Source organism: Fundulus heteroclitus, chromosome 21 (assembly GCF_011125445.2).
Source record: "Fundulus heteroclitus isolate FHET01 chromosome 21, MU-UCD_Fhet_4.1, whole genome shotgun sequence".
In the NCBI taxonomy this organism is placed as follows: Eukaryota; Metazoa; Chordata; class Actinopteri; order Cyprinodontiformes; family Fundulidae; genus Fundulus; species Fundulus heteroclitus.
Window position 1 is genome coordinate 11267978 of NC_046381.1, and position 60332 is coordinate 11328309.

The 60332-nt window shown below is 40.9% G+C and overlaps 1 protein-coding gene and 1 long non-coding RNA gene across 5 annotated transcripts; one reads left to right on the plus strand and one right to left on the minus strand.

Annotated features, from left to right (window-relative positions):
- Nucleotides 1-7774: 7774 nt before the first annotated feature.
- rbm33a (RNA binding motif protein 33a) lies at nt 7775-52725 on the minus strand. Of its 4 annotated transcripts, none has more exons than XM_036125052.1 (19): nt 52500-52725; nt 45238-45316; nt 42360-42408; nt 41846-41919; nt 39726-39987; nt 37805-37951; nt 34057-34225; nt 33730-33965; nt 30698-30986; nt 27618-27679; nt 22887-23019; nt 22132-22505; nt 19373-19645; nt 18689-18973; nt 15767-16471; nt 12501-12686; nt 11608-11793; nt 10032-10120; nt 7775-9876 (listed from the first exon to the last, which is right to left on the minus strand). In XM_036125052.1, exons 1-19 carry the CDS (start codon nt 52516-52518, stop codon nt 9828-9830), a joined length of 3666 nt encoding a protein of 1221 aa, XP_035980945.1. In that variant the 5' UTR covers nt 52519-52725; the 3' UTR covers nt 7775-9827. The 4 variants fall into 4 exon arrangements, with proteins under 4 accessions (XP_035980945.1, XP_021166602.2, XP_021166601.2 ...); XM_021310927.2 differs by having other exon boundaries at nt 22144-22505; nt 30698-31019; nt 52500-52723; XM_021310926.2 differs by having other exon boundaries at nt 30698-31019; nt 52500-52720.
- LOC110366953 lies at nt 51781-54224 on the plus strand. The gene is made up of 3 exons (XR_002427118.2): nt 51781-51857; nt 53687-53786; nt 54023-54224. It is a non-coding gene; the product is annotated as an uncharacterized LOC110366953 (long non-coding RNA).
- The last annotated feature ends 6108 nt before the right edge of the window (nt 54225-60332 follow it).

Sequence of the window (60332 nt, forward strand, 5' to 3'; positions counted from 1 at the left end):
AGTTAAAATGAATTAGACCCAAACTGATGTCAAACGTGTCAATGATAAACATTGTACGGCAAAAGAAGCTCAGGATTTTGATTATTTGACCCTTTGCCTATGCATACAGTCGGCCTGTGGGAGTGTGAAGAATAAGAAGCGAGACGTGTGTGATTAAAACAAATAAATGACTAGACCGGTGCGAAGCACGCGAAACATACGAAGACCAAAACACATAACGGGGATTAGGAAGTTTTAACCAAACAGATTGAAAAACTGATACAAAGTCATCCATCAGTGGGTTTTCAAAGGTAAAAAAGGGCCGGCGAACCTGGGTTTCTGAGCACTGTTGCAACACGAGCAGGAATTCCACCTTCGTCTCCCATATTGTGTTGCGCTGTTGATATTGCGAGGTGGAAACCTCAGGGAGGGGACCGAGCCGCCCATCTCTGCCGGCGCTGTGACCTTGGGTCCCTGTCAGATACAAAGGCGTCCGCGCAGGGCAGCATTCCTCAGAGCAGGTAAACAGAGGCTCCTCTAATCCCCCCCCGGGGGCCCCTCCGTCTGCCGGGGCTCAACGGCCGCTTTAACAAATGTTGACATTCGCAAACACGAAGACTCTGGCTTTGCTGGAAAACAAAACTCCCAGTTTCCAGGAGGGAAGGCCTGCAGATGGCCGGCGTGGGCCCTGCTCGGCCCTTGGCTGTTCTGAGGCGGCGGAGGGGCGATGAGTCAGGGGGGGGGAACCTAAAGGAGATGACGGTTGGGTACTTTTACCATATTTGAGACAGAAGAAGGCTGAAAACTTCAGGACAAGTTGGTCAGAAATCATTTCTGAGATAATCCCAAGAAACAGAAAAACTGAACGTCAATGTGTTTTCTTTGAAATTCTCACCTTTTTTTATTCTTCACACACAAATAAAGCCATGTTGACTAAACGACATAAGGTTTCCAAGCCTTACACTAATGGAGTTGAGGTTTTAGAGAGCTTGCCTTTTATCGTACACATTTTTTATTGCTTAACAGTTCAGAGTTCAGCTAATCATCTTTACACATAAGGACAGCTGATGGGCAACATCTGAACCCATTGGTGTTTGTTTTTGGTCCAGAAACAAGTTGAATATTCTTAAACGTCACAACATAATGGAGTTTGTCAAAGTGAAAGACGATGCTAGTAGTTTAGTGATGTCATTTCTGTAGGTCAGAGGTGGTTCTGGACACAAACCTTCCTGGGATGCAGTTGATTGGCGGTTTCCTATGAATGCAGTTCCAAAATGATACATATTAGAACGGCATATTGCACACATAATGATACTTATTTAATTTCTCTGTAGAAAAACAGAATCATTTTTCCTCTTTCTGCAGAAAGGTGATGTGTAAATCACTGTGCCCTAAACTTGAAAAAACAGTTTTGCACATTTGCCTCATTAAAAGAGGGTCATTCAATTTGCGAATTTTTTTGGGCTTCATTGAAAAAATATTGAAGAAAGATTTGTCTATTTTCAGCAATAAAAACAGGGTTTGGGCAAGTCTTTCTTTGAAAAAGGCTTCCTGTATTTAGCCAATTTCAATAAATAATATCCTAATCTAATGCAGGTTCGTTGCATTTGAATAAAAGCCATTAGATAGATGCGGCCCTATTTACAACAAAATTACACAGAGAATGTAAAAAAGTTTGGTTATTAAAAGACATATACTACTTTGTGTTGTCATTTTAATTGTAAGATTTTAACTTGGCTGTAATAATTTGCCCTGTTTTAAAAGGGGGAAAAAAGTCTTCATCTGCATCAAACCACTTGTGCCGGAGGGCCAAATCAATCTTTAATTGCAGTTAAGGGCCACACAAAATCAGTCCAAAGGCTGCAAATGGCCCCTCGGGCCCCACTTTGGACACCGCTGCTCTAGGAGCGAGCAACCCAGGATCCACTATACCAGCGAAGGGTCTAACAATGGATCTAAGGATTTCATCCCGATACCCAACAGCAGTCAGGGTACCATTGTTTATCCTGTACAGGTCTGTGCATCCCTCCATGGATCCGCCTTTATGCTATCTGCAACAATGTTGCAGATACCATAAAGTTCACCACAGCTTCTCCAGACCCTTTTGAGCTGAGTGAACCTGCTCTCATCTGTGAAAACAACCGGGCACAGTGTTGAATCTGCCAACAATACCAGTCAGTGGGCAGAGGAGCTAGTAGAGGACATTGGGCCTCCCTCAAGAAGTTTGTTTCATATAGTATGATCCGAGACGCCAGTGGCCCGCTGGCGGTCACTTTGTAGGGTCCTGGCTGTACTCATGTTGCATTCCATTTGCCTCAGGAATCGAAAATAGGAGCTGGGAATGAGGTAAACCCGAGTAAAAAGCGTTCCGGTTAATACAGTTGGAGAAGTCAGAATTCCAAAATAAAAACAAAAGGTTAGGATTCCAATATGACGACGGAAAGCTGTTTAGTTTGTTGTACCTCTTGTGAATGCAATTAAAGCTATATTTTCCACATGCAAACACCACTTTGTTTGCAGAATTGGAGCCCTTGTGTGTAGCATTTTTTTTCAATGCACTCTTACAACTGTGTCTGTAAAATAAACATGTTTTATCACAGCTTACTGTTCTTGATGCAAGGAGCTGCCATATTGGATCCAATAATCAACCTTAAGACATATCTCCAACTTTCTCAGGGGTAAGTTCAACTATAGCGGCCGTTAATTGATCGGTCCTATCTAAAGCTGGGATCTCCCATTTCTGACTGCAAATGGAACGCAACATCATCCTTCTACAAAGGAACAAATGTGGGTCCTGCTGATGGGTCAAGGACCTCCGACAGCCCTGTCCAGACATCCACAGTAAACAGATGTCTCCTGGAATCTCCATGCTCTTACAACTGTACTGGGAGACAGCAAACCTCAAGGTAATGGCACTTATTGATGTGGCATCCCGGTGATGGTGGACTGCCTGTGCATCCTCTGTAGGGTCCACGTATCTCCCCATACTACCAGTAGTGACACTAACCCTGGTTAAATGTAGAACTACTTAAAAGTGGCCTTTTTAGCTCCCCCCACTGTCCTCTACAGGAACCTCCGGCCTGCCAGGTTGCAGCTGAGAGCCCGCGTACAGATGCTAGTAGTATTCAGAGTAATGCTCTTGTTGATTTCCTTTGGGGTAGGCCGGTATGAGGTTCTCACAGCATGATGGGGATAAAAAAAACTTCACGATATTGCAATATTAACACAAAGACTCAAAACAACAATGTACATCTGTAATTATTTGCTTTTGTTTAAACCAGCTTACCTACTGAAGGAGGCATTCTTTTGCTATTCACACCTTTGTTATATTCATGACCAGAATTCTTTCTAAAGTCCAAGTAAAAATGAGAATCATTGTAATCTGTTGCACAATGGGAAGTGCAGTCACCTTGCAGTCAGAAAATTGATGGTGCACTTCCTCCTCGCTTCCTCCTTTCGCTGCCCCAGCCAACGGGCTCCTTGGCGAGGAACTAAACCCCTGGAGCGATATGGTGGCTGTCACTCTAGTGCAAGGATCTTTGAGTGGTCCTTATGACCAGAAAATGCAAACAATCAATCAATTTAGTCTTTTCAGCTATCTGACCAGCAGTGCGCAGCCACATGTGCAGCAGGTAGAGTTTCGGCTTTATCATGCAACTGGAGAAAACACAACAGCGCTCTGTTTAAACCTCAGTAGCGTTAACTAATGGGACATGTATGGGGTAAGATAACTGTCAATAAAAATGCATGCATAGCTGTGTGAATTTGTGTTTACATTTAGGATTTGTATTTGTTCTTCAACTCATACGTGTGACATCAGATGTTTCATCGGTGAGAATACAAGTTTAGAAGTTGCAAATACAAGTTACCGCTTTGCAACAATACATACAAGTACAAATCACAGATTTACGAGTACGAATCTACAACCCCTGATGAAGCTGTTACACAGCTTCTAGTTGGTGGTGGTACTGGACCCGAAATTGTTCATCAACCACTACTAAAAGAGAAAATGACAACGAAGATGAAAAGATACAGAACTTCTATTTTCTTACAGATGAAACATCTGATGTCCCATGTCATTACTGACACAAACTGGTAAGGAGTACAGCAGTTTTATCAGGCGTGGTACATTTGTACTCATAAATTTGTGATTTGTAGTTGTATTGTTCCAAAGCGGTAACTTGTATTCATAACTTTTAAACTTTGTATTAACAAATGTTACATTTAATCATGTTTTTTGACTTACATTTACAATTTCAGAAACCTACGCAAACGTTTTTATTGACAGTTATCTTACCCCATAGTACCGGATCATGCCTACTGTAGAGTTAGTAAATAAAAAAAAAAAAAAGTGGAACCTGTAGACAAAAAGGCAGATAGAAAAGATTAAAGGCTCTAGACAAAGGCCTGTGCTTTGTTTTTTCCAAAGTCTGTTAAGGTGTAGCTGAAGTTGAATATTAGAAGTAAAAATGCTTCAAGTCTGTTCATTCATTTCCTCAAATTAAAAAAAATTTAAGTCAGTCAAATCCCGAAAAAAAAAGGAAGGTTTCTAAAACCTGCAAGCAAAAATAAAAACTTTGTCCTTTTAAGCCAGAAAAGCATCTCCTCCCAGTAAGTCAATAACACACGTCTGCTGTTGGCATCAAGTAGTTTATTTTCCACCTTTGCTGTCCAATATTACAAAATCACTTCACAACTTCACAGGAACATTTCACCAGTTCGAATGTACATCACTGTAGAAGATATTTCACATTTACAGCATCAGCAAAAAAGGGAATAATAATTTCAGACAATCATGGTCATTTCACATTTGAGACATGAGTCATTAGTGTAAACACAACATGATGCTTTGTCAACATTTTCCATCAAAACTCCCACATGGTGGATTTCTTTAGTCACTGTTTGGTGCAACATAAAGTTCGACATCAGGAGTCCATCGAAGCTTCCTTTAAAGAGTTTGACCAACAGTGATTGTCAAGAAGCTCGGAGGACCATTTGGTGTAGAGAAAGCCATAAAGCGGCTCGCTTTAGAGTAACGCGTCGGCTCTGCGAGCCCAGAAGTCGTCACATAAGTGGAAACCTCCGTCCACTGGGCTAACAAACAATGGTTATCCAGGCGGGCCACACTGCTGCAACTGACTCAACAAAAGGGGTGTTGAAGGAAACATGAGAAATGGTCAAGTTTGTACACGGTAAGCAGGAAGAAGAGTAAAAGGAAAGAAGACGCTGTAACAGAAGATCAGCCGCAGTGGTTCAGGAGGAAAAGGTCAGCCTTAAATCTTCGTTATAAGACCGGAGGCTGCGAAGCTGAAAGAAAACCTCGAGTGTTAAGCGTGTGAAACAGAAGAAATGTGACAAAGCTGCGTCTCGGCTTCGCCCAAAAGGTCCGATCGGGAAGATTCTGTTGAAGATAAAACTTATGGGTTTATTCCAGGCATTACACAACAATATTTAATGCAAAAATAATTAGCTGTTGTGACTAAAACAGCAGCACAATATGTGGACCATACCAAAGGTTAGCCATACCGCAGGTATTTTTATTCTGAATACAAACACAAAAAAAAAAAAAAAAAAGATCTAGATGGGAGCAAAGAAAAAACCTCAGAATATACTACTAGTCTTAGCAGCATGGAGGAGAATTTGGCAATTTGTTGTACTTTTTCAATAAAAATAATTAAAATTGCTAATTAAATCAACCAAGTTTATTCTAATGTAAGGAAGGAACTGGATCAGTGGCCCAAACTTGCCCCTGAAAAACATGGATCAAGGGGACTTTTAGGTTTTTCATGCAATTTCCCCCAACAGAAAATAAATACATAAATAATAATAAAAAACTAACAACCCAACAATCTGATCTTACTCTGATTTTTTATGTTTTGGCACCACACAGAAATGTTAAAGTCCACAAATAATCTTAACACACGTCTAGGTATTAAAAACGGAAACCCAAGAACCCATCTTTTTCCCAAAAGAGTAAAAATCATATTAGCAGCAACAACCCTTTTTGGTGTCGAAGTTGTTACTAAGAGAAGACGACAAAGCTCTAGCATTTTTTGGCATCAGTGAGATGTTTAAAACTGAAGGCAGAGAAAGCACACAAATGTAAGAAGATTTTTAAAAGGGAAAGTATTTTTTACAGCATGTTAAAGACATGACTGAGCTTCGCTCAGGCTGCAGGACAGCGAGAAAGAGCAGAACTTTCAGCAGATAACAGGAAGGCTTATCAAAGCGCAGGAAAGTTGCTCTATTTCATTCTTTTAAGATTTCAAGTTCTGGTTGTCAAGGAGTGAGCTGAATTTGGAAATGATGGCGCTTTGCTATTCAAAGGTTAGAGTTGGAAACAGCATTCCCAAGCAAATACACACAAATACCGCTGCTCTGTGATGATAACCATGCTAATGACGAATATAAGGTGCTACGTGTTTAAGACAGTAATATCGTGCTTTACAGCAGTGCGAAGCTGCCACTGTTCCTACTATAAATAGGGTTTGCACACAACAGGAAGAAAGGTATTTTGACTGATTTTCACTTAGAAACCAGAAGTCTAAAAACAACATCGAACAAAAACCGAGGATTAGAAACCAGCTGCAAAACTGTGATCAGTGCAACTCAATTAAACAGTCCCATAAATACAAAAGTGCTGAACTAGCAAGATTAAAGACATTTTCCCACATGCTAAGCCTTTGGTATGGTCTCTCAGGTTAAAGCACACCAAAAACTGTACTGCTGCATTTTTACGAGGTGGGATTGATCTGAAGAAAGAAAAAAAAAAAGGGACGATATTAATATTACGGCAGCTCTTCGGAACATCTGAATCCTCGGGCCTGATTAAAAAAAACAAAGCGATGATAAATTAGTGGTTCTGAGCATCCAGCTCTGCAACAATTTTGACCAATGCAGACATAAATAAGGACATATTCTTGAGAAAAAAAAAAAAAACAGAAAAAAAACAAAAGACATCAAGTCTACTGTAACCACATGACATCATCTGATATAGAAGTTGCTGCTAGTTAAACAGCTCACTGCAATATTTTGCTTATATGCAATATTACCTCAAACCCAAGTGTTCACAGTTTTTTCTGCAAGTAATTATTCAATGTAAAATACAAAGAAAGATTCAATATGAATCTGTGTCTGGCATTATAAAGACATGACGTCTCATAATATAGTCACTGCGAGCAGCATTGCTGATACTTGTTCCAAATCCATAGGATTGATTAAAAACCTGAAGTAAAATCCACAACATATAAACACAGGAAATACGACACACAGGTGGAGGAAAACCTCTTAACTTGAATAAAACATGTTAAACGTGAGTTAAGACACAAAATATAACAAATGCAAAACCTCTTGTTTACAAGAAGGACTTTTAGGAACATTTGGCTTCATGTCTTCAGCTGCTAAAAGAAATCTGAGTGTAGTAACTTGTCGTTTCTTTCATTTAAACCCCAATTAGAAAGAAAACACCACTAAAGGTGTTGTGAACAAGAACTTGTAAACATTAGGATTGTAGATTAAGAAACAAAATTAGGATCTTAATCTGGGATGTCATCCAGACAAGCAGCAGAGATCAGGTTTTATCCAAATATCCAAGATACTCCTTTGAATTTAAGACCATTTAAAACCAATTTTTCTTCTGTTCTTAGTGTTATCCCAATTATATCCAAGTGAAATCAGGTAGCATTTAGGAGGCTGCACATCAGGATGTCACCACGGTAAAAATCGCTGACAAATTCAATGAGCAATGAGGTAGGATTTCTTTTTAAATATTTTAAACCTAAAAAAAAAAAAAATGTTTTTTTTAAAAAATAGTTTAATACTGAAGTAGCAAATGCTTCCATAAATATGTACGGTACGGTGGCGAATACCCACAAACTTACAGCTTCTGTGAAGTACAAAAGATTAAAACGTGGCACACACACATAAAGAGACGTCGGTCTAGAGACACAGGAACATCACACATAACCAAGCACACGTCTTTGAGCTAAAGTTTCACCGGCTTCACATACCAGCATGTTTACGGTATATTGGCCATTTTTTTATTAGCATTTTTCTTGTTTTTCTTGAAACCTTTTTTTTTGTTGTTGTTTTTGTTATTGTTCTACTCAAACAGAAACGTGGTCCAGTAGTCGTTTCTCAATCCGACTCTAGAATAGAAACACAACGCTTGTAAGAAAAAAAAAAAAAGAAAAAAAAAAAGGGGTTTCTCTCTGGACAAATCATCTTAGCCTTTACATATAAAAAACTCTCTTGTTACAACATGACTAAACAAAGGGAAAGGAAAAAGGAAAAGCCAAAAGGATAACTAATGAGCGACACGTCTGGTCTACTTACATACATGACCGCTACACATATAATGGTTGCCCCCTCAACATTTAATATTATTTGATCTGTACGTTTACTTCACCAATAAACAACGTTGGAGCCATTTTTTGTGGAATACATGAAAAGAAAAGTGTAGTGGAGGGAAAAAGAGGAGGGGGGATGGGATGAGCCTGGGCGAAAATCCGTTCTCCTTGAGTCGACTGAAACGTTACATAAAACGATGAGAATCTTCCGCTTTCACTGATTTAATTCATATCTTCATAAAAACACAGAAAAGCGTTGGAAAATATAAAGGGATATAAGAAGCAGTGGAGAAAATATGGGTTCATTTCTCAAACGGTTTTAGCCGAACTCCTATTTCAGTATGTTCAGACGAGTGTTTGGGGGTTATGTTAAATTAAAAAGAAGGTTTGCAATTAAGTTAATTTCTCTGACTAAAAGCAGGCAGAGACAACCTGCTCAGTTGTACGGCACCGACCTACCAGATCACTTCCAAACTATTAGAACCGTTCTCTGGCTTTAACAAAATAAACGAGAAATTCATCTGATTAATCTTCTAAATATGGTACTGGCCAACTGTAGGACATCAAGCTGCTTTAATAATAGTAATAATAATAATAATAATAATAATAATAATCTATTTTAGGCACAGCCCTGGACCCTTTATTTTCACCAAGCACATAATCTGACAAACAACCAAACCGCATGTCAACAAAATAAGATTTGCGTTCCAGTCAACAGCTAAAAGACCAACTTATCTTCGAACTAAAAAAGCGACAGAAAATGACCAAACAAATTATTTCAACCTCAAATCCAGAAGTCAGCATTTACAAGCTCCACAAAGTGCCTGGTATTCAGAAATGTAAACTGTGACGACCTCGATCCAATCTGCCCATCCAGGCCTCCTTTTTCTCGGCCTGCATGCCAAATCCCCACTAGATGGCGCCATTGATCCCTCCAACTCCCCCAGAAAAAAACAATCAGAGAGCAGGCTTATCCTGAAAGCAACAAAACATTGAGATAAAACACTGCCACCTAGAGAGAGGCGGTCAGAAAGACAGCAAAAACTCTGCTCCAACTTCTCCCTTCATGAAACTTGAGCAGAAAATGAAGTGGTCCAAAGTGAACAGCAAATCGACTGTCCTTTTGGGTTTACCATAAACAACTAAATGAGGAGGGAGGCAACCATTATCCCATGATGGATTTTACCAGCGTCCTTTTTAAAATGCGGGAAAAAAAATTAATGTCACCAACATCAGAGGGAGGATTCAGCGTTTAGTGTCTCTTCAAAAAAAAAAAAGAAGCTATTTTACAACTACAGCCACTCAAGCAGGCAAAGTCAAAACACATGCATGCACACAGCTAGTGTCTTTGTGTCCACTTGTCCGCGCCGGAGGGTAGGTGGGCGACCGAATCTGCGAGGAGACGATGCCGGTGTAGAGCAGAGCCATGCGCGAGAGACTCCCAGGACAGAGAGGCTCCCGGGAGGAGAGAGGGAGGGAGGGGGCGGTCCGTTGTGCTCCTCATCCATCAATCAGCGACACGTCAATGTGGGACAAATCAATCATGTGCCTGTGTAGCAATGGCGATAATATTGTTTGAACCACTGGCTGGCGAGATATATATACACGAGACACTGTACGGCGGTCAAAACGCGAGGCTCTGTCGATACCTGCGGCCGTGTAATTGTGCGAACAGAGATGAAAGGAAAGGCGCGTATTGATTACCTATGGAAGCTCATTTGGAAACTGGCCGCGTGCTGGGGGCTGGAAAACTTGGCGATGGCTTTTCTCTGCTGGGGCATCATTTTAAACATCTGCGGGAGACAGAGGAGGAAAGGACGAGCTGAATAGAGCGAGACGCTCGTCTGGTGCACAGGAGGCTGTGGGGCAAACTGGAGTCGTTTACTCACAAACTTCTAAATCATGCCAACAGAGGGCGCTGTGAGATCACGTTAAAAAAATGACCTTCATTTTTGCACTGCTGGAGGGATGAATTTCAGGCTCTTTGAACTTTTTCACGTGTTACAACCACAAACGACCATCCTTTCATTGGAATACTATATAACAGGCCAACATATAGTAGAGCAAAACGATAAAGAATTATTTTTTTTAAAAAATAGAAATATGAGAAAGTAAAGTTCTTGCCGACTGTTTTTTTTTTTTTGCAAAATAACTCAAGCTCAGCCAGATTGGACGGATTATTTGTGGGAACACCAATCTGCAACTCCTGCTGCTGTTTCTCTGTTGGATGTCTGTGCAAATAAATAAAAAAAGCTCTTAATTTAGTATAAACGACCGAGTAGCAATTCTGAAAAGATCCGTTTGCATCATTTTGCCAATTTATGACAAGCCAAGCTGAAAACTCATGAATAAAAACTTAAATTGGACCATTTAGAAAAGGTAGAAAAACTTAAAAAATGAAGATTGGCAAAGGCTCTTGAGTAAGGTGCACTCTTTCTATATAAACGTGCAACAGTATGAGCATTTGGCAGATTTATCATGTTTATAAAACATAGATATTATCACTAATCATTGCTATCATTGATATTAGTATTGCACTGTTTCTCATCACATAATCTGTATTAGATTATATTCCAGTCGGTTTACCGAGCAAACAAGGCGCCCAGCATCCACACCGGCATGTCGTTAGACAAGTGCAGCGTGTACTTTAAGCTGCTGGATACTGTAAAGGAGAAAGAGCATCGAAACACGCAGAACGTGTCCTGCAGATCTCTGCTTTGGCAGATCACCAAAACAATCCAGTCCTGCAGGATCTAATCCGGATTAACCGGCCACCCCCCCGGTCTGAGCCAGTCTAAAACATGGATGTTTTGATCAGAAACACTTTCCGTCCTGCATTTAGCTCTGATTAGCTTCCCTTGCTAAAGCCAAGCTTTCCCACAGCATGATGCTGCCCCCACCATGTTTCCCCATGGGGTGGGGGGGGGGGGGGGGGGGGGGGGGGGGGGGGGGGGGGGGGGGGGGGGGCGTTCAGTGTTTTCTGTCACGTGGTTGTACGCCAACAGGTTTGTCAACCTCCACATGATTGTGATCTTCTTTCAAGCCTTTTTTTCTCTCTAACAAATGCTTTCTTATAGCTTCTCCTCCATCAAGGCCAGATTTCTAAAGTGCAAAAGTAAGTTTTTTTAAAACGATCAAATAAAACCCCAATTTTTATAACTAAAGTTCATGGTTTAAAAAAAAAAAAAAAAGGCAAACCATTCAAAATATGTAAATATATATATATATATATATAAGAAAAAATAAGACATTTCTTAAGGAGGGATGGTTTGACTCCTACCTCCACAGGGCCGATGGACATGAGGAGGTTCTTCAGCTGCAGCTCGGTCGTGGACGTGGACAGGCCCTCGATGCACACGGTGCAGTGAGCTTTATCCGGGCCCCTCTGGCTCTGCCTGGTAGGCAGTGGAAGACCCCGGCCCATCTGACCGGCCCCTCTACCTCGACCCCGGCCCGACACCACGACCTAAACCAGGATCAAAAACCCAAATTTCACGTTGATGAAAAAGCGAAGCGGCTTCTTTTACGCAGCGGCACGCTTACAGACGCCGCCGCGCCTTTTTCCCTCCTGTGCCTTTTCAGACTTTTAAAACACGATTGACTCGTCATATTTCTCCACAAACACAAACGTCAGAAGATGATGCCAGGCTGCATGACATATCTTCATATGATCTTGTTTGAGAGAGGTATGTTTCCCCTGGTGCAGGAAGGAGGAGGAGGAGGAGGGTGGGGGTGCAGGCACCAATAAGAGAGGAGGTGGAGGGAATATGGTTATGAGGGTGTGTGTGTGTGTGTGTGTGTGAGAGAGCAGCCATGCAGGCGTAGGGGCGGCTGCCTTACACTGTCAGCATCTGGGAGAGTGGAGCCAGAGACAAGAGCCTGGTGGTGACATGAGTGCAGAGAGGCCAGGGGAAACCGCGGAGCCGTGCTTGTTCTGCTGCTTTCAGCCTGTCAGTACTCCCCAACCCGCCGCCCTGGCCTGTCCTGCTGCATGACTGCTACATCTACAGAGCGCCCGCATAATGCCGTCCCTACACGAGACAATTTTGGCGGCGGGTCGCCATGAAACGGGAGCCCGCGTCTGCTAATAAATACATTTCAGGTGAAACGATCATTAAGCGACCCCAGAACAAAAAGCGACAGAGACACGGAGGGGTCTCCTCCTTGCCGTACCCTGTTCTGCTGTGCGTCTCCAAAGCCCCCGCGGCTAGCCTGCGGCGTTCCACCTGGTCCCGCTTGCTGCTGTCCCGTCATGGTCACCTTCCTCTGGACGCCCTGGTTGAGCGGCGATGCTGGCCAGGCGCCCGGCTCCGGCTCTGGGCCGCCGCCGCCGCCGCTTGCCTCGGGCCCCCTCCCGCTCTGGATCGGAGCAATCGGTGAAAGAGACTGACTCAGTATCCAAACTCTGCTCCTCTGCAGGTGCCCCAACATGGAGGACATGAAGGGTGTTTTATGGCGGCAGTCGCTCACGCAGGAGTTCATTTAGGTGCGTCGGCGTAAAGGGCTCTAAATACAAATACGTGCTATGCTTTTTATCAGGGGAGAAAACAATAAATAAATCCCCACAGGATGATGCAGCCACCACCATGTCCCACTGTGGGGGATGGATGGGTTCAGTGTTGGTGTTCCTCCATACTCGGTGCTTAGCATGCAGACCAGAGCAGCTTTGTTTCCATGTTTTTTCTTTGCTTCTGACCTTATAAACACGTATACGAAACAATCTATATATCATTTTCAACCCACTTCACAACTAAGCACCAATCAGCATTGGTCTATAACAGGAAATCCCAGTAAAACATGTAGCATGTGGTTGTGACGCGACAAAAATGTGGTGAATAAAACTCAAAAACTTGCGGGCCACTGTAAATGATTGACTGCGAAGAAAAGGAGACTAAACATCTGCAAATCGCTGGAACTGGATTTCCATCAGCCGCTCTGCGGGGAATAAAGATCAACCCAACAAGGTGATGGTCTCATTATCAAATAAAGTCACAGCTCTGGCTCTGTTGACGTGCGGCTGAGGAATTGAAGGTCGTCCCCTCCTCCGACTCTGCGGAACGACGTGACAGATCAATACGCGGGAAGAAAAGAGGCGCTATCTCTGACCTGTCCCCAGCGGAGAGTAAATGGATTAATCCCTTCTATAGAAATCACAGCCTCTGATTGCGCCCATCAAACGCTAAGCTGCATTTACACTGAAGCGACAGCAGCTCGATGCGTCTCCCCCGCCGCCCCGGCTACACACACACACACACACACACACACACACACACACACACAAACGTTTTCCTGAGCTTTTGTGTTTCTCTGCGACACTTTTGTATCGCCCCTGATGAAAATATAATTTGCCTCTTATCTCTGTGCCTAAGCTATACAAATCCAAATCCTCAAAAGTGGCAACTTTCTTACACAGGTAGTACGTTATCACCCCCCCCCCCTTCCCCCCTTACACCTTCAACCGAGAAAGATTAATTACAAGGGTCTTGGATTGGCATCTTTTGTCGCCTCACACCTGAGAGATGGGTTGATAGAAAACGCAACGGAGGGATGACGGAGAGGAAGGGGGGGGGGATGAGAGGAGATAACATTGTCAAGCTCTTGTCGATGACAGCGCGACAATGCAGGAGAGAATCTTCTTCACGCTGCAACTTATGAGGCTTTTCCTTCTCGGCCATTTTCCCCTCTGCTTCGCATCCTCCGCCACTTTTTTTTTTTTTGTTGTCTTTACCTACGAGGTGCAGCGAATCAGAAGGCTCGGCGGGTTTCCATCAAAGCGGCGGCACCCAGCGAACCTCGTCTGCAGTCGGGCTGCAGTTTTTTTTCCAGCGTGGCCGCCTCATCCTCTGGGACAAGGCCTGAAAGCGGCTTATTTCAAATAGTATGACGCCCCGCCAGCATGACTCTTCAATGAGTATTAATGCTTGACACGCTTCCCTTTGTCGTGTGTCAAAAAAAAAAGAAAGATTAGAGTGTAATTAGGGACAAAGAAGGAACCTAAAGTACCTCACACCTCTTTAACTTTATCACATTTTGTCACATCACAACCGCACATTACAACGTATTTTATTGGGATTTTATACGCTAGACCATACGTGTGAAGCGGGGGGAAAATATGTTTCAGATATATGCATATATTTGTAGAGTCCGCCCTAAAAAACAAACAATTTAAAACGGCATCGTGAAGAACAAGGAAGACGGCAGACAAGTCAGGGATGAAGATGTTGCTCAATCTAAAGCGGGGTTCGAACTTAAAGCCCTGACCCGTTGGAAGTCTCAGGGAGCTCTGGTAAATCCACCGTCCAGAAGCAGAAAACGCACGGCCAAGATGCCTTTGGAGGAGCTACAGAGATGCGCAGCTCAAAATGCTACGAGTGGCGGAAAGCTGTCTTTGCACGCTCTGAACTCGTCATGTTTATGGTAGAACATGGCGGCGGCTGCATCACGCTGTGGAGATGCTTCTCTTCAGCAGAGACGGGGAAGCTGGCGAACGAACGCCGTCCTCGTACCAAAGGATCGGCAATGTTGTAAAACCTCAACAGCCTGTCGGCGGATAAAGACTACAGAGTATAATGGAGGCTTCTTTCTAAAATCAATTACCATCTCTTTGGTTTTTGAGACATTCGTCTTCAGAAATAAAATCCTTCAGCACACATCCATGACCAGAGTCCTTGTGATCAAGCAGAGACATTATCACAGAATCATTAGCAGACTTCACGATGCGTTTATGTGTGGCTGAAGGGAAAATTGGCTGATTCCAATCTCTGGCTGACTGACTGGTGCATCTCTAAGTCCTTCAGTTTTAGATTTCTGTCGAGTTTCATGTGTATTTGAGCCGCTCACTTGTTTCCCCATTTAAGGCCTAAAAAGATGATATCTGGATCCATTTAATACTTTTTGTGTTCCATAATGCTGATTATTAAATGTAAGACTTTGTGGCTTTTCAAGACCTTGCAGAAACCCAGATTTCGGGTGGGTGGGGGGGGGGGGGGGTGTCTTGTTATTCCTATTTTGGCTCATCTGCCGCAGAGAGAATTGGTATCTGTCCAGAAAAGAGGACATCAACCTTTAAAGGCGGTGCTGAGGAGTCGCCGACTCTACGGATAAATGTCACACTGCTCTATTTTATCAATGCCGCAACGCTTTCTGAGTCAGAAAAGGTAAAAAGTATGTAAAGACATAGAGGCTTAAATACCAGTGCCTAAAGCTTAACAGCGGGAAGTCTTAACAGATCAATTTTAACAAAATGACACAGACGTCACGGTGTCATTCTCATAGGTTAGGTATCAACTAGATTACTAAACAGACAGCGAGAGGCCATCGATGGCCTTTCCTTCCCCAGTTCTGGGGTTTCCCCCTGTGGGTAAAAACCTCCAGGAAAGGATCAAATAAATGCCAGACACAAAACAAGGTGTCGAAGAGAAATGAAATCCTGTGCTCACCGGTCCGGAAAGTTTGACAACTCTGACTTTCTGCGGCACCTGCTGCGCCTCGGCGCCAGGATTCTTGAGCCGCTGCATCACGGTCCTCTTAGCCCCGGGTTTCGGCGCTAGAGTCTGAGCTGGGCCTTGCCTCGGCGAAGGAGGCGAGGCCTTCTGGGGAACCTGGGCGTCGGGTCGGTTTACGCTCTGCAAAGCGTTGTTCCTCCTCTGCTGCAGAAGCGGCGGCTGCTGCGGCTGATTCTGTTGGGGGCCTGCGCCGGGGGTCTGCTGCTCCTGCGGGCCCCCTTTGACCATCTGGAGGCGGGACTTGACGTTGGGACGTGTCGCGGGGAGCTGAGCGGCACCGCTCGGAGGCACGGCGCCGTCCTGATGAGGCTCGGTTAACGTGTGATTTACTGACGGTCTCTGAGGAACCTGCCTCTGCTGGTGGGCCAGCGGTTTGGGCTCGGGCTGCTGCGGCACCACCTGCTGCGGCGCAGGGTGTTGTTTCTGTGGATTCGCTAGGGAAGGCTGAGTCTGTGTAGGAACAGAGTCTTGGTTTGGAGTGTTCGTATGAGCGTTGAGTCTCTCGAGCAGCTCCTTCTTTCGGACACCGGCCTGCATCTGCCGCCGCAGCTCCTTCCTCCTCAGAATCTCCTCCCTCAGACGCTTCTGCTCCTCGATCTTCAGACGGTACTGGCGCGTTTCCTCGTCTTCGTCTGGGTCCTGCGCCACAAAAAGCACGTTGTAAAAACATGATTTTACCGTAAATGGGGAATCTAAAACAAAAACCTGTAATTATTTTGATTGTTTGCGATTATTACGTAGCGGATTTAACGTGTCCTACAATTATCGCGCTCGTAGCAAATCCAAGACAGAGGGCACTATTTAAATGTAAAGACATTTAAAAACAGCATATATATCGTTTGAAACCCAGACTTTTATCTTTTAGATAATGGAATAAAGAACGTTTTCCCATGCATTAATGTTCTACCTGTTAGTTACTTAAAATTAACTTTGCTTTGTCAGAAAAAAGCATCTAACGCATTTCATTCAGCCAGAAAGTCTTCAGTGAATAAGCAGCATGGTTCATGGGAGGGATTAAAGTAACTTAACCGTCTGTTTTGATACAGCTTGTTGATAATTAGGCTTGTAACATGTTTTTTTCTGGTTTATACATCAATAAATGTGAACAGATTTCCATCGCCTCAGACTTTGCGCTGTGCTTCGAAGTTTTTTTTTAAGGGTTTGTGTTTTAGCTGCGCTCTGTCTTCTACGCAGCTGTCTGCAGACAGACCCTAAGCGGCAGCGACCATTACCTTCTCTTCTTGTTGCAGTGTTTTCACAGGAAGTCAAAAACCTCCTAGTTTCTTGGAAAAACCTAGATTTGTTGATCACATCTAAATAATAATAAAAAAAAGTCCAAGCTATTGTGCGTTTAGTGATTTCCTCTAACCTGGCGAGCCAGAATGATGATGTGTAGCTTTCTACGTTCTGCACATTATCAATCTGAACAATGTCTCTCAATTTAAAAAATATGGAGATTTTTTTAAAAAGGGATATAGGATGAGTCTATATTTTTTATATGGAGATGGTCCAGGTTGAATTATCATTATACTTTTATGTATGCCAGTAGGTTATTTTTCAACCGTTTCTCATATTTATCTGCAACCGTTTGTTAATTTTTTTTTTTTTTTACCAGTGAGACACTTTTATAATTACTTTATGAAAAGAAAAACGTATTGAGATAAACATTATATATCAGCATTCAACAAATATCTAAAATATTGAGAAATTAATATATATTTTTGGTCCATATCGCCCAGCCCTGTGGTCTCATCGAATCCGTTAGGGGGAAGCAGGAACCTGCAGCAGAACTCTCTGAGCTGATTGGGCGAAGCCACACCTAGTGCCAAACTTTTGCCAAACTTTTGGGATGATGTACACAAGGCTATAAACCAGACCTTTCAGGAGGTTATCCCCAAGGATGTTATGGTCGCAACGTTCTTCTTACAGCAGCCCTGAAATGCATTACAATTAAGTGGATGCAGCTAGAGCCGCCTTCCTACAACTCATGGGTCCAAATGATAAGGGAATTATACCAAATGGAAAAGATAACATACTTGTTAAGAGTTCAAAGAGCCACTTTCAGCCAAAGCTGGGGTCCAGTGGAAGATTTACTGAGGTAAACAAGTCTTACAACTTAGTCTTTTGGATTGTGGTACTTAGACCTGCCATCCAAGGTGGATTCCTGTGTTAGGTTTGTAAGGTGAAGCTGAGACCACAAATATGATGCTGAAATTGTAAAATGTCATACTGGGACGTTTAATCTACGGTAAAATTTCACACTGTAAAAACTGTTAATTATCGTCGTTGCATGCTGTGTATTTGCTCTGTTTTAAAATCAATAAAATTTAAGTTCTAAAATAAAGTATAACATTTGTGGTTTGTTCCTAAATGATTGAGGCGGCAGCAGGGACAAGAAGGATTCTCGTGTGTTTGTGAACGCACAAATGACGCGAGAATTCAACCTGCAGGCAAGGTTAGAATTCCTCCATTTTTCCTGCATCACAGTCGGACGAGAAGTAAAATGCACAAAAGTCACTTAAATAATAATTTCTTTTGGTCAATCACTGTTTTTTGGATTGCTGACAGTGACAGTTTGTTTAATTGCACAGTACTAACACTAACCTGTTCACAGTAGTTTTCAAACCTTGACTAAGCATTCCAGGTTTAAAGGAACATTGTCTGGATTGATCCATAAATATAAACCAAATAAAGACAAAAGGGAACGAATGACTTTTTTTTACCGAACTTTCTCATACACAGCGTCCCATTTTAAAGACGCATCATAGGGGAAACAACTCTCAATTATCTGGACAGGGCTTTTTTCTCGTTGTTTTTGTCTTTAATGCATTTTGGGTCCAATCCTAAATCTCTGACCTGTGGTGTTGAGCTGGACGGCGCATTTGGAGTTTCCTGTTGTTGAGTCGCCACCCTGCCTGCATCCCCAGCCTGTGCTTCGGCCTTCACAGCTTGGCCTCTTCCTCTGCCACCGGCATATGCCGGCTGAGCGCTCTGCCCCGGACGCGTCCCCGGCGTTGTCCTGGCGACGGGCTTGATGTTGGCAGCGGGGGAGGAGCTGTTCGTGTTTGTGTTACCAGGTGCTACAGGGAGCTCCCGTAGGTTGCTGTTGCGGAGCTGCATTTGTTTGGAGATGGGCGTGTTCTGAAGCCATGGTAAAACACAAAAAGAGATTTAATCCAGTTTTTCAGCATTTTATTAGTTATTGCACATTCCAAAAAAAAGTAAAAAAACAAAGCAACTGGACTTGTTTTCCATAGTTGAAGACGTTTCGCTTCCTCTCCAGGAAGCTTTCTCAATTCAAAAAGTGAGAAATTGAAAAGTGAAAAATTTGAATTGAGAAAGCTTCCTGGAGAGGAAGCGAAACGTCTTCAACTACAGAAAACAAGTCCAGTTGCTTTGGTTTTTTAGGAATGACCTGGATGACTGAGAATCTTTACCAGCATATTTATCGCACAATTTTAATGGAGAATAATTGTGTGACGCTATGACTTGTGTGATTCCACGTTGACAAAATAACGAGCTCGAATGTTAATCTCTTACCATCCGCGGCCTGTTTGACATGTTCCTCTGTTGGGGGTTCTGAGAACGGGGATTCATGTGCCTGGGGCCGCCGTGCCCCTGCTGCTGCTGATGGAAAGGATTTTGGCCATGATGTGTCATGGGGCGAGGCTCATTGAGATTTATCTGTTGGTGCTGCTGATGGGGCATCTCTTGTCTATGGTGGTGGTGTTGCTGCTGCTGCTGGTGCATGGGATGGGGTGATAAGGAGTCGTGATGTGGCAGCTGGGAGACGGGGGGGCCGTGCATCAAGCCCTGCAAATGGCAGCAGAATGAACATGCACATTTAAACAAATTGTTTTTTTTTTTTGTTTTTCTATTAAAAGGTTTACCCAGTAATAGACTGGGCAACTTGGGAAGAGTCAAGAAATATTCCTTGTATATTAACGTAAATCTTTCCAGATGGCCTGGATCATTATAGCTCCTATTTCCCATGGGGTACCACAAGGATCTAATCTGGGGCCTTTACATTTTTTTTCCACCTGTATCTGGCCCCATGAAGAAACATGATGATATTTTATTGTTTTCATGCCCGTGGCACCCAGCTGTACCTCCCTCTAAAGTCTACAGATTCCCTTTCAGTCGAGTCTGTCTTGGTAATATAACTTTATGGATGGAAAATATCCTCCACAAACTAAATACAAGGGAAACCGAGGCTTTATTTTTGGTCCTATTCTGATAACCCAACAAAAACTATATAATTTGGTCTTCCTATCACACCGGCTGCTTGTCTAAAATGCAGCTGCAAGACTGCTACCAGGTAACAATCACTCCGGTTTTTGCCTCGATTGCAGCCACAAGAGGCCTTCCTACAGTATACTTGGGGATTTAGCCAACTATTCAAATCGCTGATTTCCCTGAGAATAATTATTTTTAATGCCTATACTTACACTTTTATCCAGCAAGTCGGTCTTAGAAGCTGAAACCTATCATAAACTTAATAATAAAATTATAAAAATGCTCCAAGGCGGCTTTTCCTTGCTAAAAAAAAAAAACATGCTGCAATTTCCATATGAAGGGCAGTGTGTTTCAAAAGAAAGAAATTACAACATTATCCCTTATTTACTCAAACATACAATGCTAAACATAATCGAATTTTCATTGAAGTAAAAATAAATAATTAAATAACATCAAAGAACTGATTTAGGTGAAAATGGTAGTAGTCAGTTGTTATGGTGGTGGTGGTGGGGGAGACTTTGCAGCATTTAATCTACTGATTACAACCAGACCAGATGAAGACCAACTTTATATTCCCCAAAGGCCAATTGGTTTGGGAGCCAGCTAAAAAACAAACGCAAAGCTAAAAGTACAACTACAAAAATAACCAAAACATAAGTGGATACAAACATAGGCTACTGCAGCCTCTATTTGGGCCAATCAAGTAACAGTATCAATGAGGCTGACATTACTATCACCATGTACCTGGGAGCCGGTGGCAGCAACCTGTAATTATGATGAAGAGGATGGTTTGGGTCAGCAAGGATAGCTTCTTCCATCCTTATGGCTCTTGTTTAATAGAGCTGGGGGCACTACAAGACTTATCCCTATAGCTTTGCTGCACATTTTCATTACACTGCTTAGTCTGGGCTTTTTTGAGGGTAAGGGACTCACATCAAAAAATTTAAGGAAAAGTTAGAACTGACTCAAAAATCAGGAGTAAAATGTTTCAGAAAACATTAAAACTTCTCAATTTCCCTTCAGAATACTAGCTAGCCTTAGCCCAGACTTGGATAAAGCCCAAGCTGCTGTTGATTTTTGTCCCAAGGTGATTGCGATGTTGTAAAACCTCAACAGCCTGTCCGTAGGTAAAAACTGGAGGGTAGAGTGGAGGCTTCTTTCTAAAAATTAATTACCATCTCTTTGGTTTTTGAGACATTCGTCTTGAGAAATGAGCGCTCCCACCAGCCAATAAAACCCTTCAGCACACAGCCATGACCAGAGTCCTTGTGATCAAGCAGAGACATTATCACAGAATCATTAGCAAACTTCATGATGCGTTTATGTGTGGCTGAAGGGAAAATTGGCTGACTCCAATCTCTGGCTGACTGATTGGTGCATCTCTAAGTCCTTCAGTTCAGATTTCTGTCACAGCAAAACTCGAGTTCCTTGTTTATTTGAGTCGCTCACTTGTTTCCCCATTTAAGGCCTAAAAAGATGATATCTGGATCCATTCGATACTTTTTGTGTCCCATAATGCCGATCATTGTGGCTTTTCAAGACCTTGCAGAAACCCAGATTTCGGGATATAGTCCTGTCAGGTACATAGTTGACCTTTTTAAAAAAAAAAATCTTTTAACATCAAATGTTCTCAGATCCATCGTCAAACTTCTCTTTAAGCCAAGGCTTAAATCTTACCTTTTTATTTGGACATTTCCAGTCCAATTGACTTTTTATTTTGCATGTGTCTTTTTCATTACTTGCTTACTGGTGTTTTATTTAAACTTATATTATAATGTATATATATTTTAATGTTACTTATGTTAGATGTCAGATATAATGTACAGCTCTTTGGCGAGAAAAGAAAAAGCTATATAAACACAATTTAATTAGTTTTTATAGTGGTCAGACAATAACGATTCTCTCACTAGGGGGAGCTCTAGTCCATTTCTCTTGACAGAATAAAACTGGCTTTTTAAATCATGTCAGTTTTTGGGAACATGAGAAAGACTCAGAACACTTAATAGTAATCTCAAGCATTACGAATATACCAAAATGAGTACTAGACATTCAGCTTTACTTACTCTTGCTCGTACCTGCATCCCAAACTGAACCGGCGGAGGGGGGAACATGTTGCCCTGCTGGCCGAACGGCTGCCGAGGGCTCATGAAAGGTCGGGGCTGGCCTTGCTGATTCAAGTTCGCCATCCCCTGGTGGCCTTGGTGGGGAGGGAGGTTGGGTCTTGGGGGTTCTCTCTGAAACAGTCCTAACGGGCCCTGGCCCGGCTGGTTGAAGGGTGGTCCAGGTGGGCCGAAGCCCATGTGGCCCTGGCCGGGCAGCTGCTGCTGCTGCTGCTGGTGGTGGTGGTGGTTGTTGTTGTTGCCGCTGTTCATCAAAGAGCCAGGCCCCGGGTGATCGAACATGTGCTGCCCTGGAAACCGTGACGCTTCTCCGCACTCTGTGCCCACGCAGGAAAGACAAAAACAACAAACTCAGTCTCGTTTTCTCCTGCAGACGAAATTTCAGAACAGATCCCCACCCTTTTTTCAGACTGTAGCCTGAAAAAAACGACTCTATTAGCGTGAAAAGGGTAAACAACGACATCGGTCGTTAATTTTACATTAACAGGCATGAGAAATCATAAATATGTATGTTTAATGCTATTTCCAAGGTTCGCTCACATGTATATACATATATGCATTTAACATGAGATCAGCTAATACAGCAGCACCGGAGGGCTGGCAGCATACCCTCTAGGTATAGCCCTAGAGGTGATGAAGAGGGTTCAATATGCTCAGAAAGCTTTGGAAATCTCGTCAAGGCTAGACGTGAGACTCACCTCCCATAAAGAGGGGCTCTCTGTCCTGGGGGCCTTGAGGTGGCTGGTTCCTTAGGGGCTCCATGTGATGAGGCGGTCGCTGGGGTGGACCAAAATTACCCGGCATGTGCTGCTGCTGGAAGTCTCCCAGGCCCTGAGAAGAAGGGGAAAAAAATAAATAAATAACAAAACACAAAACTCGTGAATCATTTGCCACTCTGGAAAGTCAATAATTGAGAAAAAAAAAGAAAAAAGCCTAACTAATAAAGGGAATTAGTGGAGAATTGCACTGGGCAGGGAGTGAGAGTAATTGAAGTGCCGGGGTCATTAAACAGATGTAGAATCTTAAGTTGAAGGCATCAATATGCATGCCAATAGCACAGGAAGCCTTCAGCATGAATTCCTGAGCAAACCTGCATTAATATTTCTTGAGGCTTTATTGATACAAATGAAGAGCCAGCCTCTAACAAGGAGAGGCTGTTTCAGGGGAGAACAGGTGCCCTCATCTTTGTTTCAACCACTTCGTCTGGTCGACGGCTTTCTACCCAAGCGCACACACTCTCCATCCAATCAATTGAACCAAGAAAACCAGATAACTATTTAATCCCTCCTTGGAATTTGAATCCCCCCTCCCCTCATAACTGTCTCCTTTATTCTTTAAACATCCCATCTTTGTTGAAAAATTAACCTTCCATTCAACACGTGGCACCTCCACAAATGGGCTGCTTGCCTGCCTTCTCCGAGCCCCATTGTAAATTACTTAAGATGCTATCAAGGCCTAATCCATCTTTATTCCACCACCGCATGGAGGTATTTAGAGAGAAGAGGCGTTAAAAAGCAAGGCCAGAGTCCCCCAAAAACTTGCTTAACATAAAGTTAATCAAAGGGGCTTACAGAGACAGGGGATCACAATGGGGGCACAATCACACCGCTCTAAAAGGTCAGACAGACGGGTTTGCACAATGAGGACTCCGGTGTCCATATAATACCTCTCAAATACCACAGCTCATCCTCTCACTCCTAATCCTTGATAAAATAGTGTCTGGAAAGCTCAATATTTGAGGGAAGCCGGTACGGCTCCGAGCTAAGAAGGCATAATATGGGCAAATATATTAGAGGAAGGGCAAATGTTAAAGCACCCAATAAATAATGAACATTTGATTTTAACAAGATGTTTTTTTAAAGAATTTTTATTGATGTCTTAGACGAAGCAATGGCGTTAATTGATGTTTAAAGATGTGAATACGATGAAGAAAAACATAATAAACGACTTAAGATCATGGAGTACTTGGTCATTTCACACCTTTCCTGATTTATACCCCCCATTTACTACCTATGCATTGCATTTGGTCCCTTTCTACTTTAATCTGGTACCTGCAAGCCAAACATATCATAGCCACGTACGTAAACAATTTATTTTTGTTGCTAAGGAGACTGAGGTCATTTGAAGTGCAGTGGGAGCTCCTGAAGACCTTTTTATACTGTTTTATTTCTACTTGTTTATTTGTGGAACTTGTCCACAAATAGATCCTCGTTTTAATGCAGGGGGAATTCTGATGTGCATTTTCAAAATATCATGACTTCATTCTTATAATTCCCACCCATAAAAGAAAAGGGGGTCACCAGTGTGTGGCACTGTTATTTTGGGGGTTGCAGGCTAAAAAGTTTGGGAGCCCCTGGTCTATTGTGGCTTCAGCCATCTTCTGTGGTGCGGTTTGTTGGAGCAGCAGCTTATCGACAGCAGAGAGGAAGCGGCTAGATAAACTCATCATGAAGATCAGTCCTGTCCCGGGATGCCCCCTCGGCCCGGTGCAGGTTGTGGGAGACAGAAAGTCACCCACTGGTGGACAATGGCGTCCCACCCCAACTCAGATCACAGCTGCTCCACAGCTCTTTCAGTGACAGAGTGCTGGATCTTAGGTAACAGAACAACTTTTCTCTCCACCAGCCACTGCTGCAAGTGGAAAAGAACGTTAGCTTCCATCCCTGCTTAAAAGCAAATGATAACTTTAGCTTATTTAGTGGCTTTTATATTATATATGTGACTTGTATGTGATTAATGCCGTACAGCACGTTGTAACTGTGTCTGTGATGCTGTGTCTGTGAACTGTACCCACTTATTACCTGTTAGCTTCAAGCAGCAATCCGCACTAGTGCTTACAACTGCGTAACTTTGTCACCGTTTCCTTCTGCTAACAAGTAGCCAAAATGTCGCCACACCAACAATTTAAGAGAGGCTTGTTCCTCAATTTGTCCCCGTAAAGTTGGCAGCCAGCCCAAACAGCATATTACATTAAGCAACTGCATAAAACAAAGAGCTCCAAAACTACTTTCTGTATTACACAAAGATAACAGTGTGATAACCATAAAACCCCTGTGTCTTGAGCTCAGAATAAAGGCTTAAATTTACTCTACCTGAGAGATAAATGTTGACAGCAACCAGATAATACTTACCTGGGCACTTCTTACTTTGAGGGGAAACATTGAGATGTGAGATCCCACGCTAAAGACCTATACTGAATGTCTTTATAACTAAGCAATACTTTCAAATTTAAAATGTAATGTTTAAATTAATTCATTACTAGTAAATATTGAGCTTTTATACATTCTGTACGTTTCTTTGTAGCTACCTGTGGCGTCCTTAAAGGATTCAAAAGGTTTTATTTCTCCTGATTCAGTTTGTAAATTGGAGGATATTCTTTACTGAATGGGTGCTTACACTGATTTGTGAGAGAAACACTGGTTCACTGTAAACCTGATGGTGTGTTTTAAAAAATGGTGTGACGGCATTTATTTTTTAAAATAGAGTTGAATAAGATGCAGAAATCCATGTCAGAATTGGTACCAGCCTGATCAACCCGATTCACTGCAAACTGGTAGCATCCTTATGACTACCTGCAGCAGGTAGGATACTGATTCCACAACTCCACAGAACCACTAAATTAAAAAAAAGTTTCAACTATCCGGCAAAAAAATCACAATCTCAGTGTGATGTTTTAAGGTCAATCCTTCTATCATTAATCAATTATCAATAGCAGAAGCAGCGTTGCACAGAGGTCCCATTTTCCTTTGTAGATGCTAACCGTATTTGTAACAGTAACTAATAGACGGCAGGGTAGCAAGAAGAAGAAATTGCCATATAGGGTTTGTTTTCTGCCTCAGCAGTAATTCTTCCTCGCACACCAGCATCAGTGAGCACAGCCAAAACAGGACTGGCTATGGATGGCAGAAAGCCAGGCTTCCTTATTTAGAAGATTATTATTAAGGATGATGATGACTTCTATAATGTAGAAATTTTGTCAAAACTAAGCAAACAAATAACAAACAGCCAATCCATCTAGCACGGTTTCATTAAAACTGTCCCTTTAATCCTTACATTTTTTGTCTGACATAAAAAAAATATATAATTTTATTGAATAATTCAAATAATACTCAGAAAATGGTAGTTTAATGGTTGAAAATGTGCAGAAAAATATTCCAAACAATGATTTTAATTGGCTTTAAGATTAATATTTCAAAACTTGTCTCCACCAGCAAAGATTTTACACATTAATCCTGGAGGCTATGACCCCCCATTAGTCCAGCCTTTAAACAATTAAATTTGATGGGATGATAATGTATGATAATCACGGGTAATCACGTGTCCACTGATAAATGGGAAGTTGCCGGCTGGTGTGTCACCTGCATTTCAAATTGTGTCCTTGGCAGCGGCAGCCTAAATGTGACTGACAGCTGGGGAATGCAGCATTGTGCTGTTTATGGGCCAACTTGTCTCAATTCTCTCCCCATCACATCTTCGTCTCTCTGATAAGAGCCCAAAACCGCTGTTTTAGCAACTCTGCTGTCAATATCCGACATGATGTTAGACGCCTGGGAACGGCAGCAGCATCGTTCTGACACCGAAGGTTGAGAGAGAGGTAAATAAAAATACAGCTTTTCATTAGGAGCGTCTCCAGAGAAACGGCCCAGGCTCATTTGTACATCCGCATGAAGGCAATTGGACGTAGTCATTTTCTGATTGCTCATTTGCATAAATCCATACAAAATGCAATTTTCCAGAAATATGTCAGTCGGTCGCGGCACCACCTGATGCCTAGGCATCATTATCTAAAAAGGATGGAGCGACTTGGGGCACTTGGGCTGACTTTACGGCAAGCGGGCTTCCTCAACGCAGTAATGACTTGAAAGATATTTCTGTCAGCTTTTTAGGAGGGTTTCTTTGTGAGTGAAACGGGAGACCTTTTCTTCAAGGAAATCACAAATGTCAGATACATTTGTGTGACGTGAAATTCAACCTTAAGAATATAAGATGGCGGGGGGTGGGGGGGGGGGGGGACCATCAGTACACCACCGTGTTTTATTGGCTCAGATATCATTTAAGAACATTTTTCTTTAGGACACAAGTTGTGGAGTGAGTTTTAACAAGGACTATATCCTGAATTCACACTTCCTTTATGCGCCAAACTGGCTTGTCTGAGCTCCAGACCATCCATGAAGAGCTGGTAAGCAATTCCCACCGCCGCCGCCGGCCCTGCCTCCAAAAGTCTTCCGCCTGGAGCCCCTATCACGCATTTCCAGGCGTGCAGCCGGGCTCCTATCGGTGTTTACGGATTTGCTTCAACAGCATTTGGCCAGGGCAGACGGCCTAATTGAAGTAATGATATTTCCCCTCGCGTAAAAAAGGGACATTGACCGTGTGGCGAGTGAAAGAAAGTGAGGCAAATGGAAGGTGGAGGAGCAGCTGCTACTCACAGGAAACCTCGGAGGACCCACAGCAGGTCTGGACTGGCTCTGAGCAGGAGGCATCAAGGGCACTGCAATGAGAGGAGAGGGGCAGAAAACGGGGAGCAACAGGAGGGGGAGGGGTGGAAGATGAAAATCAGAGGCAGCAGGCAGAGAGGGGGTGAGATATCTCAATGCTAAAGGCTCTCAGGCATTAATGTTAAATTTCAACACTTTTTTTTAAACACTGCTAGGAACGGAGCAGGGAGCTCAAGGCGATACTAAATACATAAGAGTATTTACAAAAAAAAAGTAAAGCAGGTCTGTGCTGTTTCATTACATTAGGCATCAAATAATTCAATAAGCTCAGTTCTGACCCAGCTATTTTATGAATTACAAAAAAGGCACCGCAAATTCTATATAAACATTATTTAAGTGGTTTTCCACTGAACTGTGTGTAAAATAAATCCTACAGATGCACTAAAGTACAGCAACATCATTCAGCATATGTCAGTGTCTTTCAAGGGTTTCTACAATATTTTATTTCAAACTTCTACTTTTAAGATTCAGTTTTCAAGATGTTTTTGTAACATTTTTTGACTTAAGTACAAAACATGCACCTAGATGGCTTTGTTTATCTGTATGTCACACAAATCAGGAAATGCTGTTTTATGTTGCATTTGGAGTAATGGCTTCTTTCTCGCTGAGCGGCTTTTCCAATTATATCAATTATATATGACTCTGGGGTTGATATGCACAAAAACACATCATGTCTTAACAGGTTGCAGTGGCGCTATACTCTTATTTTAAGATGAGAATGAACAGAGCTCCATGAGAGATTGTTTTACAACCTAACTCTGCTTTAAATCTATCTACAGCTTTATCTGTATGGTTTTATTTTGTGCACTAATTTGCTCTAATAAGCTTCTCAGGCCTTCACAGAATAGCTGTGGTCAGAATAAATGACACACAGGTCAAATCCGCTTACAGTTTGGGTCACTTCTGTTTGGGTGGTTCTGACAAACGTGGAAAAGTTTCATGTATATGAATGTTTTCCACTGTACTTAATTTATTGTCATGCAAACACCATCGTAAGAAATCAATTCTGCATCTTCAGTTGGCAGTAAAGATGGCTTGCAGACGACTCGCTACTTACTCTATTACTTCAATATCCATCTCTATGTTGTGTTTTAAATGTTTAAGCACTTAAAATCCTTACATTTTCTAAAATAAATTGATGGGGCGCCTTATATTCCGGTGTGCCTTATATATGATTACCATACTTGTGCTTACGGATTGATTTTATGTGGTACAATGTGCTCAAAAATCTGTTAAAATGTGTAAGTATGTCTAAAATGCCCAGACTTTCGGCTGTATTATTGGCTGGTGCAGCTGAAATCTATGACTTTTCATTATTAAACAGGTTTGCTGCACTGGGTGGACATGGAAGCTCAAGTATCGCAATTAACATTGCCTTCTTACTTACATTCAAATTCAGTTACTGCTGGAAAACACCAAAAATCCAATCCTTTAACATCTCTCCATACTGTAATCATATATTTAAGAACTTTTACACAATCCTTATGATCTATCTTGATTCTGTCCCATTTATAGAAACCAACAGTTTCCATCTGGCAAAACAGATTATGCCTTTACATTATGGTACAACAGTGGATTACATACGATTCAAAATGTCTATCTACCTGGTTCGGATGTGCCAATGAGCTGCAAAATACTTTTAATTTAAATAATTTAAATGCCTCCAAGTTAGAAATGTCATAAAAACTAGCCCAAACAATCCAGCAGTCAAAACCTAGTCTGACAAAGTTGGAGGAAAAAAGGTCTAATTTCAAACCTTTACAAACTAATCATGTTTGAAATTCCTGAAAGCTCCAACGACAGACGGCAGGCTTGGAAGGACAATTTATCACTAGATCTGTGAGAGGATGATTGGCAGAAAGCATGCACTCTGGCTCATACCAGAGCTATTTACACGGACCTTAAAATTATACCGTTTAAGTGGGTAATGCGAGTGAACGTAACGCCGGTCACAATTAATAGATATAACGGTGATATACCTGATGTGTGTCCAAAATGCATAGAGCTAAGAGGAACTTTGGTATTTTTTTATGTAGGACTCAAAGGAAATAATGCAATTTTTGGAAGAGATTAAGGATGTATTTGAAAGGATGATTTCCAAATGTGTAAAACCACAGCCTAGGTAATTTTCTGATTGGCCTTTACCCAAAGAGACATAATTATACCAATTATGAACGGACACTTAAGGACCTAGACTTGCTCAATGCCAAACCATGTCTTTATCATAGAAAAAGTCCCACAGACCGGCATTGGATCAGTTGCTACGGCAAAATGGCATCAGCTTTTCTACTGGAAAGAATCCCATACATGAAGGGCAAAGTGGACAATTTTGAAAACACCTGAAAGCATTAATCCATCTCGTTCATTAAAAAGAGAGGGTTTGGGGAGTTCTAGGGCTGCTTGAACTGTAAAGAGATTGTCAGGACACTTGCTCGGTGTTTTATGTGATATTTCTCAATGCCGCATGCAACTCCGGTTTTGTATGTATTCTAGAGCTGGACGATAATTCAAGAACGATATCCATCGATCATTAGACATATATCGATGATAGGAAAAAAAAGGGTCAATACAAAGTTTAATAGAATAACAGTTTTCCTTCCTTATGCATTCTAGCCATGTAGGTTAATATTAGTCATTACATTCTTCCAACCAATAAACACAGACCCAGGAATGCTCTGTCACCAAGCCCCGCCCCTTCAACGAGTTCAGAGAGATGTTTTTTTCGTTTTTTGGTAAAAAGTTGGTTAAATAAAAGGTTGAGTTTGAATAACAGGTTCAGTTTGCTACATAAAAGCTACATGAAATGACCTGGGCTGCACTTAAAATATATGTTTTGAATTTTTTGATAATTATCGATATAGATCAATATTATTTCTAATTTATCGATATGCATTTTTTCCTATAATGTCCAGTCCTAATGTATTCTATATTTAAAAAGCAAAATGAAGACAGTAACGGGGGAGAAAAAAAAGCCAATTTAAAGGCCCGCTGGTGTTTATGGGCCCACTTACCTTGTACGGAGGACTGCGCGGGTCCTCTGAAGTGGGGGTTAATGTGGATGTTTTTGGGCTGAGGGGGCTGCTGCTGCTGGTGATGCTGATGCTGAGGGAAACTGGGCGGCGGGGAACTCATCATCCGAGGCGGCGGTTGTTCCATCTGGGGTCGCAGCGGCGGAGAGCGGTGAGCCATGTGCGGGGGGATCAGGGGCTGAAGAGGCTGCTGGGGAAGGTGGCGCCCGTGGTCCTGGAAGGGAGGCGGCCCCCTTGGACGCGACGGGTGGTGCTGATGGGCCTGAAGATGCTGCGGATGCGGAGAAGGCATTCGGGAGGACGGCTGTTAATTGGGGAGCGAAGAGAACAAGACAAGCTGTCAAAACACAGCTCTCCCTTTAGGAATATGACACCATTTCAGTTGGCCTGACGCATGAAGCGGACCTGTCCAAGTTTTTCCACAGACTTTTACTTTAATAAGAACTTAGATCCCAGCATGTACTTTCCAAGTGAGCTCCGGCAAACACGAATCTCAAACATAAAAACAGCCATACCTGCAGACCAAATGATAAATGCCGGGAAAACAATCCCGCGGCGCAGCTCGGTGTTTTCAAATTGATCTTTGATAATTGGTCAAGCGAACAAAACAAAACATGCCACTGACCAAATTAGTCAAATGGTAAAAAGCTGACAATTACAGTATGTCGCAAAAAGCACAACCTCATTAACTGCAGTCCACGAAATGTTTGTGGTGCTGGCGTGTCATACATGTGCCATTAATTTTTCATTCCCTGTCCTGGTGTTGTGTTTTGAATTTTAAAGCTTATAATTATTAATTAACATAACATTTAAAAAAAAAAAATGCAGCGCTGGAGTTGAAATACCATGCGGCCTTGAGAACTACTTTAACCTTAGGGGGTCTCTTTAGCTCGGCTTGCTTTTGTTACCTGCAGCCTTGAGCTGAAGTTTGAAGAACCGCCACGGATCTATACGGTTGCTGCTGAAAAACGTATTAAAAATGTAATAATGGAAGTTTGCTTTGTATGTGTACTGCTTACAGGTGGCCTTGTTGCAGCATATCAAGCAGCTCACGTTACAACAAAAGAATCAGATCAACATTTTGTTCTTTTTACATGCATGCTTTCCTAAATGCATAAAGTGAAACACCAGGTGAGTTTTAGTTATACGAGACGGGTTTTCTTGCTGAACCACTTTGCCCAGATACGTTCAAATAAATCAAACTAGAATTAGAAGGAAAAAAAAACTCCTAAAAATGGATTCGTGCCCCGACGGTTTGTAGTATGAAGGAGCAGAATGTATTTTATCCTGCGCATAAGGACGCAATGAGAAATCCTGTTTGCAATTAGCCACGAGCCATGTAGAGGACTCGGCAAATGTGGAAGAAGGTCCTCTGGTCATATGAGAGCAAATTTTAACTTTTGATCTGAAACCAAAACTCTGCACATCAGGCTGAAGAAAAAATAAAAATAAAACCTCCCCACTGCTAAACATGGCGGTGGAAGCCTTGATGCTGTGGGATGCTTCTCCTCAGCAGGAACAGGGAAGGCGCAAAATTTCCCCTCTGCAGGACTATAAAGGTAAATATATATTTATTTTGCTATTAAATAGGTCTTTTTTTTATTATATGTAAATGTTTTTAACTTTTCCTTCTACAAAATGTCAGGTGGCACGACCAAATATTCTCTCTCTCTCTCTCTCTCTATATATATATATATATATATATATATATATAAAAAACACCGACTATTGTAACAAACTGGCTTCCTACCTGGACAACTGGATTAGCTTAGCTTTAGCCAGTGCTAACAAGTTAACATGTGACTTTTAAAAATAATATTAATGTTTTTAGAGGCGCCACGTGGCTCAGCGGTACCACACAGGAGCAGTAAAGGGGAAATCTTCACTTCTTAGCGCAGCTGCCTCATGTTTAGTTTAAAAACAATTAGAAAAATGTGCTAATCGACACATGAGATAAAATAAGACAATTTATTTCCAGTATTTAATATAAAAATGCAAACCTGTTCATTCAACCACCAGATGGGTTCAACACAATTATAGCATTCGCTGTTACCATTTACTAATCTCACAATAAAAGCATCATGTCTCTGGTTGTACCCGCCTAACATCTCAATACATAGAAACTGCTGGACAAAAGCTATTCAGTTACATAAACGGCTTCAAAACTATTGGCATCTGTAAAGTTTGGCTGATTTGAAAGATTTCAAACAAAACATCTCTTTATTTTAAGTTTATTACCACTAAAGTACCATTTTTATTAGCCATCATAGTGCATTAATTTTCTCGGTACATCGAGGTGTTTTTATACTCTGACATTTCAGAGGTTGGAGCTGTCAAAACAGAAACAAAAAATACTTTAGATTATTTGAACACACTATAACCTGTATTCAAGCTAAACAGATTTTATAGAAAATAATCACGCTTGGCCTGAAGTGATAATTTAGTATAAAAAGGAAGTAATGACCTCAGACAAATCAACAAGAATGTCAATGACCCTAAAACATACTTGAGACAAGGGTGGAGGTTCAACCTCCAGTAGGACAACAAAATAATATACAGACAGTTATATATCAAAGTATATTCATATGACAGAATGGCCTAGTCAAAGTCTAGGCTTAAATACAACTGCAAATCTGGGGCAATAATTGAAAATTGGTGTTTGCAAGCCAGTCTGACTGAGCTGGAGCTAATTTGCAAACAGAAATAGTTGAGAAAATTGTTTCTAAAGGTGCAAAGCTGGTAGAGATATAAACAGACAATGTACAGCAAAAAAGGTGATTCTATAAAAAGACTCACTCAAGGTGGGGGGGGGGGGGGGGGTTGAGTACAAAAGAATATCTAGCCCTCAATTCATTTGGAAATCCATGCACCCTTTTCAACCCACTTCAAAAGGACACCCAGCTTGGTTTCAAACTATCACATAAAATCCCTATAAATTGCATTAATTATTGTAAGTGAGAAACATCAGAATAGTTCAAGATGCAATTTAGGTTTGAAAAAGTCCATCAGTTTACCTGTATGTTCATGTTTCCCATCAGGGGGAGCATTTGGCCATGCATTTTCCTTCTCTGTCCTCTAAAATCCGCCATTCCAAAGCCAGGGAAACCTCCTCTTCCTCTGCCTCCTCGCCCTCCTCCTCCTCCTCCTCCCATCCCCACTCCTCTGCCACGGCCTCCGTGACGGTTCTGTCTCTTCTGCCGCTCCTGTTCCTCGAACTCCATCAAATCCCTCTTGGCCTTATCTGAAAGCTCTGGAGATGCGTGGAAACATAATGTTCAAGTTTTACTCTTTCAAGGAATAAAATCTAAACGATTGATATAATAAATAGAAAGAAAAGATACCTAGAGTTTCAGGAATGTTCCGTCTTTTACTGCCAGCATCGGCAAGTCGCACTACGGCGCCTTCCTTCCTCTCAGATTTGAACCGTATTCGGCCAGATTCTTCGCCTTCGTCCTCTTCTTCATCAGATTCCTCCTGTGGTTGTTCATCACCAAGGGTCTCCTTTTCAGCCTGGAGAGAGAGAACAAAGCTAAAAACCCAAGTACCTCACCTAACATTTCACTGACTCCGTTTACTGTCAATAATTTCAGAGTAACTGGGCTTTATCTCGCTTTTTAATCATGACTTTTACTGGAGAAAGTTGCATTTACCAAAAACTGGCACGTTTCATCCAAATAGTTTAAGCAGAGCTCCTCAACCTGAAGCTCCAGGGCGCCATTTGGCTCTTTAAGCCTGCCAAAGCAGCTACTGAGAAAGGTTCAGCTAAAAATGTTCCGGAAATATTGATGAGGTGGACCAATTCATGGGTCATTTGATGATCGATGGGTCAAATACAAAAAAAAAAAAATAAATTCACTAGATGCATTAATTGCTATTATTCCTCACACATTCAGTCTATAAAAGCATCAGCCAACAAAAGACTGACCTATGATGTACTTATGTGAGTATAATGATAAAGACATAAAGGTTAAGGATAACTTTTGTTACATAAATGGGTGTAATCACATATTTCCTTCATTGTTTAATTCAAAGCTACTGCTTCTGTCTGCAGCACATTTTTTTCTCTTTTATATGTTTTAGCCCTTAAAATAAAAACAAACCAATTCTTGTAATTGGTTCAAATCAGCCCCAGCAGGGCAGCTGATGTTAGCCAGAAAAGGCCTGATCGGTGCTTCGCTACAAAAGGACCAATGTTTTAAAGGATATCTCCAGACTTCAGTAAGTTTCATTTTGGACTTTTTAAAGACCTTTTTAAGATTCATGATTTAAATCCAAATCTACTTTAATTATTAAAAAGCTCATAACTTGTAGGATTGTTAAAAGAGATCAACCGATAAATGTTTTTTAAGGCAGATGCCGATTATTTTGACATCAGTGGAACAGATGCCGATTTTATGGGGCCAATTCTTGTTTTTTCTTCTACCATCTACATGATAAAAAACGTCAATGACAACAAATGTCACACAAGTTTCAAAACATGCCTTTAAGCCAGCTAATATTGGCATTTGCCTCTTCACACCGTCAGACAACGTATGAAGTGTTGTGGACAAGGTTAAATGTCTTGGTCATATTATCAGGAGTGATTTTTGTGATGATGATGATGCTATACAGAAACAGTATTGTAAAATATATGCACAAGCAAACATGGTGGCACTTCACATGAGTTCTGATTAGGTCAAAGTTGCTTTGTTTAAAGCCTATTGCACTCCACTGTACGCTGCATGTTACAGTAATCAGAATCCTTTGTCATTGTGCAAGAATGCACAACAAAATCTAAAAACAAAATAGCAACTCTCGAAAGCAGGGGAAATAAATTAATTAATATATTTGAATAAATCTGAAAAATAAATAATTAGTAGAATTAAAAACAGGATGTTAAGAAAAATGATGATCAGGGTTTTGATGAATTTGCCGTGTTCAGGGCAACAACAGCCCTCGAGTAGAAACTGTTTTTCAGTCTGTCTGTTTTTGACTTTATTACCCTGAAACGCCTCCCTGGGGTAGAAGGGAGATTAACGAGCGTAAATTACAAGTGACGCACAATGATGCACCTCGGATCCAATTGAAGGTCCCTCGTTGGACCAGTGCCAGTCAGCTGTTTGTGCAAAATAATGCACCCACTCTAAATGCTGTGATCAGAAATCTTGAGTACAGATTTTGAATGCGCCTGGAGGACTCAAAAAATTAAATACTTGTTGCTTTTAATGATGCCTCAAAAAAGCAGCATCACATACACCTCGTTATTGGAGACACTGGAGAATGGGCCCACGTGGATTATAGCGTTTAGAGTTTTTTCTTACTCTTTATGTTTTATGTGATGTTGTCTTTGTTGTTATACGGACTAAACTGTCTGAAATAAAGATTCACTGAATCAGATTCAGTTTAAAAGGTCCCCCGGAAAAAGAAACAAGCGTCACGACTTAGACGGCAGCACTTTAATGTTATATTACTTAATGACCGCGTCACAGTGAGAAAAGAGCTTCTTTAGTTCAGTGAAAAACCCTGACCACCGCTGCAGTCTATGGACATGATTTGATGTAAAAAAGACGCTGTACACGTAGTGACTGGTTATTGTTTCAATGTGCATACATGAAATCCATAGGAGCGAACACATGCACAGTGGTAGCGCCAATGGATCGGCGAACACATAAAAAAAAGTATATCGGCCCAAAATGTCGGTCCACTTTTTATTGTTAACAGCATAAACAACCAACTTCAATTGGTGTTCATCTGTTCTGGATTGACTTTTATACCAACGTTGCCTAACTTCAACGCCTTTCTGTAGTTTATTATAAGCTACACATTTACTGATAACAGGATTTTAGTTACTGGGATGCTCCTTCAACCAAAAAGTCCTTTACTATATCTGTTTATCATAATGAAGGAGCTGGTAGTGAAAAACATGTTTTTGATTTAAGCCAGTTTGAAAGCTGCATGTCAGGGAATCCATTTTTCGATTGTGGATATCGTTTCCCTAAATGATAGGGTTTGCCGTTTCGTCACAGCATAACAACCACAATTCCTAATTCAGAGCTTCAGTTAATGCTAAAAACATTAAAGTTTTCTTAAAATAATAACTTGACATTTGATGAAAGCAGTGAATGAATGAATAAACAAATTCTAAACAGAACTAAATGCGATCATGAGCAAGTATTGAAAATCTGTCCAGATTTAAGACATTTTCAAGGTAAGATAACGACCACTCAACTGTTTTCTGACCTTAAAGGAGCAATAAGTTAGAAATTTACTGCAAAATCAACCCAAAGCATTCTCATTTATCACCTGGGATGGTAGTAACATTCCCAATAAATAATTGGTCCTCTCCATCTACAACGTCTTTGTCATGTTTTTCTCCTTTGAAAACTAGAGGTATGGTCCAGAACTACTTCGGTTCAGAGTGTAGCTCGTTTTTACTTCCTGGTTGCTAAGCCGATCCCAGGGTTCCCAAAACAGAGCACAGCATTTGGTATTTTATTTTGGCAAATGAACAGCAGCCTGCTAACATGGAAGCCAGCAAGAGAAGCGGACCAGAAATAGAAAAGAATATATCATCATATACCTGCCCGTGGAACTAAAAATTCACAACAGCAACCAACCGTTAAAAACGGCATATTGGATTGTGACTGGCAGACTTTTGTGTTACTTACTGCTGCTTTAAATAAACTTTAGACATAAATCCATTAAGAAAACAAGCAGTGCTCTTTTCATATATCTCCAATGACCTTGCATAACAGAATTTAGCATTATTTAAGGAAAACTAAAAAAAAAACGTGTTAGTTTAATTTTTTTTTTCATCCAACAAAATTCTTTTAAACGGTATTTTTCTTTTTATGTTTATTTTGCAGGAGCGTGGACAAAAATGGCCCTTTGCATTATAAAGGTTGCTCATTTTGGTCATGGCGCACTCCCCTTTTGTTTACTTTCTCTATATTTGACTATTTCAATCAATGTAAAACTTTTTTTTTTTAAGAAATTAGGTCAAAATTAGGAAATAGGTTTACATCTCTGCTTTTTGAGCAGTCTTTTTCATTCTGCAACAGTCTGCAGGCATTAGATTTAACCAGAAACCAACACACTGTCAAATCCTACCTCCTCCATCTCATAGGCTTGAGGCTCCTCTGTAGTGCGTTCTTCTTCTTGCTGCTCTACTCCTTCAGCCTCAGCAGCATCTTCCCCCTGATTAGTTTGAGCCTCATCCAGAAGTTCATCGCCGTTGGATCTTTGAAATTCCTCAGTCTGGGGGGTTAATATGCAAAGTAAATGTCAGGTCTCTGATAATTATCAAACAATGCACCGCTGCATTTTGGATGTAATTCTGCCAAAAAGCAAACTAGCGAGCATCACCTAGACGGGCAAATAAATAAACAGAAAACAGACAAACGGGTATAGAAAAACACAGGTTTGTTGAATGAATGTGTAATTATCGTTTTAGATGTATAAAATTTCAACAACAACAGAGACAAAACAAAGAGAATGGAGACCAAAATGTTATTGGTGAGGATTTGGAAGACACCGGGGAGCCCCACCCCTTTCCAAAGGCGAATTACCATAACAGTGGGAGCAGGGCTTCATTACTATTCCTGACAGCATTTGAAATTCAATGAGATGTAAATGTTTGACATGATATACAGAAATGCAGGCACAGATAAAAACACTCCTCCCCGCTTCAGTGATGGTGAAAATATCATTGACTGACTCCTCACAAATCACTCCCGTTATTGGCTGAACTGTAAGTTCACGACGCCGTGGCAAAGGAGGCAAAACCTTCCAGGATGACAAATCATATTTCTCTCCCCCCCTTTCCCCCGCTCCTTTTATTTCCACAACAACTTTTTCCATTCAGCTTCAGATTCGTTGCAATTCATTATTACAAATTCAAAATAAACAACTCCGCTGCAGAGGTAAAACGCTGTGAGCCGGTCGCAGACTAACGGAGCTAGTAGAGCGCTGCAGAACAACAAGCACTAACTGGTAAATAAGGTCAGATCGCAGGTCACACAACAGCGTTTTTCCTGCTGTACCCTATTAACCCGCCGACTGGAACACGCATAAATGCAAAACGGGAAAACAAACTCGCAGGAAAGCAAACAAACGGACAGACCGCCCACAAGGGAAGAGAGCAACTTAATCATTTAAACCTTTCCAGCGTAATCCTCCATGAATACCAGGGTGAGCAAAATGTCGAGGCCAAGCAGTTTGGTGACCTGGTAAACGGCAAATACGCATCTATACCCACACACAGCCCTCCTAAGATTCAAAGTAGACAGCCACTTTAGCTAAGAAGGTCAACATCTTATCTTTGTTTTGAAAGGGGGAGGTAGGCTAATATATCTCTGTCAGGTGCCAAACACAATCGCTGCCCGGTAAATGGAGCGTAACAGACATTTGCGCATGGATCCGGCCTTATCTTTGATCCTCTTAGCCCAGCCTAGCAGGAAAGGCAAACGAATGAAAGGGAAACTAACATCAATCATTAGAAAACTGTATGGAGTGTCCTCGGGAAGGTCAATAATCTTTTCACCTGTGTGAGACTTTATCAGATCCAGCGTAAAAAGCCAGATGAGGACAAAAAAAAAAGAAGGAAAAAAAAAAAAAAAGCCTCCCACATTAACCTCCGGCGATTGGCAGCACATCTCCCCGACACAAAGAGGCTCCTCGCCGCTCTGAAGATACAGGGCCCAAGGTCACAATGGCAGCGGGATCTGAAGCCGACAGCGGAGCATTACCGCGCGCCAAACAAGCCGTCAACAAAACTTTGTCAGCAAGATGGAGAAATTTGCGGGCGGGAGGCGATAATGATTTTAATCATCCTCTGCCCAAAAAACGCCAACAGATGTCTCCTCCTCCTGAATAGCCCCCCCCCCCCCCCCCCCCTCCCATCCTGACTTCTCCCAAAGCGAGACGAGACATTATCTCTAGGACACAATAGAGGTGGGGGGGGTTGGAAAGGTGAGCGGGAGAACGTGTGGACGTGACTGTGGGTGCACAGAATAAACATGTGAGAACTCACTTGAAATTCACCATCTAAGGGCTCGCTGATTTGGATGTCGAGCACTTCGTACTGGTAGCCGTCGTCGCCCTCAGCTGGCTCTCCGGTGTAATCAATTTGGCCCTCAGACATCTCTGTGCCGTATTCTGCATACGCCTCTTGCCCCTCCTGATGGTACCCCCCCGCCTCCTCCTCTTCACAGCCCTCTGCACCCAGGTTCACGACATCATCTGTGTAGTCTGCTTGCAGCGAGTTGCCCTGCTGGTTATAGGAAGCACCCATACTATATGGGGGGGGGGGAGGAAAAAAACTATTAGAGATGCTGTGACTGGTCGAGATAGCCAATGATCATTCGTCTGCGGCAATATTATTAGTTAACACACAATTTGTCCTGAATTTACTTTTTTTTTTGTTCATAAAAACGTCCAACAAAAAGAACTTTTTTTCTCCACACCTCTGAACGTGAGCAGAGACCGAAGGGTGCTGGTGTGGACTGTGTAAGCAGAGTACGGCCTCAACTCCGTTCAAGCTTAAATTTATGGGTTTCCAAAGGCGAACGATGCGTAAAGTTCATTACCAACGCTATAAAATCTTGATTTTAACTGTGCCATATAAGACGAAAGACCTTACATTACATTTCAGATTACTGAAACCAAACCCCGTCAGACGGGTCCAACAGAGACATCAGTGGCCGTTTCAGACGTTAATGTGTTTATGTGCATTTGTCTTCTTTAAATTTAGTCTTCCCGTCTTCGTAGGCAGCCAATCGGCCGCCGCCGTAACCCTGTGATGTTTTTCTTTTGGCACAAAATGAATAGAAATAATGAAGCTTTGAAATGTTAGTGATGAAGCCCATTCCAGTGAAACAATCAAACAAAAGATGCTGTTCTAGTTGTAGCTTTAGAAAAGTTGGAAAAAATTACTTTGGAGCAGAAACCCCCAAACATTTGCATAGTTTATCTCTTATTATGAATAGAAAGAATTAAGTACTGTGATTTTATGCTTTCTGTACGTTTGTTAATGTATAAAAGAAGTCTAGTCAAAGATTTACTTAGCTTATTCCTTTGTTACTCTAATGTTTCCCTTTTCCTATGTAATATTTCCCTCTGTAATATTTTACATAGTGTTACATAAATAAACTTGCCTTACACATCAGTTTTATGCACGTTTGACCAGAGGTCACCAACCTCTAGAACCCTAGCAGCCATTTTTCTCTGGGGCCCAGCTAAACAAGATTTGCAAAATGGCCCTTAGAAATAAAATAGTTCTTATAATACCTACTATAGCAAATTTGCTTAGATTCTTATATAGAAGAACACCAATTTTATCTTTGTATTAAGGTTAAATATATTTTCTGCAAAAGAGCAATCACTTTTTATAGCAAAACTTAATTTTATTAAAACAAAGATTGTTGCTTACACTTGGTGTCCTCCTTTGCAAGTATCCTACCCATATATTGCATAAAAACACCCAAAAAAATGGCTAAAGCTGTTATTCCCCCCATATTCTGCAGACCCCTGGTCTGGACAAAATTATTACATAAACGTATATATTTTAAACAACTAATACATAAATGTATTGTTACAGGGAATTGTTGCAGTCTCTATTATTTTATCTTAACAGTTTAAGCAAAACAGATTCTTCTTCCTTTAGAGTTGCAGTCATGACAGAAATTAAGCAAAGTTTTCTTTATTTCTGGTGCATTCTTATATATTGCATTTCAAGAAACTGAATATTCAGACTTTTTATGGTTAAATATATAAAGTAATAAGGGCTTGATTGTATATATTTTTGATGAACTAAAGGTGAGACGTTGTACCCGTATTTTGTACTTTAATGGATGTTTATCTTCCATTCTATCATGTTTTGTTATAGGCAGTAAATGGCCACATATGGCTGTTAGAAGTAAAAATAGGTTAAGATGGTAAGAAATAAAATAAGTTTTTGAAATCTGGAGTGAATTTAGGTATTTAAATTAGTTGATACATAAAAAAAGTGATTTCTTAAATAGATTCAAAAAAACATTGATAGTGGCAGTCTGCTTTAGAAACCAAAACATATTGGAGAAAACAAAGCAAGCATTGATGCTGAATTTCAGCTAATAAACAACCTGAAAAGTGTTTTTTTTAATAGAAATTTACCTCATATTCAGGTCTTCATCATCACTTTGAAGAAGGTCATCGTTCAACTCCTCGTCTGACACTTCCGAGGGATTCTGAAACAAAAGTTCAAAAAGGTAAACAAACATTTCAGCGCGACAATTTTAACCAGCGGCACATTTTTTCCCCCGGGCGCCTCTCCTTTTTGGTGCATGTCTGTGTGTTAAAGGCGTGGGGGCAGGTCACCTCCAACCCCTGAGGATGCTGTATTCCCATGTGGTGAAGGCAATCTGGGCAGGTCAACGCTGGGCTTTTTTGTCCCCTATATTTCCTCCTGCTTCACATCAACAGCTCCCCCTGCAGAGGAGCCACCTGCTACATGTCCGATCCTCACGACTATTCTCAAGGGTTTTAACAACAACATCACCCAATGTTTTGGACATTACATTCCTGCTTGGAAGCAGAAAACCTGAAGCTTGAAAATAAGTTGTGTTGGTGCCGAGCAAAATAAAGCAATAACTGACACCCAGGTGTTTTTTTTTTTTATTACTCTTACCTTTTTAGCAGACAGCCAGTCCTCCTCCAACAGATCCTCTTCCAAATCGCTGGACAACATGAACATAAAAAAATTAGAGCAGGGTCAAAAAAACCAAAAAAAAAAAAAAAAACAGATAGAATTAAGTCTGCACATAGTCGTTTTTGTTGCGTTTAAAATACAAAGCATCAACTATTTTTTGATATCCTTTGGTGATTTTTGTCTCCTTACGCTGCTTGAAAATCTAAATTGTCCCGTGTTGCTGCAGAAGGTGATTAAACGCTTTAAACAAATGCTGCTGTCTTCGGTTGTTCCATTTTAAATGAATTACTGATTTTTCTATCGATTAATTAATTACAATTAATTATACAAAAACATTACAAAAAAAAAAAAAAAAGACACTTCAGATAAGCTAGAGATTAAAGCTGAAAATCTTAAGGGTGTTTTTATTACCTAAACCATAGTCCATTGTTACATAACTTTATACTTCTTTTCATGAAAACCTGTACAAAAAATATGCTTGAGATGTTTTATAGGACCTTTTACATGATCTTTACAGCAAGTTCAGCCTTTCTTACTACACTGTTGAGCTCATACACAGTAGCTGTATTTCTATTAATCAGGGTCGGGCAACATATTTTTTATTTTTTTTTATATTGTTAAGTCTCTCCCAAAAAAGAAATACATTTACCATCTATACAGAGATGCTTTTGATGTTGCATAACGGCTACATTTCTTGCATGTTATTTAATAATAATAAAATAATAACTGAACTTTATTGATCTCACAATGGAGAAATTCACTTCTGCATCTTAACCCATCACCCTTGGGGAGCAGTGGGCTGCCACTGTGCGGCGCCTGGGGAGCAATCAGCGGTTAAGGGTCTTGCTCAGGGACCCAGAGTGCCGTGACTGGGGATCGAACCGGGTACTTGCATCCTTCTCTGAGTGCAAGCACGCTGCTCTAACCACTCGGCCACGAGGCTTTCTAACAGATTTTAATGCTATTTTCTTAGATAAAAAGGGCATTTAAGTCTCTGTTTGACTAAACAATGAACCCGGTAATGTTGCATGTAGTTGTGCATCGATAAATGCAGCTAACAAGCTGTACCGACATCATAGGTATCGATTCAACTTTCAGGGATCAATTAAATTCCGATTCTCAAGATTTGGAATCGATTATTTTCGATTCAACTCAATCCAATCTCAAATTGGATTGCTGATATAAAAATAAATGATTAGCTGTTAACTGAATTTCATGACTGTGTAGTTATGCTTAATATTAATACCACTATCATATTAACATTCAACAGCAAATTAATAGCGTAATGGTGGCTAATGGCAGCTGTAAGGACCAAACCCTCTTCCTGAATGCTGAGACAATTGTTTTCACAAACATGCTGTGGGGCAGAAAACCCAAACAGATCCAGGGTAGAAAACACCAGAGATATCTACAGCTGCTATTTATATTCAATTAAATTCAAAAAACACTTTATAAACCAAAAGGGACACTAATCTTGTGCATTAATAAAAATAGGACAGTAAAAATCGACCTCCCGGACTGGAGTGTGAAGGCTCCTGTGATGTATGCTGTGTCCATGCTTCCGACCACTAGGTGGCGCTTGGAACTTTGTATTGTTTTTGTCCTGCTGAGGTCTCAGAGCAGAAGAAGAAATAACTTCTTACAGCTCCCACATACTTGGGAGTGCTGCATGCATACTATGAGCCCCACAGACTCTCCGCTGACATTTTCCCCTCATAGTCAAGCGTACCTGTTGCTTACATTTCTTGTGACAGACTCCTACTATTCCCACTTTTTTTCCATGGGATGAAGCGGGGAAAGGATGGTTAAATGTTTGATTAGCTTAGCTAGCTGAGCACGTAGAGCCGTTTCCGTTCCCGCAGGTTCCCACCACACATTTAAGTTCACAGTGAAATTTTTTTTGTTTTTTTTTAATCGATCTTTGGTTATATTAATCGATTTTTTGGAATAAATATGAGAATCAACTCATAATTGGAACATTTATTTTTTTAACACAGGCCTACAGAAAATAATAATTACAAAGCAGGAAACAAATAGGTAAAGAATATTTAACAGAAAGCATACTCAAAACCCACAAATATGAGTAAAAACTCAGCTTTACACAACAGAGAGTAAATTTGCAGCAAATTCCAGTGGCGTAAACTTGGGCTACGTTCACACTAAAGATTTTAATGATTGATTCCAATTTTTCGCTGAAATCAGATTTTTTCAAAGCGACCCACATGCGGCCATAACAGAAGACATCACACAGCAGTGCACTGTTTAAGGAAGTAATTGCAGATGCAATTATCTGTAATAGGGCTGGACGATATGGGGGAAAAAAGCATAAACTAGATTAACTCGATAAACTTGAAATCATATCGATCGATATCAATAATCATCAACAAATTCAAAACATATGTTTTGATTGCAGCCCTGGCTATTTTATGCTGTTGCTTAGCAATCTATTTGTAAATAAAGATCATACAAACACTGAATTCAAACTCAAACTTTTTTCAACCAACTTTTTACCAAAACTGCAAGTTTTTAAAAAGGAAAAATATTAAGACCACATTATAAAAATAGGAAGAACAGTAAAAAAAAAAAAAAACACAGCCATTAACGGTCTTTAGTGGACCACATATTTTAGACAACTTTATTGTCATTTTGTATGTACAAAGTGCATACAAAACTCTGTTATGGAAGTGGCACAGATCGGATTTCTGTTTATTGATGAAAATATCAGAATATGGCCGTTCATACTGACATGAAAAAGACTGATATGGGCCGCACTGGCCTGCTGTGTGAACGTGGCCATAAGCCTCATCTACCTTAATACTGTATTGCTTCCAACAATATTACAGATGTGACGATTTACCTCTCTAGACCATCATCTTCACCTCTTCTTCTGCGGGACCGCTCAGCACCTGGTTTGTCATACTCATCAAAGTCGAAATCTGCAACAGAAAAAAAAAAAGACAGTTTCTCTTATAAATATATTAGCAATCATAGTCCTACAGTAAAGTACAGGGTGATCTTTAATACTAGTCAAACAGCAATCTTTACCTTATTAATCAAGTAGTGATTCAAAACAACAATCAACCATCAGAATATTCTGGCACAGTTTTTGCCTCACTGGTTCCCCCTGCGGGTTGGCGACTCTCTCCCCGCTCACCGATACATGAGCACCTCACAGAGGACTCAGTTGAGACAGACTTATTGAATAATTCAGGATTTGATTCCAACATTCCTGTGTCAAAGATTACAGATCCTATGCACAAGACTGGGAGAGAATGCAGCTGAATTGTAGAAAACATCTCTGTGGCTCTTTGGGCGCCTTTTTTATTAACATAATGCTGCTTTTTCCCTCCAGAACACAGCCTTATATGAGCAGCCACCTTTTGTCTCGCTCTTATTCACGATTGAATAAAAATCTCTTTAAATCTAGATCTGCCAGACTTTAGAATAATTTTGAGCATAACTTAATTAAATTAAAATTTTATTACATTTTGGATCCGTTTCTGATCCATTCCTGGGGTCTATCAGGAAGCAAAAATGTGTTTTCCAAGAATAAAGCAGCCATCTGTTTTCATTGATTGACTCTGTAAGTTCTTGTTTTTAACTCACAGACTTTTGGTGATTTACGGCAATCAAAGCACATGAGTTTTTGCAGCCTTTAGTGCAGCAATCCTCAGAAAATGGGTGCATTTATAAAACACATATGTTTACCAAAGTTGGTAAAAATGTGTTGTGACACAGCGCGTTCTCTCTTCTGGCAGGAGTGTGAGTTGAACTGCGTGTGAAGGCAGGTCCCCGAGCTGGAAGTTGAGGAACAACAAGACAGCAGCAGAGCTACAATGAACGGCTAACGCCGAAGCTAACCGCTAAGCTAACCGGATACATAAACACTAGAAGTGCGCATGCACAGCCAGCAAGCGGAAATTAACAAGGAACGTGCACGCATATTGGCGTGAGCGTGTACAGAATTATTGGTATGTGGGACAACCAATAGATAAAGCGATACCCCAGAACTTAAGGGACAGAGGGGGGTTATTGCAGAAATGAAACTCTAACCAATCCCCGCCCTACGTACTGAACGGCAGGGATTGGTTAGAGTTCTTACATACCTGCAGCTCTCACAGATCGATTTCGTTTAACGCCCTTTTTCTGAATACATGATGTATTTACTACTTCAGGTTGGAAGGACGATTTTACCCAGTATAAAAAAAAGTGTTTCTGAACAGGATTAACAACTATAGCTTTAAGCTTTAACTTCGCGATTAGTTTCGGTGTGAGCCGTTCACCGTAGGCTTTGAACATGGCTAAGGGTTGAAAAAAACAAGTTTATGAGAAAAGGAGGAAGGCCTGAGTAGAAAGACATAAGACCAGAGTGGATTTGGATTTTTCACGCGATCCTCATGAGAAGCGGAAGAGCAAGTAAGATGGTCTTGCACATGCGTAGTTATTTAAAAAAGGGACTTGGGCGTTTCATGGGGGGTTCGTGGCCGAGTGCTTAGAGCAGCGCGCTGGCACTCAGAGAAGGATGCAAGTACCCGGTTCGATCCCCAGTGCCGGCACTCTGGGTCCCTGAGCAAGACCCTTAACCCCTGATTGCTCCCCAGGTGCCGCACAGTGGCAGCCCACTGCTCCCCAAGGGTGATGGGTTAAGATGCAGAAGGGAATTTCTCCATTGTGAGATCAATAAAGTTCAATTATTATTGTTATTATTATTTATTGTTTCTGTCTTACATTTCCAGACAAACCGTAGACCCTACCTTTAATAGCCTCCTACAGATTCACGGATTTAAAATTGAAGCACCTCAAAAAAAGCAGTTTCATTAACTTAATGATCTAAGCTCTTGTTCTAGAGACAGAAAATGTAATAGAATGTAAATATTAAAACATATTTTATTAATTAACTTTTAAGATGTCTTATTACTCTAATTTTACCATTCCTTTTATTGGAGAAATGTCTCACCTGGGCTAATGAGAAAGCATTCATTATTGTAGTTCTAGTAACAGATTTCTAGCATTTTTCTGTAAAAAAAAAAAAAAAAAAAGGTCAGAAAAAGGTTAGTTTGGAAGAAGGAGGTAGTTTTCCTTTTTAAACGATAGTTATTCCTCTGTAACATAAGACTGCCTTAATAATCCCCCACGCCTTTAACACACAGACACAATAATCTATAGTGTGAAATAAAACAACCACACATTGCTGACTGCAGCATTATAAAGCCCAGGCATCTCCTGCTCACATTAAAAGGAGCCAAGAACTCAAGTCTGGATGTTTGACGCATCCAGCACACAGGCCATGGTGTTTATGTTTTGCATAGGAACTAGCAGAGATGGTATGACATGATGTCACTAAACCAGGCGGACAAACGGCTGAACATCATTACTCAGTTCTTCTACTGTGAAGTAGAACACCATAGACAAGTAAAACCCGTAACTTGGGATATGAAATTAAGAATCTATAATTGCTAATTACATAATTTATCTGGTGAAGTCTCTGCTGATGTCTCAGCTTATATTTTGCACTTGTGCGAGAAAATCTAATGTCACGGTAAACTTTTACACTTTAAACATTCAGTCCACTAAAACACCTTCGGGCTTTGCCTTGGGTTACCATTGATGCTATGCATTTAAGCGCAGTTGCAGAAAAGGTTATTTTGATTCGATTAACCAGTGTAGTATGCATGTTAAAGCGGATTGTGATAAGAATCTGAGCTCACTTTCCCTTTAGATGGTATAGCTTGGTAAATTATGGTCTACCCGGCAGACCATTATTATGGTGGTACCCGGCAGAGGTGACATCAACCAAATATTTTCCACCATTGACAGATTTTTTTTTTAGCGACCTATGTCAGGGTCCAATAATTTTAGATATCTGACTTTCAAAGGCGACCTGTCCAGGGTGTACCCTGCCTCTCGCCCATTGACAGCTTGGAGATAGGCACCAGCACCCTTCGCGACCCTAATAGGAATAAGCGTGTTAGAAAATGGATGGATAGATGGACTTTCGGAGGGAAAATGTCATGTATAGAGGGTGTGCGCACAAAACTATGCAAACTCATTACATCTCCATGTATACTGAAAGAAAAAATTGGGATAGACTGCGTGACTTTCACAATCGTCACATATTTTTTAAACACTAAATGTTCACACTAAGAGAGTGATCTTTGATCCAATGGTCACGCACTTAACTGCAGCTGCCGAAAGATCAAAGACTATTTCAGACTAACTACATTCAACTTAGTGCTTCAAACTACTTGGACAAAATCTCACGAGGACAACAGGGACAATAGATGTGTGGTGCAGCTCCAAGGGGGAGCCCAGACTGTTAGAACCCCGTCATTGGGCTTTCTGTCAAGGTAAAAACAGCTACCGTAAGCTTATGTTGCCTGAGAGGTTTAAAATCTCAGCTATGCACATTCAAGCGCTTCATAGACCTTTTTATGTTGTTGTCAAACAGCCTTGTCGTGCTGCTAGCTTAGCACGAAGCACTGTTCAGCATTTTATTTTTCTTGCCTGTCTGCCTGTCTGGAAAAGCTCCTCCGCACAACAACGCTTTTCTGTTTATCTTGTCTATAAAGACGGTGGCATGTTTTTCTCTGGCTGTTCTCAACATGTTAGCGGACTTTAAAACTTCCAGCAGTAGCTTTTATTTGGATCAGGTGTGCGGCTGTGAGGAGGAGACGTGTCTGTGCGCTGCTGATGGAAAAAGTACAACAATTTGGTCAGATGTGAACGGGTCAATGGGGAGGGGGGGTCGTAAAGGGAAGACATCAGACACTGAGCGTAACGGTCAGCGTAATTTTGACAACTGACAGCATAACGGGCCGTTACACTGAAAAGCGCTGGCGAAAACACCCTCAAACGTACCTACCTTTCCTTTTACAACAAGCTGATAACCTTTTGGTTCAGGGTAAATTATTTCTGAATTCGAACAATAGAAATACAGTTAGACATTTTTTTTATTAAGACAAATATTAAATTGTCTTAAATTAAATGTTGACCCATTGGCCGGTACGTTCAGCACTCGGAGCACATCAATGTATGAATCTGGAATTGGGAGAATTTGGCTCTAGTGTAAAGAGCTTGGAGTGGTCAGTATAACTGGAAAAACGGTGTAGGCGGAATTTTGTCAATTTACCATTCTCCCAAAAAACTAAACAAAAATAGAAATTTCCCACCAAAAAAAAATTAAAAATAAACGTTACAGCAAATCCTCTAGAAGCCACTTTAAAAAAAAAATACTTCAAACACTTCCTGAAGCCATTTTTTTGGAATTTTGTAAAACGACACAGACAGCAGGGAAAGCTAAAGTCAAGCGGCTCACCTGCCAAGCTAGCATTGTTGTCACTAAGCCTGTCGCAATAAAACAATGAATCGCATGATAAAGTTAAATGAAAACGATAACTTCCATTTGCATGCTTGTTTTCTTTGTGTCTGCCTCTCTTTCTGTCAAAGACTGGATGACAGAAGGTGTAACTCCAGTGCATCAGCCTCCACTCATCATACCCTTCTCATTTCATTGGCATAAGGTGGAGTTAACTATTGCGCCAGGAACTTGCCAGGTGCGTGGTCTTATTCGCATCTCATTACGTAGCTCAGAGTGTAGCATGAGAGCTCGATCAAGAGTAGCAAGGCAGTGAAACACTAGTTGAGATAAAAAAAGAAAGAAAAGAAGGCATGGAATAGGTTGCTTGTGTCCCAGCTCTGCCTGGTTCTGCTGGAGGCTTTGTCTTGCTGTTAAAGGGGAGTTTTCCTCTCCACCGTCGCTTTATGCATGCTCAGTATGAGGGATTGCTGCAAAGCCATCTACGATGCAGAGGACTGTCCACTGTGGCTCTACATTCTTTCGGGAGGACTGAAAGCTGCTTTTATAGTAAGTAATAGTAATATCATCTTTATTGTCATTGAAACATACATTACAACGAAATTTGTTCTCTGCTTTTAACCCATCACCCTTGGGGAGCAGTGGGCTGCCATGTGTGGCGCCCGGGGAGCATTCTGGGGTTAAGGGTCTTGCTCAGGGACCCAGAGTGCAGGCGCTGGGGATCGAACCGGGTACTTGCATCCTTCTCTGAGTGCAAGCGCGCTGCTTTAACCACTAAGCCAACCCTCCCCATACACTGAGACGCAGCTCGGTAGGCAATTTGGGGTAAGTGCCTTGCCCAGGGGCACATCGACATGTGGCAAGGGGAAGCTGGAATCGAACCCACAACCTTCTGATTGCCAGATGACTACTCAACCCATCAAGCCACAGTCGCCTTTTGCTGCCATAATTTCAGTTAATGTATTTTCCTTTGCATTATGCAGATTTCTATGCATCATTGGGACATATCTTTTGAAAATCTGAGGAGGGAACTTTATTAGGGCATGTTGGTTCTGCTGGCACACCCGTGTGACAGGCATGTCAATTGTGAAGCGTGCGCACGACGGGTTGTATCCAGAGGGGCTGCTTTGAGTTGAAGCAAGTCAAGGGATGCTAGAGATTGTTTGTGTGATTTCTGATTTCTACTTCTACGCGTGGGTCAGCCAGCGAGGTATGTTTACATGTTATAGAACTTTATGTCTTTGTTTTGCCGTCTTGCTGTTACATTGAGTTTTATGTTGTATTTTAGTTTGACGGTGGCGTCGTGCGGTGCTCTAACAATCAAGACAGTACATCTTACAATAAAGTCAACATCATGCCATCAGTAAAACGAACTCTTTGTTGACACAAGAAGAGGTGGAAGTGATACTGCTTGTCAAGACTCGATGCATCCTGCAGGGTTTTCTTAGATAGGAGACTTTTTGACCAATCTGCCTGGATGATTCGATTGAATTTGTCTTTGTAAAGTGCCTTGAGATGACGTGTCGTGAATCGGCGCTGTGTAAATAAAATGGAATTGAACGTCTGTGCAGCCATATCTCAGATCAGCTATGTAAAAGATTTTACACTATCTTTCCTTCCTGTCATCAAGCAACACAGAAGGTCAGAATAGTAAATAAGACTAACCTTGGTAAACAGTTTTGGTTTAATCACTCCTGAAAAAAAAACACTGACACAAAGGGCTTTTAAATAAAGCCAATGAGATTTTTTTTAGACATAACACAAAAACACAACTTCTGAGACATGTCATCAAATAAGTCTAGGGAAATGGCCCTTGCCAGTCCACTTTTATGAGCACCTGGTTTAATGACAACAAACATGGCAACTACGAAAGAGCTTTTTTTTACTTTGCTTTAGTGTAATTGTGAATTAATGCCACACTCTTTATAGTGTGTGTGTAGCTATACACTTAACTTGAGTAAAAGCGATTTTTTTGTATATTATTGGGCGTGTTTTACGTTGTGTCTAGGCTGGAAATTGTCAGCCAGATCTGGCAACCCTGTCCTTGACGTCCCGTATCAACGTGTTATGACTACGTTTCTGATGGCCTCAACAGCCCAATAACAACCAAACAAAAAGAAAAAGCAGCGAAGAGCAGAAACACATCGATAACTGCGTCACAGGTAGTGTCCTCTGACACATATGCAGTTTTAAGGCTCAATCCAGCTTTAGTTTGAAGACACTAAAGAGAATAAACAAAAGTACGAAGCATGGTGTCGGTCCAATAACACGTCAAACACCCATTCCTCTTGTAAACTCTAAAATTGTGCTAATAAAGTTAGCGGGCTTACGCCATTCAAAGCGCGTCACGCATTAACCGAGCAGAGGCGCCAGACACCGCCTACAAAATAAATAACACAGTAATATAACTGTTAAAACCACAGGACAATATCACGGATTTTATTAGACATTTTAAAATTGACGCATTTCCCTTACGAGTTGTGTGCAGTGCACCGGGTTAGAAGCTAGCTTTGCGGGCTAACGCTGCCTTTTAGTTGCTCCGTCGCTAGTCTCAGCGATGATAGCTTATGTTATGTATTTCATCGCCTTTATAAAAATTTGTTGCGCATTTTTTTTATTTCATAATCGCTATTTACACGCAGGTGTTTTAACATTTCGTCGCCGCGCTGAGCTCCACAACACGGCCTACAACCCTGGCTGCAGCCTCCTCATGAGCTTCCATTAGCATAAGCTAGCCGCGTTAGCTTAGCGATAGCTTGGTATTTTTTTTTAGGTCAAGAGAAGAAGAAGAAGAAAAAACTCACCCTGAGCGTCGGTCGCCATGTTGCGAAACCCGTCTGCTTAAGGTCTATAAAACTGGGGGCTGCATTTAACATTCACAGCGTCAACATTATGATAGCTTAAAAAAGGGGAGACGTAAGGAATAGCCTCTGTGCAGTAGCTGCAGCCTCTTTCTCGACGAAGGTATGAAACATGGCAGACGCGGTTCGCGGTGATGATGATGATGCATTGGGGGTGGAGAATCCAGCAGGTCCGATCTGTCTGCTGCATCTGAGCTGACAGCCAACGCGGACCCTTTGGATGCCCACGTCTAACTGTGCCAACACGGAAACATTGCTCTTTGTGTGTTTGAACAAATATACAGTTCATTATAAAAGCCCACATGTACAAATTGCATTAAATAATGGACTAAGTCAGAGGCGTTCCTAGGATATCAAGAAGACGCTGGGCGCCCTCCCCACCTAAGCAGTGGCGTGCAGTCAGGGGAGGCAGGGTAGGCAATGTCTCACCTGGGCTAATGAGAAAAAAATAAAAAAAAATAAAAATGACATTATTTTTTCATAATTTTTTTAATTTTATAATTTTGTTTTGGTTGTTGATTTTAGTTTTTTCTTGTAAGAATAAAAAAATGAAAACGTGAAATGTGTTGTTTACCCGCCATATGGAGCGCCGCTACTCAGGAGAACTTGTTTTCAAAGCAGCCGTACGTCAGCACAGGAGGCTGAGGCAAAGTTTAGGAGGTGTGCGCATGCGTTGTGTGTTCTCACGCTGTCTTCAATGGCTTTTTGAGGAGAAAACAGACGTAATTTTGAATGGGAAACCAACCCCTGAACTAAAGGATTTAATTCAAAGGAAGGGACAAAGAATTTTGAGGACTTTCCAAACAGATTGGTACAAAAAGAAAGATTGGTTGTGTGGATTTTTCCAGGGTAGCAAGGCTACCTCAGTCCACTGAGTGTTTTTAAAAAGGCCTTAAAATATTTCTTTTTAGCAAAGCTTTTGGTCCCCTTTAGATGTTTTATTTTTATTTTATTTTTTTCTCTTTGAAAAAAAACTTTTTTTTAAATTTTGTATGCTTTTTTTTTCTTTTTTACTTGTAGCACTTGGAGATCTTTTGATGGAAAGCGCAATATAAATTAATTATTATTATTATTATTATTATTATTATTAAGGCTGTTCTGCTTTCCATGTATACTTTTTTTTTTGGCAGGAAGTGACAACATATGGGTCAAAGAAGGAAACTGCGACTGAAGCAACCTGCCGAGGGCTTTGCTAACGCACGAAAAGGCCACACACCCTGAAGACCTTTGGTAAGAGTCGGATAGACAAAGCGCTGGATGAGCAGCAGTGACTCCATCGATCGTGGAAATTATGTTGAACTTTTACATTTGATGGCAGAAAAAGATGACAAATTAGCCAAGCATTTGAAAGAATCCACTGTATTTGTGGGCACATCAAATTGGATGCAAAATGGCCTTGTCGAAGCCATCAGTGATGTTGTAAGGTGTCATAATAAAAGTGACAAACGCTGCATGTTTTGTTGCAGTCGAAGTGGATGAAACCACAGATATAACAAACAAAGCCCAAAGATCTGTCTTTTTGCGATATGTCAACAGCAACTCTGAAGTTAAAGAAGCCTTTTTGAGATTGACGAGGGGAGCAATGACAGAAGGGCACAGGAAATATCAGTATTGGAACTGGGCCATGAAACGGTTTTAGTTTCTGATCAAGATAAATGCGTCAGCAGCACCTCCCCTTTAATGGTTTTTCAGGCACGTCCCACAGGGCGAAGAATCCTGAGCAGACTGAGAACTTGCTGGAGGGACTGTAAATCCCTGCTGGCCTGGGAACACCTTGGGATCCAACGGAAAAAGCTGGAGGCCGTGGCTGGGTGAAGGGATTTCTGGGTTTCCCTCATGGACCTGAAACCTCTGCAACTCCACTTCAGATAAGTGAAAAAGAGTTGATGAAAACCAATAAATCAATGAAAAAAATGTGTCATCTCAATTAAACATGTAGTTCAAACAAAATGTAGGTGAGTAAAGTTATTTATCATCATCACCTATGCTATTATTTCAATTAAAAATAACAATTTTTATCCCTTTCACCCTGTCTGCCATTTATTAATTGTCTAACAAGCTGATTTCAAAACCATGTGAAATACACAAACACATCCAGCAGGTGATAATTCACCTGCTGGATTTTTATTTTTTCTTCAGGATAGTTGTTTTTTTTATCTCTGTTTAAAAAAAAATGACTGTCTGTCCCTAGGAAAATTGAGAAACACAATTCTGATGTCATCAGTAGCCAAAATAGGTGAAAAGAAAATAAGATGATCCTTAACTCCTGTAGCTATAAAAGCAACACCTCTCACAGCATTATGGGAAAGATTTCATGGTCTTGTCAGCTCACAGTTGGAAAGAGTTGCATCAGTGTGCTCATCTTTGTTCCTTCCTCAGACATCTCAGTTTTCCTAAATAATTTGTATGAGTGAACAGTTACCGGCGTTTGTGAACAGAGAATGTCTTTTGGGGCTACCTTGTTTTCTGATGGTGTCTGTACGCTGAGTGACAAGAGCACACTTAGAGAAGCTGAAGGAATAGAAATATCTGTCTGCAGAACATTAAACTCTTTCTTTATAAGATAAAATACATAAGCTCAAATAAAGATACATATAGAAATGATGCAGTCAACATTGTGTGTATATAATATGGAAGCCCAATGATTATTGAGGTGGATTGGAAGGGATGTTATTGTAAAGCTTAAACGCCTACTTGATAGATAATATGCTTCCTTTTTGGCCGTTCTGACCGTTGGAGAAAGTCTGTTGTTGATTTCTGGGAAACATATCGGTGAAGCGGCAGAAAAAAACAACTTATCAAGCCAACTATTGATGCCTGACACAGACTGGCCTGTGATTGGTCAAAGAGTCTTTCAGAGTCCTATATGTGCGCCCTCCTTGCGTCACAATCTTTGCGAGATCTCGATGTAAGACACTGTTTCTGTCGTGTACAATACTCTCTTCCGTCAACTGGATAAGGGCTGGAGCGTCCCTTGAGTTGTTTTTAATAATGTATGAGAAGAGATTTCCGTGTGACACTGTTTCTTTCTCCTCCGCATTATTACACACAAGCATTTAAGGTTTTTGTTTGATCCATGTCAGTCAAAGAAAGTAATTTTACCATTATGGTCAAGCACAGAAAAGAAGCCATGTTTTATTTATAACCTTTACTCGACCCAACAGGTCATCATACCCTTGAACTTTTACCACATTCTCTCATGTTACAGCCACAATCTCAGTGTATTTTTAGCATTTTGTGTGATAGACAAGCATGAAGCAATGCATCATTGTGAGGTGTAAAGAAATGATACTCTGTTCACACCATTAGATAGGAATATAAGTCTGAAATGCACGTGTCTGCGTTTGTACTCAGCTTCCCTCACTGAAATTATATCTGCAAGCATTGTGGGGCGTACCTTTGTCATCTAGACATAGCAATTGTTACCCATTCTTTGCAAAACAGCTCAGACTGGCTGGAGAATGTTTGTGTACGTCCATTTTCAAAGTCTCACCGTAGATTCTCCATAGGAATTATGTCTCAACTCTGACTTTGCCTTTCTAACAATGAAAAAAAATATGTAAATGACTGTAGCTCTGGCTGTATGTTTAAGGTGACCGTCCTGCTGGAGGGGGAACCTTTGCACTAGTCTTAAGTCTTTTAACGGCCTCTTAACGGCAGCTTTTCTTCCAGGGTTGCCCTGAGTTTACCTCTGAGTAGCTTCTTCTTCATTGCTGAAGAAAAGCATCCCCACAGCATGACACTGCCGCCAATATTTTTCATTATGGAGATTCAGGGTGATTTGCAGTATTAGCTTTTTGGTCTCTTCTTAGCGGAACCCCTTCTTCTTCAAGGTTGTTGTTTACTCTTCATGGCTTGAAGCAAACGGCAAACAAAACATCCTATGGATTTCTTCCTCTTTAGTGAACCTGATATGTGCACAACTAATAGTTGTCCAGTCAACAGATTATCCCACCTGAGCGCTATGCATCTCCTCCAGAGTTACCACGGCCCATTGGCTGCTGCTCTCGGTTTAGATCGGCGGCCATCTTCTGGTAGGTTTGCAGTTATGCTGTTCTCTTGAAATTGTCCGACGATGACTTTAACAGCACAAAAAATAACCACAAACTTCTCAGATTTTTATTTTTTCAAGAGGAAATTCAAAACCAGGTATCCTTTTAATTACACCTAATTTTACATCTTGTCCTATTGCAGCTTTGATGTGACAAAATGTGATACTTTGGCGAGGCACTGTCAATTTTCTTTGCAATAGAAAGTCAAGAAACACCTCGAAGCACTCTACGTTCACATTTGATGTAGAGCTAAGACCCTAAACTTTAGCCTGAAGCTTTCCATTTGACCTCTCTAACACATCTTGTGTCATGCACAACAGGAATGATAATTACTGCCTGGGAGCAATAATCAAGCTATTACACAGAATAAGCATTTAGTGACTAAAAATAATATTGCACAGTAACGTATGAAGGACAGTAAAATATTTTTGCTCACGATAATCCTTAATTTAATCTAATTGTTAAAATATTGTTAAAGTGTCAAAATAATTCAATACATCTAAGTCCTTAATGTGTTGGGCCTTTAAGTGTGCTTTGCTAAATTAAGAAATTATAATGGTTCTGCACTAATCCCAGGTGAAATTACAGTTTAATGGCACTGAGCATCTCATATCTTGTATACAAAAAGTAATCCCTCCCATGTTTTTTTTAATTTAATTTAATTCTTTACATTTTTATATAAGCAATGGTGGTAGTCCTACAATGTCCTCACTTAACCGGGTTTCAACTGGAACAAGCTGCAATGATAAAAAAAAAAACACAGAAAAAAGAAATACAGAAACAAACAAAAAAAACACATCGCGATATCAATAATGTAACTAGGTAAAAATATGATGTTAACAGTTTCTCTTAGACATTCAGCTATGTTGTAAAAATGTAGCAGAAGGTTTGTCTCATTCTGTAGGCAGCAAAACAACTCAAAACATCTTTTTTTTAAATTTTATTTTTATTTCCTTTATTTAACCAGGTAAACCCCGTTGAGATCTGGATCTCATTTTCAAGGGGGACCTGGGCAGAAATCTGCAAAAACACTACAACCTGGTTACAAAAATAAAACCAATTAATACATATGCACAAATATAAAACAATAAAAACAATTTAAAAGCAGTGACACTGTTTCATACAAGCTTGTTGTCTATCTTTAATCTTTAGTCAGTTTAGACGCATTTACATTATACAATGTATGATGGGGGAAACTATAATTTTATAGATTAATCCCAGTTTGAAAATTGTAGTTCGAGTGAAGTGATGTATTCAGAGACCCTTCACCTTTAATGGTGCTCATGAAATGTAGCATTAACAATATTTCCACTAGCAGCCTCCTTCATACCTCACACATTTAGTAGAGTCAAACTCTTGACTTTATAAACTGGAAAAAATGTTTCCAATGTGTCAAATATTCTGTTTTTTTCACAGCAAAGTATCATCTTTTTTTTTAGTCAAAGTCAAAATGGCTAAGCCTAACCAGTTTCAGTCATGCTCGTTGTGATGGTCGTATATGTGAAGGTTTCACAAACTGCTGTAAACACACATACTTGCTCTTCTGAAAATCCTTGTAAAGCTCTCCATCACAGAATTACAATGAAGAGTGCCATCTTTTGGGTCACCGAGTCTCCATAGCAACCATTATACTATCTACATGCCAAGCAGTTAATTGGAGGGCATGCCAGGGGAAAGATTCCTTTGTGTTTCTAATCACAAATGAAAATGTGGAGAGTTTGATAATTGCTGGACCCTAATTGAAACAGTGTGCTGGCTAACAAACAATGGGATCTGGAAAGCACCTTGTGCCCACTGGTCAGTTTGTAGAAGGATCTGTGATGCTGTGGTTCTGCTCCTCTTCCAAAGGCCCTGGGAACCTTGCTAAAAGTAAAATCACAACAAACTAATTGAAATGGCAGGAAAAGTGTGACTAGTTTTAATTAGAATTAGTTAAATTAATATTTAAATTTTTAATTTTGACCAATTATTGGCTCTACCAGCAAACTGTAAATGGATAATTTCTGTGTCTTCCAATTCTGTTAAATTAAGTTCATTCATATACCGCTTTACCAATAAAAGTTTATTTAATCCAATCGTACAGATCCCAAGTCACATAGAGTCCAAATTGGTCCTAGTTATAAAACAATTAAGTCAACTTTAGCTTATTGTTAAAACTGGTTAAAAAGTTTTTGATCTAAGGAAACACAGCAGATTGCCTCAGGTCACTGACTTGCAGCATTTACTCCTCCTGTAAGCCTGTGTTATTGAGATATAGTTATCTGTGCCCACCCACTAAGTGTAGATGTCCACCTGTAGCACTGACTGCTCATACTGATGGGGAAAATAGTAACCCCAGTTAGAAGGTGGTGGCGAATATATAACAACCAAAGGAAGGAGCTCAGATCACCAGCAGAAGAAATAGTGCAGTCAGTAAGGAAGGTGGAAAGAAAAGAAGCCTGTATGCTTCCTATCCTAGTTCCTTTATTATAGGCAGTGGTGGGCACAGTTGCAATAATATGAAAATAGATAATTGGGGAGCTAACTTTTTGTTCATTGCATTATCATTATTAGAAACAAACATAGAAATTGTTGGCGGAGTTGTTAGCGTCAATTTTATTGGGTTTCAATAACTGAAGTACCAGAATATGCTCAACAAGATATTCATCTGCCGCTTTCATCACTGTCTTGGCTCGCAATAAACATCCACACAGATTTTTCCACAACAGCAAGAGTCACAGCTCCACAAAAAAACAAAAAAAACAAACATTGTTAATAGCTATGCTGTTTTCTTCTTACCTTTCTTCTTGTTTTTATGATGTTTTCAGGTCCCAATATCGGTTCCCATTGCTCAGAGACGCCGGTATCCAAAATTTTTCCCCACAGGACGCCACTCTGTCACCCTAATCCCTTTAATGGTGTAACCAAGCTGTCTAGGTTTGGTACTGGCACAGCACAAGGTGGAAATAGACTCGACTCTGAGCTTTTGGGTCACTACCTTATGCTTTTTTAAAGGCTTCCTTCTAAACACCAGGTGGCTGCTCTATGCCTATGCTCAATTAACATTTAATCAGCATATATGAAATAGGAAAAACTTGTTTCTACACAGCAATGATGACACAAATCTTTATTTATGCTTTCAGTGCAAAAATAATGTACCTTAAATATACAATGTAACGGATGTTACAAAAATAAGTAACCCTAAATGTCACGCTTTATTTCACGCTTGTGATAATGGAGGTGAAACGGGACCTCCAAAAACTCTCAGCACTGTGTTCCAGGCATGTGGCTTCCCGAATCGCACTTACCATTTTTTCTAAATGCAGCGGTCTGCGCACAGAGGGATGAAATATTCTTCTCATAAGCTTCCACTGCCATGTAAAAGTTTAAGTTTAAAAGTAATCTATCCTGATCTAAAACAGCGGGCCCCTCAAATATGCGCATGTTTGTCGTGTGCCATGTGTGCAGTCAGCACCTTTTGTCTGAATACGTGTGAAACTGACTGAGTGACAGCTGGTGATTATTGGTTAGTGGCCATCGTTAGCTTCCTCAAATTTTCATATTCATCTTCAGCTTAACGGTTGGGAAGCTAACATATTTCTTTGCAGAACATGTGTTGGCAAAGCTACCTTTTTGGTTAACTGTGCCCACCACTGAGCATAGGGTGTTAACGATGTCCCTCACTGACGCTAAGGAGCCGTAAGGAATCCCACAATCCTTTGCGTAACATGATGTATATGCTCAA

Excerpts from the sequence above, each read along its gene's own strand:
- rbm33a (XM_021310926.2), bottom strand. Across the intron at positions 39,988-41,845 it reads GATGAAGACCTGAATATGAG|TATGGGTGCTTCCTATAACC; the intron begins GTAAATTTCTAT and ends CCCCCCATATAG. Across the intron at positions 19,646-22,131 it reads GGATGCAGGTACGAGCAAGA|GGCTTGATGCACGGCCCCCC; the intron begins GTAAGTAAAGCT and ends TGCCATTTGCAG.